Raw genomic sequence first — 72089 nt, 5'->3', positions numbered from 1 at the left:
TATTTAATAAAGCTTCAAGGTACTTTTCATTATTTTGCATAATTTTCCCCTTTCAATGCATCTTTTTTCTATTTGCTTATAGCCTACATAGAATAATTTTTGACATCCATACACTAGCTGGTGTTTTCGACGGAGTTTCCAATGATTAATTATCAGATACTTTTTAAAGATACAGTAAAACTCGAAAATGGGGAACACGAATATAGCGAAATTACGGCTAAAGCGAAGTGAGATCGATTTCCCCGGCAAATTCTCTATATATTCTATATAAAAATCTGCGTTTATAACGAGCACGGATATAGCAAATTTACGGATATAACGAAGTAAATTCATATTCCCCTTGAATTCGAAATTAACGTAAAAATCACATTTTATAACGACTTTTTTTTTCATTTTAAACTCGTGATTTTTAACTTGTGTATTTACTTCATTGTTGTGCAGCTTAAGGAGGTATTAAGATCACAATCAGGACTTCTCCTTATATATTTTTCTATGTGTGATTAAAACACAAAATCTAAGTCTTGAACATCTAATTGAAACAGTACCAGGTCAGATACATGTAAGTGGAGAGATCAGATGTTAGAAGAACAGAGTGAAGAGATACGAAAATGAGAACATGGAGAGTGAGATTCAGAAAAGAGACAACATTACAGAAGAAAATGGGTAGTGATTTAAACCTGGCCTGGGTTTCTCGAAATAAACTTGAGTCGAAACTTGGACTTAAGTCTGAGATTTTACTCAAATTTTGACAGCTCGAATAAAAGAACACTCTGACTCATGTGTGAGATTTTTCGTGAAATCCAAGCCTTCAGTCCCGGTCCCAGATTGTTTGTATTCGATACAAAACAATATAACATCATAATGTATGAGACTTATTCGATATACATGTATTCTGATAGTTGGTTGTTAATATTATTTTCTGCGAAAACTCTCAAACCGACAAATAAAATCAGTGCTAAAAGCCGGTCCCGGTTTCTACATTTTCCGACAATAACCGCTTTAATCTATCTTTTCATAAAAAGATAATGAAGTCCTGTTGAAGATTTATATTTCTAATTCATTGGCATTGTTTGTATTGTTGTTTTTATTCCAATTTTCCTACTTACGTCAAATTCGATCTCGCTATTTTCTCCCAAATGAACGCCGGCGTTACACTTTATGTAAATTTCACGTGTTTTATAAACCTATCATAAATTTCGAATTTCTTTAAAAACAACAAATATATGTAATAATGAAGGGAAAATACCAATGATATGTGAATCAATAATTATTTTCTTAGAAAAAATGTATTATATAACAAGCATTCTGAGAGTATTGCATGACATATACATAGTCCCCTACAGGTCGCAAAAATTATTGGACCGCAACATATTCGAAGTCATGTAGATTATGGTAAACCAAATATATATAAAAAAAAATCAATGAACATCAGGCTATAGAACTTTAAATACACCAATTTTCAACTCCTCGGGATTTTCACTTCATTACTTCATCAACATCATATACTTTAAAACAAAGGAAAAAATCAATTAATCACTAACATGGCAATGACAGTGCTTTATTCTCATAAACTGACATAATGAACAGTATAGAAATAAAATTACAAGTAATATAGTTAAGGTGGGTTAATCATCATGTGACTTATCAATATTAATGGTTAAAAGTGCAAAAGCTGTATTAATTCCCATTCAATATACTTAAATTTAATCAATAACCAAAGAAAATATGTATGTTGCCACATTTTTAAAGATGTCAAACATAAAAAAAAACAAAACAACGGAAGTATATGTTAACTCCAGAAAATCACACATTTTCGTTATACAGAATAAAATAAAATAGATAGAAACTCGTTGAAATGAAAAATCTTAAACGTCAACAGTTAAAAGAGAGTTAATTCATAAATACGTATAGATTAATCGTGGATATTAAGGAAATCATGTATAATAGACATACAGTAGAAGAAATACCAGCATAGGAGTTATTGCCCATGACAATTTTTTTTTTTTTAATTACAAAGAATTGATTATCTATGCAAAATACAAACTTTTTCAAAATGAATAGTGTACCAGTTTTTTTATTTTTATTTTATGCAGTGAATAAAATTCCTCTGAAAGATATATTTCTATCATGCGCAAAGTTAAATTTGATAGAGATTTTTGCAAAAACTTATGACATCACACGAGGATCGGTTAACCTTAAATACATGCATGCGTGAGAGAAATATTAAGTACAATATCCGACAATGAGCTCATCAGGAGAGTTACATGTAACTCTATAAATTTTCATGAAGAATCTTTAATTGATTTAAAATGTGAAAACCAATATTGGACGTAACCTTTACACCATTTTGACCGGTCAATTGTATTCCATTGGATGATACTGTCCATTGAAACATTCCCCACTTCCTTGGAAGCCATGTTCCTCTCATGGTTTTGTCAATGTCCGAAAATGTACACTTTATTTCGATTTCCATTCCTCTCCCATTTGTTACAATAAATATAACGTTCTCATCGGATATTAAGGATCCATTTGAGGAAATTAATTTTATGGATATTGGACATACTCTGTGTCTCATACAACGTCTTGGAAGAACAAAATGGCACCGAAAAATGTTTACATTTGACACAAGCACCTTAACTAGTGTACTTATATTCTCTTGAAAGTCAAACATTGTTGCAGATTTGACGCATCGAAAAGAAAGAGCAGTAGTGTGCGGGTCTACATGGTATGATCTTTTCCCGAGCTCATTAAGTCTTTGTAAGATCGACGTTGATATCAGGAGAAAAGCTGGTTTGTTATTATAATATAGTGATTGCTGGAAAAACTCAATCGCTTCGTTGCATGAATCTTTGTTGTGTTGTAAAGAATCTGCTTGATTTTGAAGTATTTTAACTTTCTGGAGGGATATAACATCTACCTCTCTTAACAGGTCCTTTTCTCTTCTGTCTATGATTTCTTTTGCATTTCTGAATGTTGTTTCCATAGATTTTTTTTCATGGCATGCATGCTCTCTAATAAGTTCCATCTCTTTTTGGACACACTGAATTACATTTTCTATCACCTTGACTTGAATTTCAATTTCAGAGTAGATAGCGTTTGCCCTCAGTCTTTCCTTGCAGTAAACCTCGCCTAGCAAAGATTGTTCATGTCCACGGTGATTGCGGAAGGCACATAATATGCAAACTGGCTTTCTGCAAGGTGAGGAACAATAAACTCTCAAAATTTCCTTTTCATGATCACGTTGAGTGCAGAATATATCCGATGAAAACTCTCCTGGGTCATTTACCAGGTTCTCAGCAGAGTTTCGGTGAATAGGAAATAATTCATGGTGTATAAGTTTCCGTATTTTTCTGTGGATCAAAACACATCCATTACAAATAATAACTTCACATTGTTTACATCGATGCGAAATGTCAGTGTTTTTATCGCACATTCCGCATATTTGTTTCTCTCTATTCCTATGAAAATCAACATATGCGTTGAGGTCCTTAAGATTAGGATCACTTAGAAGTTCGTTCAAGTCTCTTTCTTGAATATGATGTTTTTCATAACAAATGGGACAAATAATGTTTTTGTCGATTATCTTTTTCTCGAGACAAGGAACACACAAGCTATGTAAACAAGGAAGAAGGCGAGATAATCCAACAGACGCATTTAAATTGTCATTACACAGTCGGCATTTCAGATATGTATCTGCTAATCCTCTAATATCCTCTAGAGTTAGAGCTTCCTTTTCCATTCTAGAACATTCAAACGCATATTATACAATACTACTTCCGTTTTCATGCTGGCCCACTAACAAAACCGCTCAGTGCATTCCATGCAACTCCCGAAAGTATTGATTTCTACCCCTGCGCGCACGCCCCAAATGACGTATTTGTTTGCACACAATAACGACAACACAATATGCAATCAGCTGCTAGCTGACCGCCTGAGCTGGGTTGGAAATAGTTAATGAAATGTTTCTGTTGATTGATTGCTTTGGCGCTTTGGTAAATAAAAAAGATTAAATAAAACTTGTTTATTTTGGAGCTTTGTCAAATAGATATAAATGGGTATAGAATGATTTGTACAACTTCAGTCACAGTGCTGCTGAGCTGTACATTGCATTGCAAAGCTCTGCACTGGAATGCATTTCATGATTTCTGAAATGGAGGATGTTAAGATTTTACCTTTTAAATCTATAAATGAAAAGAAAGTTAAAGCAACAAGAAAACGGTCAGAGATTGACATAATATGTGGGGATTATTTTCCACCTGAAGGACACTGTGCCATTTTGATTTGTGAAGAGCAATTAGATGATGAGTTGATGAAGTCATATTTATATTTTTGGGGATCAAGGCATACAGAGGAGTCTACATGGTGTCTGGGATCAAGCCCATTTATTATTTCATATGTTATCTCTGAACATGATGTTGTTATTAGTGATATTAAAAGATGCGACACATTTGGTGCATCATTTCCATCATTGACCTCTTCGTCTGTAATTGTTGGATCCAATGATACAATACATGTATGGGGAGGAAAGGATACATCATCTATGAGAGTTTTGCATGACTTATATCTTCTCAAACGGAAAGGTGCAAAGTTTGAGGTTATCCTTGCACAAGACAATAAAGATGAGAGGAATGTACCTAAAATCAAACAAACTGGGGATGTTCCACTCGGCAGATTCGGGCATTTTCTTACAAAATTACATGATCAGTCAGCAATATTACATGGGGGAATTACACTGCCCTTTCGTGAAGCAGCAGTACTTGCATCCCCATTTCAACAAACATGTGATGATGGAAAATTCTATTTACTTGATTTAGACTCATTGAGCTGGTCCATAATTGATGTTCAAGATGTCCATAGCAGAGCATTTCTTACTGCTACATATGATCAAAAAATGAAATGTATATACATAATTGGAGGAGTGATATATCAGGAATGTACCCCAAGGTCACGCCTGCCAGTTCATGATGTACTGGTTTTGAGAATCCCTGATAAAAATAACCACTTTGGACAGGATCATATTTCAGTCACCACCCAATATTGAACATCTTGGGCTGTCATATCACAGTGCCTGTCTAGAAGATGGTAAAGTGATAATTGTTGGAGGTTTTACACAAATAGGACAGTTTCAAGCAGATGAAAAACCTGACCTTAATCCCTGTGTATTGCTTATGGATTTAAATTTCAAATCCATATTATCTGTTGATATTGGTTCTGACAACGTAACAGCTGGGAAGTCATTGCTTTGTTTATCAAGTGACTGTTTTCTCTCATGTGGTGGTATAATTAAAAGCTACTTTGTTTATACAACAAAGGCTATGAAACCTAGTCCTTGTGACCTTCAAACAAAATGTCTTATTGACAATTCACCAGAGATATCCCCAATTTCGTGGATCCAATGTGAGGGGACATGTACAAGGTGGCTCCACCAATTTTGCATTGGACTTTTGAACAAGGACTTACCAAAAGGAAAATACAATTGTCCAGACTGTAAAACTAGTAATGTCAGTAGAAAGAGGAAATCAAGGAAATAGATGCTAAACAGTTTAATATATATGTGTGCATATTATAGCAAACATGTTTTGCAGACATGTCATAATCATATATATTGCAGTAGATCATTTGTACAATTTCAATAAGATTTTTGTAAATGACATGACCTCATATTATGACCTTGTAAACATATTTTGCATTTTTTCTTTATACTGGTTTTGCTTGCAAGCCTCACCAGTTCTGGGTTGCTATAAAGCCAGTGACCCCAAAGCACATCTCGAAACCCCCCATAAGTATCCCCCTTTCTGGCCAAATTCTTCCTAAAATGCCTAAAGATTTTGTTTCCACCTTCATTACCCTCCCCACTCACCCCCCCCCAGTTCCAGCACCATTTTCATCTTCAATTAGTTCCTGAACATGCTCAATAACTTTGTGTATGCAATTAGGCCATTTAGCATAACTGAAATTTTCAAGAAGTGCATGTCCAAAGGAAACTGCAGTCTGTTTGTACATTTTTGTTTCTTCGGGATACTGAGTTTTGGGGTCACTGGTTCTATGCACCTTTCTCATGAATCGAAACTTTGAGAGCAGATCTGACAAATAATTTCTCCTGTCGCCATCATCAACCAAACACAAAATACTTTGCTTATTGTCGGGGTTAAATAGTGACCTCGAGTAATTACCTGGCATCATCAATTGTGGATTAATGCCGATTATTTTTTTCAGGCAATTATCAAATGTAACTTCAGCATTCTTAATGATTAACTGAATGTCCTCAGTAGCATCCCATGTATTAACATGTGCTATTTCTCTTATGATGAGTTTTTTTTTTTTGAAAAATGACCCACAATTAATGTCAGCATGGGTTGCATCTAAGCATTTCTGACTAGCATCAGTTTGGAGAAGAGGAACAGTTTTCACCCCTTTTGACAATTTGTCAAGTACAGATTTGGATAAATTATAGGGGTTTGCTTTGATATAATTAGCTATTTCTGTAGTATAAGCAACTGTCCTTGAAATACTAAATGAACCCAGCTGAGATTGAGCCGTCTCTCTAGTAGCATAGCACAAGGTACACAGATAGGATGAGCCACTTCCTGCCAATCCCCCATATGATCTGTCTAATTTTTCATCTATCATGGAATTTAAAAAAAATAAATTGTGCCTTCTCCAGCCATTTTGGTTTTGAACTCTTAAAATTTTGTTTTTCATGAAAAATCTTTCCTGTTCAATTATTTGAAGACACAATAGGCCGGAGGCTTTGCTATTTTCATCGCAAATTACCTCTAATACGGGCCTGTTAGTTCTCACTGAATTTGGCTTTTCTTCTAAAAAAATAAGTTCCACATGCTCTCCCAAAACTTCTTCAATTCTGAACACACAAAAAGAAAATCTAAAAGCTTTGTCAGGAAGGAACCTATCCCCCGTTTCCTTGTGCACTGCTACATCACCTAATCCATCAGCCCCATCCTTTATATATGTTTATTTAGGATAAGTGTGGGGTCAAGAGGATCAATACTTTTTGCCTCCAAACCTTTAATGATATCTGACTCTAACTCCTGCAGTGTTTTTGCAATAGCATCCGGGTAACTCCATCTGACCCCCTTAATATTGGGGGTTGGTATTTCGGGTACAGCTTTGTGAAAATCACATAAAATATCATATGGTTCAAAGGAAATATATCCACTCTGGGGCAATATTGAACTAGTAGGTTTGTCTGGGGTATGGTAAAAAGTATTGAAATACTCTTGACCCTCCAGCGAGTATCGAGCTGATGCTGGCATATACTGACATTCAATAGAATCCAATGTATGGGGAGACTGAAAAGGATTGAAATTGCTCTTTTGTTTCAAGAATTCATATTGAGAGCGATATTGGGTCTTGTTCTGTAAAGTATCTATTCTTAAAGCCAGACATTCATGTGCAGTAAGAGATATTGACCTTTCACTTCTCCACACAGAGTCAATGACCTTTGACCTTGGATCATTAATGTCAGATAAATGGTCAGATAGCATTTAAAAAAGAACATATCCAATATTTTCATATTTCTCCCTGCAGAATTCATGGACAGACTGTAATACTGGTTTTAACCTTTTCTGTCTCAAATATTTAGGTCTACAATCAAAAAGTGGAAGTTTTGCAAGACCTTCCCCTCTAGCTTCATTTGATTTTGGCTGCAAAACTTTCTTAGGGTATTTGCCAAATTTGCATTGAGGTTCATATTTCAGTATCTCATTCAAAGACAGTACTTCTCTGCATTCAGTGTAAACACATGACACATGGGAAGTTTCATACAAAAGAAGCAAATGACCACTCAATTTAGAGATGTCATCAATGTCTGTAACTGTCCAACACACAGGGCAAACACTAGCTATATGTAGCCAAGCAATAATACAAGGTTTACAGTAAATGTGATTACACGATGTGATAATGGGCTCAGGTGGCAGACATTTGCATATGCTACATTGCATTATTTCAGCTAAATTAAGTTCTGTAGCTCTGTCTAATGGTATGCTAGTTAACCCCTCGTCTGAAAATGAATAAAAAGTTTCACCAAAATCTAATACACGTGCAACATCAGAAACAGTGTGAAGTTTTCTTGGAATTTTAGCTGCTGGTTCCACTGTTTCACTGCTAGTGCCAGCTACACATTCAGCCATGCTGCTACTTGCAGTTCCCACGCCCTCAACACAGTCAATATCTGAAGCTGTATCAATATTAGACATATCGCAAACCCCGCCACTCTTTGTAGAGGATGCAGTACTTTTACGTAAATTGAACTCATGTTCCGATGCAGTATCGGTATCACTATCACAATCTGTTTTTTCAATTGAAAAATTAAAAGTAACAAGCGTTAATTGTTTGTATGGACGACCCTTTCCTCTACAACAAATGCTGCAAGTACCGGTATCATCTGTGTGTTGAACAAAGTCAAATGGCTTTGGAATTTTGCTGGAAAACTTCAGATGTTTTTGTTTTGAAGTTCTATATCTGATACAAAACATTTTGCATGTATTACACAGCCTGTTTGGATGAACAACCTTCAAATCATTTGAAATATCAATCCTGAAAGGTTCCAAGACTTCAACCTCGTATGGTTTCAACGGATATGATTTTTTATTACACTTTAATCCACAAACCCTGCAAATGTGCACCAAATTTACCAAATGTGCATCCTTATTTATTACAACTAGGCACAGGCTAAACAGAGAAATACACAATATTCACATTGCACAGTTCTGAACACAGCATGCAGCAATACGAGCGCGAGCTGAGTGATTTACAAATGGCTGACAAAATGTCCGACAAGACCTTGCTCAACCGCTTGGGTTAAGTAAACATGACCCTAAATTCTGAATAAAGACTCCCGACATATCCACAATGAAACGAAAGTAGAATATTCATTTTATTCATACCAAAATACCTCTTTCTTGTACATAAACCAGCTTTTTATTAATGAATTTTCAAAGTTAGTATGTCATTTGAAGTCCTAAACACACCACTACTTCAAAAACTAATATTTCGGCTTCTATTTACCGAATTTTCACCAATTCTTCTTCACGAACTAGCTACATGACAGGAAATTCAATTTCCAACCACTGCGCATCTTCACCAGGTATTTCCCTTTTCTATATTTAGATGAAAGCGAACAGATATAGCAATCCAATCATAATACGGGATTTAGTGAAATAGCGTTCCGTCTTTGGATTTTACGCAATATGTTTACCTCATTATGCAAGAGCAAAAGTTGCATAGGGTTTTGTCAGTGTGGCCTTTTTCTTTACCGAGAGTTACGTGCACTACAAAAACATAGAACACCCACGGATCACGGTAAAATATATACCAAACACGGATCATTCTTAACAGAAATACATTCTGTTCTGTGCTAAAGTCAACTGGATTTATTGACAAACGGAAGTATTTCCCCGTAATACATGTAGGCCTAGTTCTGTGACTAATGACTCTTCTGTTTTTACGGAAGTAACGAAATAACAAAAATCGCGGACAAATTACGTTTTCCCGTGAAACTTCCACGTTAAGGATAAAACTGAAAAGTTTCTACAGTACAAACATTCAATTGTTTATAACTTGATTTCATTAATGCTTAATCTACATTGAGAATAAAATCATAAATGACATTTTGTATATCTAAGAAAGAAATTTAATTTTCTTTAAATTGAAGATGGTATGAACTGCGACATATCACTGTGAAATAGAAGTTTTTTGAAGCGCGCTAGTTTTTCATGAAATATGAATGCAAGCTTGAAGTGTTACGATTCACAGCATTGGTGTCGGGGGTGGTTGTATTGTATTTAGTAGTCACGCCTATATGAGATCAGGCAACTTTGGCGCCAAAAGTTGAATTTCTTGGTAGAGAAGTTGTTAGTGTAAATATTTACACTGGGAGCACGTATATGATTAGTTTTTTCTGGTTCAACACATTTATTCAATTCTTTTAGTCAAGATTGTTACAAGTGTCCCTACATCCCAACCTGACCACCGGGTACGGGAACTCAATGCTATTTACACAAACACTCACTTTCACACTTATGAAAGACTTTCATACAAAAGATAGAAGTAAAGAGAAAGAAGATAGAGGGAAAAATGACTCTGGCTGCTGAATAAATACATAAAAATAAGGGGGGGGGGGGGAATTGCCAACACACACTGTAGGTTATGTTGTTTTGTTTACCCTATACACAATCTAAAAGTCTTAAAATTTTGGTAACAAAAGTAGAAATATATATTCATGCACAAATTATGCTGATGTACCATTTATGCCTATAATCTTCTTATACATACACAATGTGATATAAAATCATCCATTTAGTTTTTTAAACAATTTCTATTTTTCCTCAAATTGTTTTATGCAGTTCTTTCTCAGAGCTATGATAATGTGTCTTTCAATATGAAAGGTGAAGATAACGAACAGTGATCAATCTAATATGATATACATTTATCCAGATATTCTTGAATTTTACTAGAAGCAGTGGACTTTCTTTACATCGAGAAGAAGAATTATATGTAATGTTTGAAATGAAAATTTAATATATTAATCAATTCATTCTCTGAACAGCCAAGTAAAAATGCTTACTTATATGTGACAATATTAATGTGAAAGATTCGAAAAACCATGTATAATCCATACATAAAAAAATCTGCACTTTTTCACACTCACATAAAATATGCTCTAGTGTTTCTTTTTCTCTAACACAAAAATTAAACATGTCGTGATTGATTATTTTTTTTTTCAAAAAGGTATTTGTAGTCAATAGTCTTTGGTTTATTCTATATTGTAACTACTGTAATTGTCTATCATTTGTAAAGAACAAGGTACGGTTTTAGCCAAAATCTGCCCTGTCAAGGAAATTCACCAAAATACTAAATCTGGTATTTGAGAATGTGCCATTTATGAAAATGAGCATTGTTATTCTTTATCTACAATAGTAGCTGTAATATATTCAACGGAAAACTTTATATTAACCTGACGACGTCACCAAATTTGACGTTAATTTTGACGTAATATACGAGAGTTCTCCCCAAGTGATGTTTTGAGTAGGAAATAAAAACTGTATCACACATAGAACTATTAATTCTTAATAAATGAGAAATTATTGGTTTTTGTACTGATTTGAATGGGTATTAAATGGAAATTGAAACCACATCAGATATGCCGCACAGGGGCAAAAACTGCAGGTATTCGCGGAAAGCTTTTCTGGTGCAGAAATATAATGGTTTGAACACCAAATTAATTAAAGAAACAGTTATATGCTGGTAACAGTGATTTCTTATTTCTGTCTCCAACTTCTTTTATTGTGGCGAATTTTAAGATTTTTTTTTTATATTTGTTAGAGTCTCGCGTGCATTCGGAAAAAAATGATGACATCAAAGGCAGCTCAAATTCAAATCACTGAATTTTATGCGAAGTTTGGGTTATCACCAATGTAATTCTTCACGAATCGGAACACAATAGAATTCAACGGTATTTGTTTTTAATTGGCATACGCAATATTCCATATATGTATATTCTCAATATTATATGCGTGGTATTAAGTTGGAGCAAAATGTCATTTCATAGGTATACTCAGGAAAAAACGCAGTGTTTCTGAGAAACTAGAAACACAACTTCAAAGGGAAGATAATTATGAAACGGTTAGGGTTATCAGTGGTATGGCCATCGCTTCGTGACCGGGAGGTATAGTGTGTTTGAACCCCGCTCATGACATGCCACGTCGAACCTGAGACGTAGACATACATGTGCTCTTCGACAAACGCTCGACAAAAGTGAGAATCACGGGTCTTTCAGATAGGCACCTGATGCCACCTCGACTGTGTCCAGGGGTCCATGTTTGCCCTACTCTTTATTTTGTATTCTTTATAGAAATTACGCAAATTCGAATTCATCACTATTCGATATCTTCAGCTTTTCGTGACCTTAAAAAAGGAGGTCCTGTGTCACAACAGGTATTGGCACGTTAAAAAAAAATCAATGCTATAGCCTTAAATGCTAATCATAGGTTTTATATGTGGTACTTCACATACAGCTGATGATTTCTCAATTTGAGAGAAAAGTTCTCGAAAGGACGTAAAATAAATAAACAAACAAAACTCTCTCTCTTCTCTCTCTCTTCTCTCTCTCTCTCTCTCTCTCTCTCTCTCTCTCTCTCCACTATCACGCTTCTCCACAAAAAATCGTCAATGTGTTCGGTACTGTACAACTGAGCGATACAAAGCTGGTACACCCCAACACTTGGTTTGCGCAATTTAGTGTCATTGTATCCACTTTTGCTCAAAGAAACCCTCTTAAAAGTTGTTAAATACAAAAATCATTCGATAGTTTATACAAGAGAAATAAAACTTAAGACTTGCTAACCAACTCCTGCCCCATGATAAAAGAAAACCATTCAAATCTAAACTGCATTTTCTCATTATGCAAGTATATACATACATCGTATATTTATCTCGAATGGAGAAAAACAAAATTTTGACGGAATGCTCAATACTGCGAGTCTCAATATTATATTTATATATAGATCTATTCATATGTTGTGTATTCGCTTTGTGTAACCCCCCCCCCCCCCCTCCCCCGGACTGCATTTTAAATAGTAGTAGAGAAAGATAGATGAAATGTAATTGTAAGTGATACATTGGATACATGTAATCAACCCACTCCAATGATACCAAAATCCCTATTTTTGTGTTTGTCAATGTTTTCGAGAAGTCAACCCCCCCCCCTTTTAAAAAAAAACCAAAAAACGATCTATGCGCCTATAATCTATTTCAATCATTGTAAATTAAAATGCATATAGTAGGCCTAATACGATCCAAGTAACACATATGGAGCAAATTATCTTTCAGGCACCTCAATTTAAAAATAATTTTAATGAGTAACATATATTCCTTAGTAAAAAGTGCCTTGCAAGAAATGTATATTAATCCCTATCTTAGCTACACAAAATTTTTTTGTTTTGTATTGTGTTTTCAAAAATGAAAGTGAATTAGTGTTCCCCAAACAACGAAATAGTTTTGTAACCATTGCAGATATAGAAGAACACTGAAGACCCCCAGTGCCATATTGTGACACCGGTCATCCGGTGTTAAGGTCATCTCCAGTGCTCCCACTGGACCAGAATTCCCTTTCGCCACTTTTTCGGGGAGCGGCGCGGCACAAATAATCACATGCTTTACAATTATTTCCATCATATTATATATTATTTTATTTATTACACTTATTTTAGCATTTTGAATCAGTTACATTACTTAATCATATCCAGCTACCATACCTAAACACTTCTTTCTGAAATAATAAGAAGTTGATTTGTTTGATAAATTCTATTATGGAAATCAAAATTCAGATAATAAATCATAAAAATATAAACTTCATGATGCTACACCCCTCAGTGAAAACATTGTGTACATTGCCCGAAATGCAGATGTCACAAAACATCAAACCCAATTTAAAGTCGTATCTCAACCATTCCCTATTAAATTTCCGTTTTTGTATGGAAGATTTTGCAATTTGGACAGAATCAGATGTTTGAGCAGGTGGGGTTGACTGTAAAGCCAAACATAGCTATTTTTTAATTTTAGACTGACTAGGGTCAGAAGCTACAAGTTTAGTGTCAAAATAGAATGGGGTGCATAGTCTTAGGAGATTAGCATTTTTATACTGTTGCGCACCGAACTTCAAAGAAAATTATTTATTAAAATTGCTATGTCCATATCAATGGTGACCGACCACATAATTGTTCATGAAATATTCAAACTAAAATCAAACACATCAAAATCTTGTAATCAACGAGTTTGGCCGCAAAAACAAACAATTGATGTATTCATATATTCATTATACACAATAATAAGGCCAATTTAATTACCGGTCGGTTCTCTGGTTAAGAATTGACATTAATGTGGAGATGATAACACGATAATGAATAAGACTTTAAATGTTAAACAATTGACCACAGCAGGGTAAACAGCTGTCCGATGTACTTTATTACATAATCACCGACTTTTTTGCAGCCATAAATTACCTGAGGTTGTGACCAGCTCTGTGTGCACTGGAGCGACGCAAGATTTCCGGTCGCACGCGTTGACTGAATAAACAGATTTTGACTGCATAAACAAATAGGCGATAATGCGTCACTGACAAAGGATTTAAAATACAATTTATTGCAAAAAGGGATTTTCGCCACTTTCAATTTTTTTTCGCCATTTTTGAAAATAATTCGCCATTGGCGAAAATGGCGAAGCTCAGCTCGAGCACTGGTCATCTCCAAGGACCCGTGACATTCACACTTGATGCCGAGCATTTTGGCGATGAAACTGTCACTACCTGTTTTAACGACTTCGGTCTGTCGCGGCCGGGATTCGAACCCCCGGGCCTTCCGCTTGCGAGGCAAACGCTCTAACCGCTCGGCCACCGCGGTGGTGTAAATTTACAAATAGTGTGCTTAAAATTTTATATTTCTGAATAACCATCGTAAACTTTCTGACATAAATTGTTGTCTTTGAAAAATATAAAATGTTACACTCGCGCTAAATACGTCACTGATGTACGTACGTACCTAGGTGGATATTGTCGTCTGCTGTTACATGCCGTTTCCCATTTAATCAAATGAATGTGAATGGTAAAAAATAATGCTTGAATCTTCAAGGAATATATTATTTATTAAAAGAATTGTCCATCGTTATATAAACTATTTAAATGTAGTTTGCCTGGTATGTAACATGAATTCTCACGAATCGTCGGTTGGTGCTATTTATATACCGTTCTGTTTACACTATAGTCATAACAACAAAAATGGCATCCGGTCTGTAAGATAGGCTTAAATTTATCCGGATTTTTATTATTATTATGATGATTTTAATAAATGTCAATGTGTTTGAATAAATAACTATATGAGCATATATTATTTGAAAATATATTTACTACTCAAATGATTCTTGTTTCCTCTTCAACCGCCACGATCAACGCAAATTGCGTCACGATGGCGAATTTGTTAGCATCTTTCAACTGATATTTTAACCCCTCTTCCATCGTCGCCCGGGATGAAACTAAGAGGAATTGTAAGTTATTTAGTCAATTTTTAATCCATATAAAAATTATTCCGGGCGACGAGGGAAGAGGTGTTCAATTTCACAAGTTTATCAATACAAAAACCATGAAAACACCACAAATAGCCTGAAAGCCCTTACTTTATTTGATTATGTACTACGCATGCGCGTAGATGAGTTGATTTCCATATGCTTTTGAGAGTTACTATAAGTTACTCTTTTAGGAATTTGACAGGAAAATATCTGCAACGCAAAATAATTTTCCTCCATAAACGCCGGGCAGAATTTGGCTAAAACCGTACCTTGTCCTTTAAACACAGTCGAATTAATTTTTTCCATTCTTGGTCTGTAATTGAAATTTTTTCGTTTCATTTCTTTTGACCTGTTGGTGTTTCACCACTGTAATTCAAAATCTTGAATATTTTCTTATTTCCAGCATTAGCAAAGGCAAGTGGTAACATGTGTAATGACATAATAGGTTCATCTTCTTCGCCCAAATGATTAAGAGCAACATGTTTACAATGTTTCTTAACTGCTTGTAATACACTAAAAAAAATCTAAAAAGTTTGTATGCACACCACCATAAATATTTGTAAATTGATCATATGATAAAAATGTTCCATTCTCATTTATCAACGAGTTTACAAAAAAATGTCATTTTCGTACCATGATTAAAACAAACTTAAGTTTATTATCTACTTGTATATTGTCATTATATCATATTACACTTTTACATATTTCTTTAGTAGCATAGTTTTTGCAGCGTTTTTTCCAGGATTTAAGGACATACATCCAGAAATTATTGTTAAAGGTTTTAATGTTTTTCAATCCAAAGTTTGGTCCTAATTTAATTATTTTGTAGATATCTATGTTTGCTCCTAAAGTATTCTTCCACTTTGGTGCACTTGTAGTTTGTAAAAATTTTTAGACCCATGAAATCTTCATACTTGCATCGAAGTTTTCAATTTCTACACATAGTAAAAATAAATAAGGGGATATTGGGTCTCCTTGTCTACAACCTCAACCATTCAAAACCATCTTAATAAATTCCCACCTTGGTTCTCATGATATTTGTGTAAAATAGCTTTACCCATTTTTGTATGCCCTGTCCAAAATTAAAAAATCGTAGTACTCTAAATAAAGAATCCCAAGATACTGTGTTAAATGCTTTTTCAAAACTAATAAGCAAGATCATACCTGGAATATGTTTGGCTTGCGTATAATGCATAATATCATATGTAAAACTTATACGGTACCAATTTTGATGCACCAGATGGGCATTTCCACAAATAATGTCTCTTAAGTGATGCTCAAGCCGAAATTTTGGAAATTCGAAATAACAATAAACTTGTAAGAGCTAAAAGAAAAACCAGAGTGCCAAAAATTGGAGCCAACTTCGTCCAAGGATCAGAGCTATGCATGAGGGATATACATTTTGTAATCATTAATTTTGAAATTAATTTCTAAATTTTATCCCCGCAATTAAATATACGTCCGTATTTTCAAGCTAGTAACGAAGTACTTAGCTACAGGGCTGTAGAGACCCTCGGGGACTCACAGTCCACCAGCAGAGGCCTCGACCCAGGGGTCGTAATGTAAAACTTATACGGTACTAATTTGATGCATCAGATGCGCATTTCGACAAATAATGTCTCTTCAGTGATGCTGAAGCCGAAATTTTGGAAATTCAAAATAACGATAATCTTGTAAGAGCTTCCCATAAGAAATTTAAACACAAAATATAAAAGTTCTACCTTGAATAGTTCAGGAAATATCAAAATATCAAAAAGCTAGTAATAACATTGTCTTTGTTTGTAAGGCTCATTATTACAACTGTATTTAAAACGAACTTGGCATTAATTCCACTTTTGGTAATCATACTTATACTCCAATTGCCCTTTCAAAAGACGAAATTCTTCAAAACCATGCTTCAGTTTTAGACACATTCAATATTCCAGTCAATGGGTCGAATGAATATGAGTTAGCGTACCTATACTGGATTCCTAAACTACATAAAAACCCTTACAAACAAAGATACATTGCGGGATCCAGTAAGTGCTCTACCAAGCCCCTATTTTTACTCCTCACGAAAATGTTAACAGCTGTGAAGGAGAAACTTCAAACTTACTGTGCGACTACATATGCCAGAAGTGGTGTTAATCAAATGTAGATTCTAAAAAATTCTAAAGAACTTTTAGTAAACTTGAAATCACAGAATTTTTCCCAAATCAATAGCATTAAAACCTATGACTTTTCAACACAATACACGACCATTCCTCACGATAAATTAAAGACAAGACTTTTTGACATCATAGAACAACAAAAACGGAAAACGGAAATATTCATATCTAGTGATCAGTCATCCAAAAACTTACTTTGTTAAACACCACTCTGATTCCACGCACAAGTACTCTGAAGTTGAAATAAAAAATATGCTAGAGTTCCTCATTGACAATATCTTCGTGGTCTTTGGTGATCAGGTCTTCCAACAGTCTGTTGGAATTCCCATGGGCACGAATTGTGCTCCTTTGTTAGCTGACCTGTTTTTATATTCATATGAAGCAGAATTTATTCAAAAACTTCTACGTGAGAAGAAAAAATCTCTCGTTGTGACCTTCAATTCGACTTTTAGATATATCGATGACGTTTTGTCTATTAACAACGATAGCTGTCATTCATATGTCGATTTGATATATCCCTGTGAGCTCGAAATAAAGGACACCACAGAGTCGTCCACTTCTGCTTCATACTTAGATATTTTATTGAAAGTATACATTAACGGCAAACTGACAACTCAACTGTATGACAAACGGGATGATTTCAGCTTCTCCATCGTCAACTTCCCATATTTGTGTAGCAATATTCCATTATCACCTGCATATGGTGTTTATATATCTCAACTGATTCGATATGCAGGAGCTTGTTCTGGGTATAGTCAGTTTTTAAATCGAGGTAAGCTACTGACAAACAAGTTGATGGTACAGGGATTTCAACAGTCTCGATTGAAGTCAGCATTTCGCAAATTCTATGGTCGTTATAACAATCTAGTTCGTCAATACAACCTCGCATTGGGTCAAATGCTGTCTGACGTGTTTCATACCGATTGTTAAGCCGTTCTTGGCACACTGATTTGACTGCGGATAACTCCGTTTACCTGATCAGGATATGGGGCTCACGGCGGGTGTGACCGGTCAACAGGGGATGCTTACTCCTCCTAGGCACCTGATCTCACCTCTGGTGTGTCCAGGGGTCCGTGTTTGCCCAACTATCTATTTTGTATTGCTTGTAGGAGTTATGAGATTGATCACTGTTCGTTATCTTCACCTTGCATGAAGTAGGTGACATTTTATTTAAAAAGTAGGTCATACTTTAAGGTCAATATCACACCATAAAGAATCTCTATACAAATTATGAAAGCTCTTCCTTCAATAGATCGGATATATTAGATAAATTACGTTTTCTTAAAAGGTCAAACTTCAAGGTCCCAACATCAAAGATCATGGTATAAAATGAAAGGACATGCAAAGAGAAATTTATGCATAGAATTTGAAAATTCTACTTTAAATATAAAATAGGTCATGTATCACATGAAAGACCATGTCATAAAGAATATATTTACCTCACAATATGACAGCCCTACCGTAAATAGTTCAGGGAATATTCAATATATTACATTTTCTTAAAAGTGGGTCAAATTCCAAGGTCAATGCCACAAGGTTGGAAACTTTAACGCGATAAAGTTTTGTCACAAGGAATGTATATACATGTACACTGTACATGATTGATTGAACATTGTTTAATGTCCCACACGAGAATATTTCACTCATATGGAGACGTCACCACTGCCGATGAAGGGCTGCAAATTTTAAGCCTATGCTCGGCGCTTACGGCCTTTGAGCAGGGAGGGATCTTTGTCGTGCCACACCTGCTGTGCACGGGACCTCGGATTTTTGCATTCTCATCCGAAGGATCTCCGCGTTTAGTCGCCTCTTACGACAAGCAAGGGGTACTGAGGACCTATTCTAAATCGGATCCCCACGGGGTTACACTGTATATATGAAAGCCCTATTTTGCACTATTTAAATGTTAAGAGTAAGGTTTAAGTTTTGTAAATTGGGTCAAACTCCAAGATCAAAATCACAATGCCAAAGGTTGAGTAAGAAGTGTACATTGTAAGGCCCAACCACAAGGAACGCTTATTCAAATTATGAAAACATTATCTTCAATAGTTCAGGAGATATTGAATAGTTTAGATTTTCTTTAAAGTAGGCCAAACTCCAAGCTCATAAAGTTAACAAATGGCCCATGGGCCACATCGCTCCCCTGAGTCACCTTGGTCCATATTTAAAGATTTTCCCTATATATTTGCATGTAAAACTTTGATCCCTATTGTGGCCCAAACGTACTGTCGGGGCCCAATGGTTTTAAGAAACTTGAATCTACACTATGTCATGAACCTTTCATGTAAATTTGTACTTTTCTGATCCAGTGGTTCTTGAGAAGAAGATTTTTAAAGATTTTCCTTATATATTTGTATGTAGAACTTTGATCCCCTATTGTGGTCCCATCCTACCCCCGGGGGGACATGCCTTTGACAAACCCGAATCTGCACTATGTCATGCAGCTTTCATGTAAATTTGTATTTTCTGGCCCAATGATTCTTGAGAAGATTTTTAAATGACCCAACCCTATTTTTGCGAATATATCCCCTTTGAACGGGGCATGGCCCTTCATGTGAACAAACTTGAAAGCCCTTTTTGTTTTTGCCAAGTTTGGTTGAAATTTGCCAAGTGATTCTGGAGAAGAAATCGAAAATGTAAAAAAAATGTTTAGAGATGGACAGACAGACGACAGGAGATCAGAAAAGCTCACTTGAGCTTTCAGCTCAGATGAGCTAAAACTTTGGTCACAAAGAAAAGATGATGTCACAAGACATGCACATATGAGATATGAAAGTCCTATCACTTACCATTTAAAAATTATAGTCAAGATTAAATTTTCGGACAGGGACAAAGGAGGACAAAATATGCTCTCGACTATAGTGGCAGGGGTATAAAAATCCACAACTTGGGGAATATTTGCATTATATTTAAGAAATAAGGTATCATTTCAAAATATTTATCGGGATATAAATACGGGTTTGTCATGTAATGATAATCCATAAAGCCAGAAGGGCTTTATGGAAAATTTGATCACATCCCATCCCGAGTGTGAATGGCAGCTTTACATTCTTTGTCTCTTACGACATCGATGGACCTACCCAAATCCTGCAGGTGCCTGCTTACTGCAGACCTTAGAGTTTTCAGGGAATTTTGTGATAAGTCTCTGCTTGAACTTCAGTTAATTCTAAAGACCGTTTTTATTCTTTAGGCTTTGCCTTGCAATAAAATTTTCTCAATTGCTTTGCAAGGAATTCTACACAGACAGTCAAGATGTTCACCAAACTCTACCAAGTGTCAATCTAAAATTTAATCGGAAATTTTTCCGGTAGTGCTAGAAAGATATTTTTCATACCTGTATTTGATTATGTGCTTACTTCTTTTATTCTTGTTTAATTATTTATTTTGGTAACTATTTTCCTCCAGTTTTTGCATGTTAGGGCCTATTTGATTTCTAATACTTTTTTGAATTACTGTTATGTTTCATACGTTTTACTCATAAATTTGTGGATCAAATAAACAGGAAAACAGCTAAAATATTGTTAATAATAGTACTTGATTTTCATGAAATGTGCATTTCAACTGCACAATGTGTACCTTGAAATAACTTCATCCCCCATTTTGTACTTCTCTTTGTTGATGCAGATTGCCTTGTATCCTGAAATTCTCGCATGTCATTTTCAGAGACCGTTTTGAATCTTTTAGGTGGTGAGGGTGTTGGAACAGGCATAACTGGACAGGGCAGGCTCTCCATATCTGATATTTTCAGATCTTGCTCCATTTTACTAGATTCCTCAACACTCTGAGGTGCCATAAAGGAAAGATTGATGCAGATAAGGCATCGTCTTGCAGAAAGTACAATTCCACATCACCCATATCGACGTTGCCAGAGTTGACCATTGTTTACATTAGAGTGAGCAGGAATCAGTGTAGCAGACGTAATTGTATACACACATAAGTAAGACAGTGTTTTACAGAAATGTTTTTATTATTGATGAAAGTCCACTGCCTGGAATAAAAATAAAATCATGAATACATCTTGCGAAGTTGATTTCATCTATTGATAGACTTCTGTAATAAGCGGAAGCGATGGCTTGATGATGTGTATTGCCTTAGTAAAAGTAGTACCGGTAACCTACTTTTTAACAAATATTCATACGCACAGCCATGATATCTGCTGAGCCCATCTAGGTACATGTATCTATGCAATTATATATGTAGATGCATATTGCTCGTAAAAGTGTCATGTAGGAGAAAACAGTTGCAAATGTTAGTATCCCCATATAAAACTTACATATATTCGGTTGAGCATCACTGAAGAGACATTATTTGTCGAAATGCGCATCTGGTACATCAAAATTTGTACCGTATAAGTTTTACATTATGACCCCTGGGTCGAGGCCTCTGCTGGTGGACTGTTAGTCCCCGAGGGTCTCTACAGCCCAGTAGCTAAGTACTTCGTTACTAGCTTGAAAATACGGATGTATATTTAATTGCTGTTTTAAAATTTAGAAATTCATTTCAAAATTAAGGATTATCTCCTCATGCATAGCTCTTATCCTTGGACGAATTTGGCTCCACTTTTTTGGCACGCTGTTTTTGGCTATATTTAGCTCCAAAACTTCATAGTTATTTCGGATTTCAAACATTTCTTTAGGTTGAGCATCACTGAAGAGACATTATTTGTCGAAATGCGCATCTGGTTCATCAAAATTGGCACCGTATAAGTTTTACATTATGACCCCTGGGTCGAGGTCTCTGCTGGTGGACTGTTAGTCCCCGAGGGTCTCTACAGCCCAGTAGCTAAGTACTTCGTTACTAGCTTGAAAATACGGATGTATATTTAATTGCTGTTATAAAATTTAGAAATTCATTTCAAAATTAAGGATTATCTCCTCATGCATAGCTCTTATCCTTGGACGAATTTGGTTCCACTTTTTTGGCACGCTGTTTTTGGCTATATTTAGCTCCAAAACTTCATAGTTATTTCGGATTTCAAACATTTCTTTAGGTTGAGCATCACTGAAGAGACATTATTTGTCGAAATGCGCATCTGGTGCATCAAAATTTGTACCGTATAAGTTTTACCTTTCATGTTGTGACGGAATAGAGAGCTACAGATCCATCCCTTATGAAAACCTTCGATTTACGGCGCACAAAAAACTTCACACGGTTGAGGCCTGGTATCGTTGTATTCTTGTGTTGCTGTCTCATAAATTCAATGTAAAAAATTCATAACATATTTTCCTACTATACTTGTGTGCAGCGGCTTTTTGTGTGCCGTAAATTGAAGGTTTTTATAAGGGGTGGATCTGTAGCTCTCTGTTCTGTCCCAATATTTTCTAAGAGAGCTACAGTTCTGCAGCTAGTACCTGGATTGCGCAGGTTTTTCTAAATGTCATGAAACGCTTTTCGCAATCTGGAACTCAGTAAAATTTGAAGGGATTGAGAACCCTGTTAACGGCAAACGAACAAATCGATTTGATGACAACTAGAATTATTTCAGGTTCTCCATCGTCGACTCCGAATATCTATGCAGCAATATTTCATTATCACCTTCATATGATGTTTACATCTCTCAACCGAGTCGATACGAAATAGCATAATATGTGTGTGATTAGTTTTTAAATCGATGCAAGCTATTGACACCTTCCATTTTGTTAATAATAATTCTTTGTTATTAGCCATTTTCATCTCACTTAGCAGGGGCAATACATGTGAATTTGGGATTTTCATACGGATGATTTTATTCATTTTTCGATTTTGACAGACTGTAGCAAATGACAAGATTTCTCCTCATTGGATATCTTGCATGCAATAAATCACCCGAAAAGGGTACCCTAAGGCATTTATTCCAAGAACGTTAGGCTCTGATGCACCAGCTGAGTGGTATACTGTGATAACGAGCAGATAACTCTCTACAAAAATAATGAATTTCATGGCCCTTGGCTTAGGGTTTCTATAGTGCTGGGGTGGAGCTCTATGCCTAATATATTTCTTTCTTTTCCAATCTTCTTCACGACTCCTGGAAATCTAACAATCAAACTGGGTACTAAATAATATCAATAAGAAAAAGCACCTTATATCATAAAAGTCTGAAATGAAAGGCTCCTATGTTAGAGGTAGTTCTGCTTTAAGGTGGAGCTGTGGTCTGTGTAGTGAAAATGCATTATCCATCCCCCACCCACCTTATTTTTCAGATGTTGGATAGACTTTTTTCTACTTACGAAAATATGCATTAAAGATCATCCAAACTGTTGTTTCTCGTCTCTGTCACGTATTAGTGAAAGTCACGTTATAAGTTATTACAATCACTGATAACGTGATTTGTACTACTAGTAATTCGTTAGCCCTAAATACGGAGTTATCCGTAGTCATAATCTGTGTGCCAAGAACGGTCTAACAACTGGTAAGAAACATGTCAGCATTTGACCCATTGATAGATTGTATTGACAAACTAGATCGTTATAACGACCATAGAATGTACGAACTTGTTTGTCATTAGCTTGCTTCGATTTAAAAACTTATCATATGAAAACATATGTGAAAGACTGCGGTGTCTTTTATTTCGAGTTCACTGGAATATATCAAATGAACATATGAATAAAAATGATTGTTGATATATAAAATGTTGTCAATATATCTAAATGTTGAGTTCAAAGCCACAGCCAGAGATTTTTTTCTGATGAGAAACTTTTGAATAAATTTTAACTCAAAAGAATATAAAAACAGATCAGAAGCACAATTCAAGACTATGGGGATTCCAATAGACTGTTGGAAGATCTGATTACCAAAAACTACGAAGATATATGTATTGTGAATGAGAAACCCCATTTTGATTATTTCAACTTCCTTCAGAGTACTTGTGCTTGTAATCAGAGTGGTGTTTAATAAAGTAATTTTTTGAATGACTGATCACTAGATGTGCATATTTCCCTTTTCCATTTTTTGTTGAAGAAGCAACTGTATATGATGTCAAAAAGTTTAGTCTTTAACTAACTGTTAAGAACTTCAGAATTGAAAGACTAGTAACATAAACACCTAAATCTAAAGTCTATATCATAAAAAGTTCTCATACCACCTAAATTTCCGGCTATATAACATAACTTGAGATGAAAACAAATGTTTCCCCAGATCCCCAAATTGGAAGTGCTCCAAATGAAACCTCCTCCCCTTAATGTCCTGCATGGTATGCATGAGAAAGCATGAACATAACATAAACATTATGAATGATAAGCTACATAGGAGAAGTGTACAGGCTGTCATATAAATACCTGTTTAGATTACCTGAGTTTACAGTCAAGAATCTGCTTGATTTTGAAGTATTTTAACGGTTTTAAAACAAGAAAACATCTACCTCTCTTGACAGGTCTTTTTCTCTTCTGTCTATTTCTTCTGCATTACACAAAGTTGTTTCCATAGAATTTTTGTCATGCAACGAATGCTCTCTGATAAGTTGCATCTCCTTTTGGACACACTGAATGGCATTTTCTATCGCTTTGACATCATTTTCAGTTTTAGAGTAGATAGTGGTTGCCTGCAGTCTTTCCTTGCAGTAAACATCGTGTAGCAAGGATTGTTCATGCACACGGTGATTATCGAAAGCAAAATGATATGCAAGGCGAAGAACAATAAATTATCAAAATTTCCTTTTCATGATCACGTTGAGCACAAAATACATCCGACAAAAACTCTCCTTGGTCATTTACTAGGTTCTCAGCAGAGTTTCGGTGAAGAGGAAATAATTTGTGATGTATTAGATTTCGTATTTTTCTATGGATCAAAACACATCCATTACAAATAACGACTTCACAATATTTACATTGATGCGAAAGGTCATTGGTTTTTTCTGACATTCCGCATATCTGGTTTTCTCCAGCTCTATGAAAATGTCGATGTGCATTAAGATCCTTAAGTTTAGGATCACTTGAAAGTTCGTCCAAGCCTCTTTCTTGAATGAGACGCTTTTCTAAACAAAAAGGACAAGCGATTTCTCTGTCAATTATCTTTTTCGAATACAAGGAACACACAAGCTATGTAAACAAGAAAGAAGGCGAGATAATCAAACAGACGTATGTAAATTATCATTCTACAGTCGGCATCTCAGATATGTCTCTGCTAATCCTTTAATATCCTCTAGAGTTAGAGCTTCTTTTCCCATTCTAGAACATTGCAACGAATATTATACAATACTACTTTCGTATTTTAACAACTTTTGTTTTCGTGCTGGGCGGTTTTTTTTTCTACCAAGAGTTAGGTGCACTACACAAACACAGAACATCCACGGATCACGGTAAGCTATATACAATACACGGATCAATTTTACCGGAAATTAATTTTTTCATGAATTATTCACGTGCTGAGGATAATGTTCTGTGGTAAAGTCAAATGGATTTATTGACAAACAAAAGGCATTTTTCCGTAATAGGCCTACATCGGTAACTATTGACTCTTTCGTTTCTACGGAAGTAACGAAATAACAAAAATGATGTACAAATGACGTTTTCCCGTGAAACTTCCACATTGAATATTTCTACCGTACAAAAATTCAATTGTTTAGAACTTGATTTGATTAAGAAATGAAACTTATAATTCTTTTTTTTTGATGCATGTATCAAACGAAACATTGGACGGAAAACTTCATCAATGTGCGTCGTGCATTGATGAAAAAGTTTCCCGTCCAATGTTTTGTTTGATACATGCATCAAACAAAGAATTATAAGTTTTATTTTTTATCATTTAATTATGTTTTTAAGATAGAAAAACAAATAGTTTCTTCCATCAAAAAGCTTGAATTAACGTTTTTGAAATGGCGCGTAGAAATACATATATATAAGAATGAAAACAACAACAAAACTCAAGGCTGTGCGTTTAGGTCAGGAACCGTTACTGTGCAGATTTAAATGGATTATATACGCCAAATTAAAGGTGCAATGGTTAAAAGCTGAATTAGATATTAAGGAAGATAACAAGTGGTGACTGGATGTATGCTGCATTGTGTTGGAGGAGACGTTGAACACTGGTTGTGTCGTTGGAACGGTGGAATGCAACTCGGCTCCATTTCAATATCAAGGAAAAAGTTCAACACCTCTTCATCTAAAACGCACTCGTTGACTGAGCCCCATATAACGCAGTTCAATTTCATTAATATTTACCAGATCAGAAGTTGTCACTTGCTCTGTCATGATATCGATCTCGTAAAGCAGACGATTCATACCGGGAATTCGTGTAATCTGTCTACTTCTACCAGTAAGTGGTCTACGTCATCAAGTAACTATTCTGTCACGTCATCGCTAATGTATGTTCTTTCTTTAAATTAATTCGTATTTTATTCATATCTTTAGTTGTGCTTATTTTTGATAGCAATGAAAAACAAAAATCAAACGAATGCATGTCGTTATATAAATGCGTGTGTGGAAAATCCCGTTCTATAAATAGCGCTAAAATTAGAACGGGGAAGACGCATTCCAGAGAAAAGTAGTCCCTCGTGATTAGTGCAGATGAACTCCGAACGAAATTTTGACAGAGAAATCAAACCAGAATGAAATCATAAATGAGATTTTGTATATTTTAGAGATAAATTTCCTTTTGTTTTTTGTTTTTTTTATAAAATTCAAGATGGTATTAACTGCGACGCTTCACGGGGAAATACAAGTTTTTTGAAGCGTGCTAGTTTTTTTTTTATGAAATATGTATACCGGCTTGAAGTTTTACGATTCACAACATTGGTGTCGGGGATGGTTGTATTGTTTTTAGCAGTCACGCCATCATGAGATCAGGCAAATCTGGCGTCAAAGTTGAATTTCTTTGTAGAGAAGTTGTTAGTGTAAATAGTTATACTGTTGGCACGTATATCATTAGTTATTCGATAAAGCTTCGTGCTATTTATTATGATTTTATGCATCCTTTTTTCCCTTTCAATGTATATTTTTTTTTCATTTTGCGTATAATATAGCCTACATGCAAGGTGAAGATAACAAACATTGATCAATCTCATAACTCCTATAAGTAATACAAAATAGATAGCTGGGCAAACACGGACCCCTGGACACGCCAGAGGTGGGATCAGGTGTCTAAGAGGAGTAAGCATCCCCTGTTGACCGGTCACACCCGCCGTGAGCCCAATATCCTGATCAGGTGAACGGAGTTATCCGCAGTCAAAATCAATGTGCCAAGAACGGCTTAACAATCGGTATGAAACACGTCAGACAGCATTTGACCCAATGAGAGGTTGTATTGACGAACTAGATCGTTATAACGATCATAGAATTTGCGAAATGCAGACTTCGATCGAGACTGTTCAAACCCCTGTACCATCAACTTGTTTGTCAGTAGCTTATCTCGATTTAAAAACTGACTATACGCAGAACAAGCTCTTGCATATCGAATCAGTTGAGATATATATACACCATATGCAGGTGATAATGGAATATTGCTACATATATATGGGAAGTTGACGATGGAGAAGCTGAAATCATCCCGTTTGTTATACAGTTGAGTTGTCAGTTTGCCGTTAATGTCTACTTTAAATGAAATATCTAAGTATGAAGCAGAAGTAGACGACTCTGTGGTGTCCTTTATTTCGAGCTCACAGGGATATATCAAATCGACATATGAATGAAAGTCATTATTGGTAATAGACAAAACGTCATCAAAAATAATTTTTGAAATCCATTGACTGGTTTTGCCGTCAGAGTTTCTAATGACTAATTACTACATATTTTTGCTAAAATATTTTTCTTCATTTTATTTCAGCTTAAGGGGGTATTAAGATCACAATCAGGATTTCTCCTTATATATATATATATTTCGTGTGATTAAAACACAGGATCTAGTCTTGAAGATCAATTGAAATACTACAAGGTCAAATAAGTGAGAAGATAAGATGTTAGAAGAGCAGAGTGAAGAGATAAGAAAATGAGTAGATGGAGAGTGAGATTCAGAAAAGGGGTAATGATTAAAACTTGCCTGGAGTTTATAAAACTTTTTCGTAGTCATAATCAAACTCGGGCATTTTTGTTTGGAGTATAATTCTTAGCTAGCTTCGAAACATACTCGAAAACTCTTGAACATGTACTCCATTTGAGAGTGAGAATGAATGTATTAAGTTTTATAACCTTCACTTTTAAGTATGAGTACGGGTTAGACAACATAGTTTGAGTTTGGGAATTAAAACGTGCTCAAAAAGTTTTATAACCTCCAGGCCTTTTCTTCAGTCCCGGTTCCAGATTATTTTTATTCGATACAAAAGAATATAACATCATACTGCATGAGACTCATTTCATATACATGTATTTTGATAGTAGGTTGTATCATTTTCTGCGAAAATTTCCGGAACCGACAAATAAAAACAGTGCTAAAAACCGGTCCCGGTTTCTGCATTTTCCTACAATAGCCGCTTTTATCTAGCTTTTTATAAGTAGATAATGAAATCCTGCTTGATATTGATATTTCTAATTTATTGTCTTTATTTGTATCGTTGTTTTTATTTTAATTGTCCTACTTAGGTCAAAATCGATCTCGACATTTTCTCCCAAATGAACGCCGATGTGACACTGTATGTAATACACCTCATTCGGAATTTTACGACTTTTATAAGCTTATCATAAATTTCGAAATTCGTTAATAACAGTAAATATATGTAATTACTACTTAATTTAACAGGGGATGCTTACTCCTCCTAGGCACCTGATCCCACCTCTGGTGTGTCCAGGGGTCCGTGTTTGCCCAACTATATAATTTATATTGCTTGTAGGAGTTATGAGATTGATCACTGTTCGTTATCTTCACCTTGCATATGTAATAATGAAGGAAAAACACCATTGATATTTGATTCAATAATTATATTCTTTGAAAAAATATATTCTTATAGTTCTAGAAAATTCTGAGAGTATTGGATAACATATGCATAGTTCCCTTCTGGTCACAATTTTTTGGACCGCAACATATTCGAAGTCATTATGTAGTTTATGGTAAAGTAATTATATACAAAAATAATAAATGAACATCGACCTGTACAACTTTAAAGACACTAATTTTCAACTCCTGAGGATTATCACTTAATTACTTCATAAACATTATATAATTTAAAACAAAGGTAAAAAATAAAATAATCACTAACATGGCAATGAGAGTGCTTTAATCTCATAAACTGACATAATGTACAGTATAGAAATAAATTACAAGTAATATTGCTAAACACATGCATTCGGGAGGGAAAAAAATAAGTATAATATTCGACAATGAGCTCACCAGGAGAGTTACATGTAAATCTTTATAAATTTTTCTCAAGTATCTTGAATTTTTTGAAAAATATTACAAATCAAAAATGGACCTAACGTGTACACTATTGTTGGTGGTCAATTGTATTCCATTGGATAATACTGTCCATTGAAACATTCCCGTCTTCCTTGGACACCATTTCCCTCTCATGGCTTTGTCAATGTCCGAAAATGTACACTTTATTTCGATTTTCATTTCTCTATCATTTTTTACAATAAATATAACGTCCTCATCAGATATTACGGATCCATTTGAGGAAATCAATTTTATGGATATTGGACATACTTTGCGTACCAGGCAACGTCTTGGAATAACAAATCCACACCGAAAAACATTTGCATTTGACACAAGCACCTTAACTAGTGTACTTATATTATCTTGAAAGTCAAACATTGTTGCAGATTTGACGCATCGAAAAGACAGAGCAGTAGTGTGCGGGACTATATTGTATGATCTTTTTCCAAGCTCATTAAGTCTTTGTAAAATCGACTTTGATATCAGGAGAAAAGCTGGTTTGTTATTATAATATAGTGATTGCTGGAAAAACATAATCGCTTCGCTGCGTGAATCTTTGTTGTGTTGTAAAGAATCTGCTTGATTTTGAAGTATTTTAACTTTTTGGAGAGAGAGAACATCTACGTCTCTTAAGAGGTCCCTTTCTCTTCTGTCTATGACTTCTTTTGCATTTTTGAATGTTGCTTCCATCGATTTTTTGTCATGCAACGCATGCTCTCTGATAAGTTGCATCTCCTTTTGGACACACTGTATGACATTTTCTATAGCCTTCACTTCACTTTCAGTTTTACAGTAGATAGTGTTTACCCTCAGTCTTTCCTCGCAGTAAACATCGCGTAGCAAGAATTGTTCATGCCCACGGTGATTACCGAAGGCACATAATATGCAAACTGGCTTTCTGCAAGGTGAGGAACAATAAATTCTCAAAATTTCCTTTTCATGATCACGTTGAGTGCAAAACACATCTGACGAAAACTTTCTTGGGTCATTTACCAGGTTCTCAGCAGAGTTTCGGTGAATAGGAAATAATTCGTGGTGTATTAGTTTTCGTATTTTTCTGTGGATCAAAACACATCCATTACAAATAACGACTTCACATTGTTTACATCGATGCGAAAGTTCAGTGTTTTTATCGCACATTCCGCATATTTGTATCTCTATACAACTATGAAAATCAACATATGCATTCAGGTGCTTAAGATTAGGATCACTTGGAAGTTCGTCCAAGCCTCTTTCTTGAATGCGATGTTTTTCATAACAAATGGGACAAGCAATTTCCTTGTGGATTATCCTTTTCTCGAGACAAGGAATACACAAGCTATGTAAACAAGGAAGAAGGCGAGATAATCCAACAGAGGTATCTAAATTGTCATTGCACAACCGACATCTCAGATATGTCTCTGCTAATCCTTTTATCTCCTCTAGAGTTAGAACTTCCTTTTCCATTCTGAAACATTCAAACGCATAATATACAATACTACTTTCGTTTTCGTGCATGCCTTTTTTTTTTTTTACCGAGAGTTACGTGCACTACACAAACATAGAACACCCACGGATCACGGTAAAATATATACCAAACACGGATCATTCTTAACGGAAATACATTTTCCCGTGAATTATTCACGTACAGAACATAATGTTCTGTGCTAAAGTCAACTGAATTTATTGACAAACAGATGGTATTTTTTCTGTAATTGGCCTAGTTCTGTACATGTAACTAATGACTCTTTCGTTTCTATGGAAGTAACGAAATAACAAAAATGACGGACAAATTACGTTTTCCCGTGAAACTTCCACGTTGAATATTTCTACCGTACAAAAATTCAATTGTTTAGAAGTTGATTTGATTAATACTTAATTTACATCGAGAATGAAATCATAAATGACATTTTATACGTTTAAGAAATAAATTAAATTTTTATTAAAAATTCAAGATGGTATGAACTGCGACGCTTCACCTTGACATAGAAGTTTTTTAAAGCGCTTTAGTTTTTCATGAAATATGTTTGACGGCTTGAAGTGTTACGATTCACACAATGGTGTCAGGGGTGATTGTATTGTATTTAGCAGTCACGTCTATATGAGATCAGACAACTTTGGCACCAATATTTGAATTTATTGGTAGTGAAGTTGTTAGAGTAAATAGTTATACTGGGAGCACGTATATCATTAGTTATTCAACAAAGCTTCGTTGTATTTATCTTAATACAATAATAATGATACCATATTTATATAGCACCCTTTTCATACACTATGTACCCTCAAAGATGCTTTACAATGCATATATACATGTACCTTACAACAGAATGCTATACACATAATACATAGAAAATAGATAAAACATTAAAAAGCAATGATATAAAAGGCGTTATCACACGTAAACAGTCCGTAGCTGTACCTATCCTGATTGTACATATAAAACATGAAAACAAGATACCATAAATATGCTAGATAAGATTAAACACCAGTTTCAGGGCGTATTAAAATAATAATAATAATGAAATACACACATGCACACACAGAATATAATGTCTCAGGTATAATACATTAAAATAAAACATCACAAAATGGTACTCGAAGACCAAGACACACAGTCAAAACAGATAATGCGATGAAACAGCAAACACGAATGACTGAAATTATAGAAACTAGTCCTAAAAAACTTGATGGAAAAAATGTGTTTTTAGTGACTTCATGAACGCACACAGTGTTTTACAGTCCCTTACATGTTCTGGAAGGGCATTCCACAGTTTTTGGAACTATTGTTCAGAAACACCGATCCCCGTACGTTACAGTTCGACTTTTTGGAACAACTAGAGTGACTGATTGTTTTATAGACCTAAGATTTCGAGTAAGTAAGTATCTTATATTGTGTACTATACTGTACAGGTAACCAGTGTAGTTCTCTTAGTATTGGAGTGATATGGTTGTAACGACATCCATACAGTAGCTGGTTTTGTAGAGGGAGTTTCCAATGATTAATTATCAGATACTTTTTAAAGATATTTTCTCCATTTTTGTGCAGTTTAAGGAGTTATTAAGATCACAATCAGGACTTCTCCTTATATATTTCTCTATGTGTGATTAAAACCCAAAATCTAAGTCGTGAACATCAAATTGAAACAGCAACAGGTCAGATAGATATAAGTGGGAAGATAAGATGTTAGAAGAATATAGTGAAGAGATAAGAAAATGAGAAGATGGAGACTGAGATTCAGAAAAGAGAAAACATTACAGAAGAAAATGGGTAGTGATTAAAACATGGCCTGGATTTCTCGAAATAAACGTCAGTCGAAACTTGGACTTAAGTCTGAGATTTTACTCAAATTGTGACTCCTGGAATAAAAGAAAACTCAGACTCAAGTTTGAGATTTTTTAGAGAAATCCAAGCTTTCAGTCCCGGTCCCAGATTGTTTGAATTCGATACAAATTAATTTAACATCATAATGTATGAGACCCATTTCATATATATATATATATATATATATATATATATATATATTCTGATAGTTGGTTGTTAATATTATTTTCTGCGAAAACTCCCGAACCGACAAATAAAAACTGTGCTAAAAGCCGGTTGCGGTTTCTACATTTTCCTACAATAACCGGTTTAATCTACCTTTTCATAAAAAGATAATGAAATCCTGGTGAATACATATATTTCTAATTCATTGTCTGTATCGTTGTTTCTATTCTAATTTTCCTATTTTGGTCAAAATCGATCGTGACATTTTCTCTCAAATGAACACCTGCCTTACACTTTATGTAATACACCTCACTCGGAATTTCACGTGTTTTATAAGCCTATCCTAAATTTTGAATTTAAAAAACACCAATGGTGTGTGAATAAATAATTGTATTCTTTGAAAAAATGTATCATATAACAAGTATTCTGAGAGTATTGCATGGTATATACACAGTCCCCCACTTGTCGCAAAAATCACTGCACCGCAACATATTCCAAGTCATTATGTAGGTTATGGTAAAGTAATTATATACAAAAACTAATACATGACCATCGGCCTGTACAATTTTAAAGACACTAATTTTCAACTCCTGAGGATTATCACTTCATTAGTTTATAAACATATACTTTAAAACAAAGAAACAAATCAAATAATCACTCACATGGCAATGACAGTGCTTTATTCTCGTAAACTGACATAATGTACAGTGTAAAGATAAATTACAAGTAATATAGTTAAATACATGCATTCGTTAGATAAATATTAAGTACAATATCCGACAATGAGCTCACCAGGAGAGTCACATGTAACTCTATAAATTTTTATCAAGTTTCTTTTTTTAACAAAGTCGTTCAAACGTATATGAATTTAAAACAAAATAGTGGTTAACTTTTACAAGGTTTTTACCGATCAAATCTATTCCATTGGATAATACTGTCCATTGAAACATTCCACTCGCATTTGGACACCATATTCCTCTCATGGCTTTATCAATGTCCCAAAATTTACACTGTATTTCGATTTTATTTTCTCTATCATTGGTTACAATAAATATAACGTCTTCATCATAAATACGGATGTATATTTAATCGCTGTTATAAAATTTAGAAATTTATTTCAAAATTAAGGATTATCTCCCTCATGCATAGCTCTTATCCTTGGACGAATTTGGCTCCACTTGTTTGTCACGCTGTTTTTGGCTATATTTAGATCTAAAACTTCATAGTTATTTCGGATTTCAAACATTTCGGTTGAGCATCACTGAAGAGACATTATTTGTCGAAATGAGCATCTGGTGCATCAAAATTGGTACCGTATAAGTTTTACATATTACGGATCCATTTGAGAAAATCAATTTTATGGATATTTTTTCGTCGGCAGAAAATGACTACGGCATGCTCATCGTCAGCTTGCTGGCATTACATACCGGTATGTTAAATAAATCATTGAAGAAAAAAATAAAAACTAAAATCAGGGACCTATATTGGTCCCTACTAAAACAAGATATACTTGGTATTTTGCATGTTTAATACACCTCCAATTTTGTTATTCTAAAAAAAAAACCTCCAAAAAATCCGCATCTAATTTTGATTTTAGTATTTTTATGCTACATATAATGATAATGTATCTTGGGTATGAAATTGTGTCCTAATATTTTTACAGTGAAAAAATAATACAAATTGTCAAATAGATTTACAAATGACCGTATACGAGTGCAATATTGATATGTTCCCTCTATTTTGATGATATTTGCTAGACCTCGAGAATTGATTCCAAAAATTTATTAAGAACAAAATATTATTTTGTTTTTTCTAGGAATAAAAAAATGTAAATTTTATATTATGAAAAAAGAAAGATTTTGTTTTCCCATTTCAATCGAACTTCATTTACAGTGAAACTTCTCTAAGCCCAGCCGGTCTAGAGGGGTGGCCGATTTACCGAGAATTTAGCATGTAGAGACATTTTATCTCAATTTTTACAAAATAGGTACTGTTCACTTTGATCTGGTGATCTATGATCAATTATCGGTGGAGATCAAAATAGTCCGCTTGTACCTACAGGCAATTATTACAAGAAATATTCTCACTGAAATCATCTAATTTTAAACTGAAAATCTATAACAGGATACAAAAAAAACCCAAACAAACAAAAAAACAAAAACAAAAAACACATAGGCCTATTATTGAAATTCCTCTTACCTATAAAAACTCTGTTTACATCCATCGCTTCTGTCATTAACAAATTTGCTTTGACGTTTTTGAAAAGTACAGTAGTAAATATTAAATTGTAATTTGGATATTTCTTAGAAATTTTAAGTCTATGGAATCCAGGAAAATTGATTTTTCGTTTAACAATTATCATTAGCATTCATGTGTTTATTATTTATCAACTACCGCTTATATCCATACAATAGTATGGTGCAACAATATGGCGTTCGATACTGTATTCATTCAATGTATTTATTTATCTGTTTATCATATTTTGTACAGAATTTGGAAGGCTCATTTGGATTAGATAAGTCTCAATCAACACTCTTGTCAGAACAGGTAAACCATAGAAATTACAGATGTTACTTGTATTTTTGTATTATTGTCTCGTCTTCTAAAAATGGACGGTATTATAAGGGTAAATTACACATGTTTGTTAACAAATGTTCTTCAAAAAGTGGTTGGTGTCCGGTTTTCAGGGATGGCCGGTTTTGTAAAAATTTCTTTGTAAGGAAATGTTTTAAGATTTCTTCTGGGACTTTGAAAATCGGCTGATAATCAGGAAGAACCAGTTTCTGGGGGGTTGGGGGGTTGGAGGGTATATGGAAAAAAAGTCACAAAATCATTAGGGCAAAAGTCACAAAAATGACTTAGCAAATGAGACCTCGTATATATACTTTTAAGCTAACTATAACTGGTGGTACCTACCCAAATGCTCACTAAAGTTATTGTTAAGACACCAGACATTTCTTACAGTGAATTGGAGGTACAAGAGAATGTATGTCATCATTCTTATTGTTATTTGTTTTGCCATATTTAGCACTTTCAGTTCATTATTAAATAATAAGAAACAAAAAATCATTAACTTGTTTAAATAGCAATTATTATATGACAGTTCACTTCTTGTTTTGACCATAATCAGGAGTGAAAGGAAGCCAACCTTAAATCTGCCATCATATTTTGTTTTGACAATCATTTAGTAAGTAATAGTAAACCCAAAGCTTATTTTTTATATCAATAAAACATCTCTCTTTTTAAAAATCTAATTGATATTTTACAATTAGTGTGAAAAAAGGAATAACAATTTTCTAATAATTATTATCAAAATCTAAAGTTTGAAATTAATATGCATGTGGATTCTCATTGAAAATTTCGAATTTTGCACACACACACACACACACACACACACACACACACACACACACACACACACACACACACACACACACACATATATATATATATATGCAAGGTGAAGATAACGAACAGTGATCAATCTCATAACTCCTATAAGCAATACAAAATAGGTAGTTGGGCAAACACCGACCCCTGGACACACCAGAGGTGGGATCAGGTGCCTAAGAGGAGTAAGCATCCCCTGTTGACCGGTCACACCCGCCGTATGCCCGATATATATATAAACCATAGGATTTGCAAAATACAGACTTTAAACGAGACTGTTGAAACATCTATACCATCAACTTATCGATATTTAGATATATCGATGTTTTATCTATTAACTTCATACTTTGATATTTTATTGAAAGTAACCATTAACGGCAAACTGACAATTTAACTGTATGACAAACGAGATGGTTTCAGCTTCTCCATCGTCAACTTCCCATATTTATTTAGCAATATTCCATTATCACCTGCAAATGGTGTTTAGATATCTCAACTGATTCCATATGCGAGAGCTTGTTCTGCGTATAGTCAGTTTTTAAATCGAGACAAACAAGTTGATGATACAGGGGTTTCAACAGTCTCGATTGAAGTCAGCAATTTGCAAATTCTATGGTCGTTATAACGATCTATTTCGTCAATACAACTTATTATTGGGTCAAATGCTGTCTGACGTGTTTCATACAAACCCAAATCGAGTCCGCGATCAGGAAACGAAAATGGGGATGAATCGGCCACACACTCTGCAAACCCACTTCTAACGTTACCAGAGAGAAGCAGAAGTATAGAAACAGACAGATGCAAATGCAGTCGGCATGGCATGGGTTGTGTTGAAGAGGATATAAAAAACCAGCATCCGTTCACTGCATGAACACTATGGTTTCCATGCTACGGAAACTGTGTGTAAACTATGCGGTTTAAGAAAACAAATGGTTGATGCAAGGTTTCAGTTTGAAAACTTCAAGTTTAGAAGGGATTATGCAGTACTTAAACCTAGGCCGCCACCGATTTCAGACGGTCTACGCAGCTGAAATTTGCTGAAAGCTTAGATCTCTGTACCGTTTTCGCACTATAGAAACTAGCCGTCACCCTAGGTTTCCGCAGATTACGCAAGACTGAAACTACTTTCCAACCTAGGTTTACACAGTGCGAAGACTTGCAGAGGGGCATTGTTGCGGTCTTTTGTTCCCAAGGGAATTAAGAGACATAAGTGAAGTAAGTCACCTGCATATGGTGTTTTATATCTCTCAACTGACTTGATAAGCTAGGACATTTTCTGCGAATGAAAAATTATTATTTAATTGAGGCAGGCTACTGACAATTAAAATGATGTTATGGGCTTTGAACAGTGTAGATTAAATTCAGCATTTCGCAAATTATATGGTTGTTGATATATAATTTGCAAATGCAACCTGTCATTAGGTCTAATGCTTTCTGGCGTGTTTTATGTCAATTTTGTAGCCGTTCTTTACGTACTGATTTTCACTATGAATTACCCCCATTAACCCGATCAAGATATAGGGCTCATGGCGGGTGTATCTTGTCATCAGGGGACGCTTACTTGTAGGCACCTGATACCACCTCTGGAGTGTACAGGTTTTTGTTTTTGCCCTACTAATATTGTATTGGTTATAGGATTTATGAGATTCGTCACATGTTCGTTATGTTGACTTTTTCATTCTTATGTAAGCCTTGCTCCCTCTTTCTCGGTTTTCGACAGATAGCAATCAATTTATTTAATATATGTATTGTTTTATATATGGTTTCAATATCCAATATTGTCAGTTGACAAATATCGATGTCCATATTTTAATCATTTCTTATTTGTTTCGTCTTCCACTTCGATGCTATTGTTTGGGAATTCCATTTTCATACCATTACTGGTTATGTACCACATGTATTCACCTGCATTCTCCGTTCTCCATTTACCAGAATATATATACATCAGCAACGACACATTCCACTCTAGTCTGTTCTACTGCGTCTTTCAAAATAACTACTTGGACATTTTTACCTTTTACCAAATTTTCGTCGACAGTTTTGATTTCCACTAGAAAGCATATCTCTTCTCCTTTCGTGCAACTTGAAAATACATCGAGTTTACAGTTAGGTAGGTAGGCCTCACTATTAAGAATTGCTCCTAATTTGTTCGTTATGTTTTGAAATTCTAGAAGGTTTTGTGTGTTTGATACTCTGAAAGGTTTAGCTTGGGTACGTGGTTTCGTTTCAAATGTTCTCGATTTTAGGTCTTTCATTCGAGTTTCAATAGTGGGCCGTACCTCTAAAAATGCTGCCTCGTTATTAAACCTGAGAAAATGTTTCAGAAAATTACAAGCCTGGACACAAGAATCCTTTAATTTTGTTAATTCCGAACATTTTGTCACCAGTATGTTTAATTTTTCCGACTCCGTCACATCGATTTCGCGACAAAAATCTTGCTTTTTACGCTGTATTATTTCTCTCACATTAGAAACTATTGCACGAATGGTTTCCTTTTGTTCTTCTGCCATTACTGGAAGATCATCCGATTCTTCTTGGACAAGTTTCATTACATGGTCTATTTCTGACACTTTATCTTTTACTTTTGAAGATGCTTCGGACAGTTTGGTACACTCGGCCTCGAAAATCTCGGGTATCGTGGATATCTTATGACCAGAATGAGATGTAAACGCGCAGAGTGAGAACACCGGTTTCTCGCAAGAAGAAGAGGAGCAGTACATTTCCAGGCCTGGGGGCCACCAACATATAAAAATCTCAAACTTAAACTCAGACTCAAATTCAAGTTTTTCATCTCAGCAGAGATTTTGCTAAAATGCCGTGCCACCAAACTTTCTCAGATTCACCTCACGTGAGTTGAGATTTGACAAATTAACTTACTTTTCAATGATCCACTTTCACTTTGTTGTTTACATTAACTACAATGCTTTAGCATGTACTTTACAGGTAATTTTCTTACGATGTAATGACGTCACCTTTAGAAGTTGTCTGCAATTACATGTACATTATATACAGTACAGTATAATCCAATATGTCGTCAGGCTACGAAGTAGCGCTGCAAATCGCAAACGATAAATGCATTTCCAAATCCGCACCCGTCCCTCTACTGAGAAAAAGGCCGAATTGGACTGACATAGAAAAGAAAATCCTTGTTCAGGAGGTGCAGAATAGAGAAGACATTCTATTTGGCGGTTTTGGTGGGAAAACGGCGAAAGAAAATGCCTGTGCCGAGGTGGCCGCAGCCGTGAATGGGTAAGTTGTGTTTATAAAATACCGTTTACTCGTGTCACATGATTTTTAGATTAAAAATAGCACAACAACAAAAATGGCGACTGGATACGATAGCATGGGGATCTTAAAAACGGATAATTTGATTTATATATTGATAATCAAATTATCTTTGTTTACAAACGATCCAATGGTCGCCTCATTACTCAGAGGCTCTTCGCGTACAATTTCAGGGTCAATACACGTGTACAAATTGTTATGTAGATTGTAAAGAGCCCCAAGTGCCGCTCTACTGAGCAGACTTAGTAATATTTTTACATTCTATGAATAATGACTATCATACGTATTATCGTCTCTTTGCACAACAACGTTTATTAAAACGTTGTAAAAACATTGTGAAAATGTTATGAAAACATTTTCTAAAACGTTATTATAACGTGATTTGCGTGGTTTTTTTAAACGTTAGAGTCTAACATAACATTTTTTGAAAACATTGTACTGCATTTCTAAGAAAATTTTGAGAACATTTAGAAGAAACGTTTTGAAAACATTTATACATATAGAAACATTTTGAGAGCATTTAACATCCAATTTTACAAGATTATACACGACATTCTTCAAATAATTCTGATAAATGTTTTCAAACTTTTTCATCACTGTTTCATATAAACTATGAATATGTTTAAAAAACTGAACCGTAATAAAATAAATTAACCACACTCTTCTTTACAAATAAAAGTTGAAATTTTGAAAAATCAGTCCATATTATTACGAATCTGATGGAAATTGTAAATTAAGATATCAACCACATTATTTATTGATCACAAAACACCTTGTCATACAATCATGTTACACATTGTCAATATGAGATGTATACCGGTAATGATGATATAAGTGATTTTTCAAAAGGGTCCTGTGGCTTTCAAACTGGGAAAACTTGTCAACATTTTGATCAAAGTGGGAAAACCTTGTCATTATTGTAAATATGCTAAATATATCATATCAAACAAGAAATCAAACACAAATTGATGTCATTCTTCTTTAAAAATTGTTTTACATACCGGGGAAAGGGCCGATATTCTGAATTAAAATGAGGCTTAAAAAGTCACTGAATAATAAACTAAATACTGTAGAGTTAATATACATACTATATATATATATATATATATATATATATATATATATATATATGTATATATAAAAGCACAAAAACCCAGTACAATAGTGTATCACTCTTGTCACCAATGTAGTTTATCGATACTTGTCGTTTTTGCGTGTTATTTGTTTATGTAATATATGTCTCTTGATAAAGACGCGGGTTGCGTCGAAAATTTGAGTTTTAAATAACCAACAGTGTCGTGGCCTTTTTCAGTGCTTTTATATATATATATATATATATATATATATATATATATATATATATATATTAATATAAATTTTACATGTGACATTATAAATATACCTAAAGGAGGTTCAGGGGTTGCAGTGCCTGGATATTTTTTAATTCTGAAGGCCTTGCTTGGCAATAATTCATATTACATAATTGCCATGTATTTCTAAAGATAAGATTGAAAATTACCTTTTTAAAGACTAAATGATGATTTATATTTAATAATTTGAAAATTCTAGAGGGATTGAACTACACTTTAAAATCTCACACTGTTTTTAGTTCGTCTTAGATGGAAGTTCAAGTGAGCTTTTCTAATCAAAATTTGTATGTTGTCTGTTGGCATCTGTGTCGTCAGCATAAACTTTTAACATTTACATTTTCATCTCCGGAACCACCAGGCCAATTGCAACCAAACTTGGCACAAATCATCCTTGGGTAAAGGGAATTCAGGTTTGTTGAAATGAAGGACCATGCCCCTTTTAAAGAGGAGATAATCATAAAAATACAAAAAATAGGATGGGGTCATCTAAAAGTCTTCTTCTCAAGAACCACTGAGCCAGAAAAGCTGAATTTAACATAAAAGCTTCCTGACATTGTGGAGGTTCAAGTTTTTTAAAAGCCTGACCCCTGTGTTTAGGATGGGGCCACAATAGGGGGATCAAGGTAAATTATAAACACCCAGTGTGAGTAAAATGTTAAGAAATAACACTCTTTTATACTTCATTTAATTTTTGAAAAAAAAAAAATTCCTGTTATGAATATCTAAGCTAAATTCTAATACTCAGGAACAGTATCAATGCCCTAAACAGTGCATATACTGTTGAAAGGCTAAATTACATAATATAATTTGTGTATCAACATTAAATGATACGACTAATTTAGACCTATCCTAGATTCATAACCTTGGGGTTGCAAAATTCACCATTTCAGCTCACCTGAGCTGAAAGCTCAAGTGAGCTTTTCTGATCGCCTGTGCCATCATCTGTCTGTCCATCTGTAAACTTTTCCCATTTTTGACTTCTCCTCAAGAACCACTGGTCAAATTCCAACAAAACTTGGCCAAAACCATCTTTGGGTGAAGGGCTTTCAAGTTTGATCAAATGAAGGGCCATGCTCCCTTCAAAGGGGAGATAATCACAAAAATGCAAAAATAGGTTGGGGTCATTTAAAAATCTTCTTGAACCATTGAGCCAGAGGGGCTGAAAATTACATGAAATCTTCCTGACATATAGTGCAGATTCAAGTTTGTAAAAAGTCAAGCCCCTGGCGGTAGGTTGGGGCCACAATAGGCATCAAAGTTGTATATGCTAATATATAGGGAACATCTTTAAATATGGGCCAAAGTGACTCAGGTGAGCGATGTGGCCCTTGAATCTCTTGTTTTAATACATCCTTTTCTGCTATTCCTAAATATGCATTTAGATTTTATAAAGCATCAGGAAATTAAAGAAGTCCTTCAAATAATTCTAATACCAGCTTACCTTAAAACCAAGCCCTTAACACCCCCCCCCCCCCCCCTGAGGATCATGAATTTTACAATTTTATGTTTTTATGATATATTTTTGAAATGTGTATTCTATCAATATTTATGTAGATACATTTGTAAAAAGATCAATATAATTTATTTCATTTGATTTCTAGCAAAAGGAAAGTTGTCAGATATGAAAAGACCAAAAACAGGTGGTGGTCCCAAGCCTTCGAGTCCATCTCCTGCTGAAAAGGCTATTTTGGACAACTTGGGGGGGGGGGGTCGCCCTTCACTGGAGGGAATATGTGGAGGAATTGATACAGCTAGTAATTATTCACACAACATACATTTCCATGTATATCTGTCATTTGAAAAAAATTGGGAATGTGTGTCTGTCCATCCATCCGTCTATGCAAGCTATTATCTCTTAAATACCTTTCATCAGAAATTGATATAATTTATCATAAATATTCCTTGGTTAGATGTAGTTCTGGGAGCATCCATCAGTTTTACTAATATTAGCAATAATATAGTAATTATAATTCATTTGGCAACTAGACAGCTGAAAATACATTATCCCAATTCACATCTAAAATTCCATAGATCAATAATTCATGAAATAATTAACAAATTACAAAACACAAGCATAAGAACACTTTTATTCTAAGATTATTGAAGTCTGTGCTTTGGCACCAAGGAAATGAACATGACTTTTTAATTACTAAAATTTATTGTCTGACAATTTTCACAGATCTGTCGGAGAGCCAGCCTTCCATCTCCTCAGACCTGCCTTCCACCTCCTCAGACCTGCCTTCCACCTCCTCAGACCTGCCTTCCATCTCCTCAAACCTGCCTTCTACCTCCTCCAACCTGTCAGAAAAGAGGAAGGCAACAGGTAATATAAATGAGAACTGGAAAACTGACAGTCAGAGAGGGCCCTACTGAGGACTTTTATCATTAATGTAATCCAGATTAAAATGCAGAAATTATGATCTAGATTTGTCTGAATTCTTTGTATCATATCTTCTTATGTGTACAGACAAAAAAGGGGAAATACATACAATTTACGTTATTGTACTTCCGTTACCGGTAATCGAGATAGTATTGCATATTTACAGGCAAATAGTAGAAAAAGAAGCAATAATATTTAAACTGATGTGATAAGGTTTCAATTGAGACGTCAGCCCAGTGTACACTCACACTATCATTAAAGTTTTGTGTGTATGTGTGTGTGACAAAGAGAAATCCATCACTGTCAATTCTTTACTTGTTTTAATAGATTCTGGTAAGTTGAAGAGGAAAATGACCATCCTGGAGTTAGAAGAAAGGAACCTCTCCTTTGAAAATGAAAAAAGTCAGGAAGAGATCAAGAAGATAAAAGATGAGAGGGACCTTATTAGAATACAGAAATCTTTCTATGAGTTTAAAATTCAAATTTTGGTTAATTGGCACCCAGAGGTTGCAGTGCAGATGTTACATAGTAATAAAATGTAAGAGTTTGTCCATTTAAAATCAGGCAGATGCTGGTATATTAACGTTCATTTTTGGTACTGTACGATGTAATTACAATCAATTAGGTTTTTAATCACTTAAAGTATTTCCACCCTCCTGTGATATCATACGATTTTGATTTGATAAGATTTATGCATGACAGGAACTTAAATTTTGTTGGACTCTTTTTCAATAGTTGTTGTAAAAAATCTTGTTAAGCCTTAAAATATTTCAAAAGTTGTATTTGAATAATCAATTATATGTTTCAAAATATTGAATCCAAGGGCAATAACTCTGTTCCCATTGAATTATTTGTCAAGTCCATTTTGCGATAGATTTCCTTTATTTTTCACCAACATTTTGTACCTTTTTGTTTTTACACTTGAAATTCTGTACAATACTTCATTACTATTTGTAGATGTGCATATTTCGATAACGGGGGCCCAATTGTTATCCTTAAAATTATAGTTGATCGAAGAGGGGTGGAGGGTGTAAAATACAGTGTCACACTTATCCGATATGGATTAATTTGAAATAGGTTTATGTAGGATAATATTTAACAATATTTTCCTTACAGTAAGTGATCAATATTTTAGCTGCAGTGATAACTATAATGGTCCAGAGTTCAACTGATGCGGGATGTGGCCCATGGGCCTCTTGTCATATTCTTCTCATGTACAACATTGTAATTTATTTCCCCAGCCTGTATAGAGCAAAGAATGTTACAATTTTTTCCTAGCGATATCATTTAGGTCTTAAAATTTATGGTCCTTATGACATGTAGGTGAGTTGGGCATCAATATTTTTGACAATGCTTTCGTTTTAATTGCATTTCCTTTCTAAAATTCATAACCAAAATTTTGGATGGTCATTTTTTCTGAAGTGTACACACTGTTCATGTTTACTGTTTGTATTGCATTCCTAAGTGTGCATTAGCATTTGTGATGGATGGATGAAGGATATACATGCATTATGTTGAATATGATAAAGATTGTTAGTTTGTAAACCATAAACTCAATTACATATTATCATCAAAGTTAAAGCTCGGTTGCTGTTGTTTATTTTTAAACTGCAATAGACAAAACTCATAAATATCATAATGTAATAACATGTGTGAGCACATAAAGCCTTATATTAAAAAACAAGAGTTTGTATGGCCATCTTTTTGTCCTTAATTCTTGTATTACATGTCAAGGTGTGTTATATGTAATTGTTTTGAACATAATTTATGAATATTACTTTACAACAATCGTAATGCATTTAATTTTTTCGCTTGTGTTTGTATTAAGTGAGGGTCATAATCATATGATTTGTTATTTGTGTTGTACAGAATTGAAGTACCACAAGATTTAAACATGAAAGTAGGTATCCCGCACAGTTCTACCAATTGCATCATCAGGGATAACAACATCATGTATTCTGCTGGAGTCAGTAGTAATCGGGGGCACCTCTGTCAAAATGTCCCCCTTCATTAGACCAATGTTATGCAGGATGACACATGCTATGACCACCCTGCATGCTCGCTCAGGATTTGTTCTTAATCCGCAGTGAAGAGCATTGAATCTTTTTTTTTTTTAAATTCCATACGTTTGCTCTATGGTTACTCTGAGATTAAAAGAAAAATATGTATTACCATAAGCAAACCATATTCTTTTGAAGAATTTTGACTTTCATAAAATGATTATAGAACAGATAATTGCCTAGTTCTGCAATGAACTGCATTGAACTTCTGTGTGGCCTCTGCCTCTGCTGATAAGTATGGGGTCATCAGATAAGGTTTTAGGCCATACCCTGAATCGCCAAGTAATATCCCCTGAATCTGACCTGTAGATAATAATTCACCTCACCACAGTTGTTATTACAAGTAGTTTGCTCAAGTGAGCTTTTTCTTTATCACCAGTTGTTTGTTTGTCTGTCAGCAAACTTCACATTTTTATCGCCATAGTTCAGTTCTGTCTTAATATTCTAACTGGAAAGACAACTATATTCTTAATTTCTATTTTACAATATATGTTTATTTACCCCCCCCCCCCCAACAATCATTCTCCATGTTATTCATATTGATGTTGATTCGGAGTCATCTCTGTGTTATGTGAATTAATTTTCAGTTATCATTTGGGGCTAGGTTTGGGTAAAAAATATTCGTGAGCATAAAGTTTAATAGAATCTTTTTTAAACAATTTTACATTTGAGCAGTGACAGGTCAAGGTGACTCAGGTGAACGATGTGGCCCATGGGCCTCGTTATCATTATATTTACATATAAAATAAAAACTTATTATTCTGTGTGCATATGAGTTTATCACGTACCTTCCTCCAAATATGTGCATAAGGCTGATTCACGGAATATTCTTGAATCATGCACACTGCCTGGCCACTTTGCCACCAAGTCAATTATTTGATACCGTGGGTCGCATGTCATCTGTAATTTTATCATAAGAAGTATGTGATACTTGTAACTTCATACTATAATGGTTACATTGCCTCCATAAGCGCAAGTAAATTTTCTTAAGTCATATATGTATATTATAATAATTCGTTGTCTTCACCTTGCATTATAATAATTATATGATTCATCATTACTTGTATGTTGAGGGCATAATATCCTTTCCGACATATATAATCAGCTTCATTTTCTTTGGGAGCCTGAATCTTAATAATAGTCCCATCAGTACAAACCACAACACCTGGAAATCCTAAGACGAAAAAAAAAATGAATAAAGAAAATGTGAACTCGCTGTGATGAATATGCGATTTTTTTAACTTTTAAAACAATATTGTCTTATGTTGATATGCCTATAAAAGGCCACATGTACCATGACAGATTGAGGTTGAATTTTTTTATTTTATCCTTGGGGATTTGTGTTTCACAGAATGACAATTAATTAAATGGTATTTAAGTTCAACCCCAGAATTTCCCCATTAATCATGACAACACAACTATCATTTATCGTGTGCAGTTGTTCTTGACATATAATGTATTTTAGTAATTCTTTTTAAAAATATTTTTATGATATATAATTTTATAGAGAAGTTAAATGTAAAGTAACTGTCATTGACACAATATTTGAATATACACATGTATACATGCTACTGAACTCGGGCTCGAAGATACGCTTTAATGTAAGGGTCACGGACACTAGGTACAAGTAGCCTGTAGCAGACAACATGGATTTCCCTTACCGGCTATCTTGTGAAATGCTGTCTTGATGTGTATAAGTTCCTCACGGCTTCGAAATTTAATAAAAGTTTTCGCCAACTGGCACAGCAAGTCCGTGACCACTCTTATAGCTCTGCCTGCTGCGCTTTTAGAAACATTGAGAGTGTCACCCACCGTAATATGAAATGATCCCGTGGCAAAAAATCGCAGCGCAACCAAGACTTGATGGAGGGGGTTTAAATTATTATTCTTAATCGGATTGTTGTGCAACAAATTTTCTTTAACTAAATCTACGATGAAGAAAATGGTGACGGAAAAAAACCGATATCTGTCAAAAATATCACCATCGCTCAACCCCTCTAGCGCATTGGACCTGTCAAGGATTCTCCTTGTCCTCACAATCATTGCATTTCTACGACGTCTGCGTTGACGAAGTCGTCTGGCAGCCATTTTGTTGTGAGTAAATACACTTGAGATTTTATTTGAGGATGCTATTTACCAATCTCGGGATTTTCTGAGAAATCTCAAATATTTTTCTCAGCTGAGTTCAAAATTAGTTTGGTGGCACGCGCATTTGAAAAAATTCTCAAATGTGAGAAAAAACTCAAGAACATGTCTGAGTTTGAGAAAATATTTATTTGGTGGCACAGTTGGGTAAGAAAAAAGATTTGAGAAAATCTCAGCGTTGGTGGCCCCGAAGCCAGAACTTTATTTTCATGGCTCTTCTCCTTACAATAACTCTGGTGAGAAAAGTTATCTAACTGTTCTAATGAAATGTCCGAGAGATCTTGCAAAGCAATCAATTCGTGGGACTTCATTCCAACAACTTTTCTGTGGATTTGCACACATTCATGCAAATGAAACATTTACACTGTTTGCAGCGATGGGTTCTTGTTGAATATCAACACACATACTACATACCAAAGCTTTCTGATCTGACGAAGCTTTGACAGAGTCCAAGAGGTCTCTTCGAGTGTTTTCTTTGGGAAAAGTGTCTAGTCCCATTTCTTCAAGCACATGTTTTGATTTACACTATGGGCACGTGACCTCTTTACTGGACTTTTGCAGGCATTTGTAACATTAGGTATGTAAACACGGAAGTAGTCAAGAATGATGATCGTCTTCGTTGAATATCTCAAAACAAACACTCCACTCGAGCTCTAAACACTTATTTTGGATTTCTTCTAGATTGATTAGAATACTGGTCTCAATTTCTTAAATTATACGTTTTCTCATATATTAAAGGTGAAGATATGTGGTTCAACAGTCCGTCAGATACCTCCTCGAATACCTAATCAGTACACTCTATCTTTTGGGTCATTATTTAGGACTTTGTGCTCGAAAAATACCTTTACATTCTACTTTCGTTTTTTTAAAATATTAATTGTTGAATTTTAGGTGTACTAGTTCACCTACAGTAACATCGATCAGACTTGAAAGACAAATGACATTCCACAATTAACATTGCACGGCTGTTGTAAACCTGGGATTGACACTACATCGCTTACCTAGTTGCCTGCGTGTCTTTGTGACGTGACTGACAACGCCCAAAGATGTTCCGATTGCATAGTTCATCGTAACATCTTGGTCATTTCCGCAACAACAGTTCAATTTAGTTACCTCTGTAAAATCAAGTATGTGAAAGATAATTAAGTAAATATCTTATCAAATGAATGTTATCTAAATCGCATTGTAATTACATGTATCTTACCATTAAAACATGCTTGAACATGTACAATAGCAATATCAATTTGATCGCACCATCTGCTTCATACATGTACCTTGGTAGCGCAGTATTTTCTAAATGTCACGAAACGCTTCTCTCAATATGCAACTCAGTAAAATTTGAAAGGATTGAGCACCCTGTTAACTAGCTGCAATAATGTAGCCCTATCCGATTGTTTTATTCTGACATTTTCGGGATAGGGCTACAATTCCATAGGATCTCTGTAATGGTGCAAAATAATTTTATGAATAACCGATAATAAGCTCCGTGTATTACTCTCAAATGTTGTTTACACCAAAAGGAATACCAACTTTGTGATCAGGTATGACTGATAAAGGTATTTTTCATTAAACATCATGTACAGCATGCAAAGGTCTTCGTCTGCTCCGCCATGCTTGTTATCGCGAAATGTCGTAGTGGATTTCCTGAAAAACCTAAACATTGACAATCCGCTCGAAAATGTAGTTACTCGAGCTATTCTGACAAAGAAAGGGAAATCATATGGTTGCAGAAAGAATTTACACTCTGTTGTTCGTTTCTTTAACTTGATATTAAATCTTAAATCTAAATCTTTTCAATACCTACTAAATATCTTTCTCCTCCGTACTTGTCCATTGATGTAAATACTACCTTATATGCCATATGCAAATAACTTGACAAGCGGAAGTGAAACTTCAGTCATCAACATGGGGTATAAATAAGAATCGAGAAATTGGAAAATATCGAAATTGTTGAAAACGGTAGAATAGAGCTTCACAAATCGTAAGTTGCAGGTTGAAAATTTATATATTGACTAAGAAATATAGAATATCATTTTATTTACGTAAAGAAAGTCAGCAAATGTTTAGAATGATAAAAAATGTTGCGGGAGTGACTCACTCCCGCATTTGCACCATTACAGATTAAGGAGTTGCAGCCCCCCCCCCCCAAAAAAAAACAAGAAGAAAAAATCGAGAGAGGGTTACATTATTACAGCTAACGGCAAACGAACAAATGAACTTTATGACAACCGGGATGATTTCAGCTTCTCCATCGTCAACTTCCAGTATCTATGCAGCAATACTTCATTATCACCTGCATATGGTGTTTATATCTCTCATTTGAGTCGATACACAATAGCATGTTCTGTTTATGATCAGGTTTTAAATCGATGCAAGCTACTGACAAATAAGTTGATGATTGATATGGCACTGGTCCCACCTCTGGTGTGTCCAGGGGTCCGTGTTTACCCAACTATCTATTTTGTATTGCTTATAGGAGTTATGAGATTGATCACTGTTCGTTATCTTCACCTTGCATGATTACACCATATGATATATATATATATATATATATATATATATATATATATATATATATATATATATATATATACATGTATACGGCTAATCATAAAACTTTTTTTCAAACTGTCAAATGGTTTTACAATTCTCTGTCTCATGGAACTGTATATGTACTGCACTAGGGGTGTCTAAAAAAAAGAGCTGCATTGCATGTTCTCTCCCTTTTTACTTAAACGAAAGGAGTTACAACCCTATACCATTTCCTAGTTTGGTTACAGTAGTACCGGGTATATAAAAATCAAAGTTTACTTGATTTACAATAACTGTTTTCAATCAATATTCTTCGGTTGTTGTTAATTGCTACGGATTTTAGTAATTTTTCCGTGTCATTTTAATGAATGGTCGAAAGAATTTAAAATTCAAATCTACTTTTTTTCCCCGGTTGGTTGTAAACAAATATTATTGTCAGTTTTGAGTAATACGCTTCTGGTACATGTCGTAAATCGTTAATTATTTATAGAGTACTGATAAAGCAATCCATATTAATAAGAATATTCATGATATAAACTATAAGCAAGAGCTTGTTCTGGGTATAGTCAGTTTTTAAATCGAGGTAAGCTACTGACAAACAAGTTGATGGTACAGGGATTTCAACAGTCTCGATTGAAGTCAGCATTTCGCAAATTATATGGTCGTTATAACGATCTAGTTCGTTAATACAACCTCGCATTGGATCAAATGCTGTCTGACGTGTTTCATACCGATTGTTAAGCCGTTCTTGGCATACTGATATGACTGCGGATAACTCCGTTTACCTGATCAGGATATGGGGCTCACGGCGGGTGTGACCGGTCAACAGGGGATGTTTACTCCTCCTAGGCTCCTGATCCCATCTCTGGTGGTGTCCAGGGGTCCGTGTTTGCCCAACTATCTATTTTGTATTGCTTGTGGGAGTTATGAGATTGATCACTGTTCGTTATCTTCACTTTGCATTGAGAAGTAAATTTTAATAGCAAAAGAGTCTAGATTTTTTTTTTTACTTCTTTGTACATACCTATGACAGTTTGATTCATGACATATGTGCGGGAGGTTGTCAAAACACGGACAATCACGGAATCAGAGAAGATACACACAAAACACAGAAGAATCACGGACAGATTTTTTGAAGACACGGATACCGAAGTTTCGGAAATCCTATAAATTGATTTTATTGGAAAATTTATATGAAATATGAATTAAAATACGATGCGTTACTTGCAATTGCATTCTGAAAGAAATACAATCTCAAGTTCAGTCCGTAGATTGCGCATGTTCATAATGTGATGCAACAATTACAGTGACGTCACAATGCACGGACAATGTAAATGGCGGTGTGCACGGCTATATGCAGTAAAAAAAATTAGAATTATTATGATGGATTATTTTTATTCGATGATCCCTTTAAAATGATACCTTGATTGCAGAAATCACACCATCCAATTACTAGATATGAAATATGGTCGTCATGCATTGAATACTTTAAGATCATTTACATTACCTAAAAAGAGAATTGAAGTTTCCAAATTGCTAAATGAAGATTAAAGAAACAATAAATCTGTTTTATAATGAAAAAAAAAACAACAACCCAATAACGTAAAATTTTAAACGTAAATCACAAACAACGTTAAATTATTCTTTAAAGATAAGAGCTATGCATCTGAAGGTGAAGTATCTTTGTGGTCGATGTTACACAAGAATAAACAATGTAGTTCATATTTACTTGTACATTTGAAGCTATTGTGCTACTGTATAATACTAGTTTAAATCGACGCTTCAAATCCTTCTATACAGACATAATCATCGGAATTTTGAAGCGCGAGCGTCTCCTTTATTTTTTATAATGTACATGTATATTATAATTTGCAAAATGCTCTGTTATTTATAGCATGATGTTTTTACATAATGTACAATGTTGATCTCATAAGATACATTTAAAAATTTGGGTGACATTATTTGTATGTTGAAAAAAAGTCACAAAATGAAATTGAAGGCGTAAATATCAATAATTTTTAGAAATATATTTAAGTATCATGTGGGAAAAAAATGTTTGTTTTGGCAAATCAAGGTTTAAGAATTAAATGACATTTATTGAATAATACCCCTCATTAAAGTGGCATGAGAAATTAATTGATGTGAGCTTTCTTCACCTAACACAGGGAATCTATTCTTTTTTCTTTCATTCATTATGGATGGATATCGATAGAAAGACATTTCATCTAATGTTAGAAATAATTTACTTGATCTAAAATACATTTTCCTAAGACAATATATACGATAGACGACACCAAAATACACATTATGCTTGTGGGGTGATGAAGAAGGGGGATATATTTTAGGCGTATTGTACCAGATTTTTAATGGTCATTTGTTCTCCATTGGATAATACTGTCCATTCAAATATTCCATTTTCATTTGGACACCATTTTCCTTTCAGGGCTTTGTCAGTGTTCGAAAATGTACACTTTATTTCGATTTTTTCTCTATCAGTTTTTACAATAGATAAAACGTCATCATCGCATAATACGGATCCACTGAAATCGCATATTACGGATCCACTCGAGAAAATCAATTTCATGGATATTGGAGATAGTTAATCTACTAGACAACGGGTTGGAAACAGAAGTTTGGCACAGAAAATCGTTTGCATTTCACACAAGCAAATTAACTAGTGTTTTTATATTTTCTTCAAAGTTAAACTTGCAGATGTGACACATCGAAAAGACAGAGCAGTAGTGTGCGGGTCTATATTGTATGATCTTTTCCCGAGCTCATTAAGTCTTTGTAAGATCGAATTTGATATCAAGAGAAATGCTGGCTTGTTATTATAATATAGAGACTGCTGGAAAAGCAAAATCGCTTCGTTACGTGAATTTTTGTTGTGTTGTAAAAAAAAAACTGCTTGATTTTGAAGTATTTTCACTTTCTGAAGAGAGAGAACATCTACTTCTCTTACGAGGTCCTTTTATTTTCTGTCTATAATTTTTTTTAGTATTTCCGAATGTTGCTTCCATAAAATGTTTTTCATGCAAGGCATGCTCTCTAATAAACTGCATTTTCTTTTGGACACACTGAATGACATTTTCTATCGCCTTGACTTGACTTTCAATTTTAAAGTAGATAGTTGATTGGACAAGTTCGCTCAGAGTGTACTATGAGCGTCCATTCAAATTGCCTAATCAATTATTCATGAGAACGAACGAGTAGGAATGAATGGACACACGGGTGATGGAGAGAGGAACGAAGCGTAATCAACCGTGGTTTCCGACGATGATAAGGTATTTCAAAAAAGATGTAATCAAATAAGATATGAAATGTGGAAACTTTAAAATCATTACCGATGACTGTCGTATTTAAACTATAAATCAAAACTGGGTATGGAGGGACGCTACTGCAAAATCAAAGTTGTGTAGTCCGAATTTCGACCACCTTGTAAAAACCAGAATTTTTGGTTTTAAATCGGTGTTTACATTCAACTGTCACTAGGCCATTTCCCATAATACAAATCAAGTGACAGCCACGTGCCAAATTCAGACTTCCTTAGGTTAGATCAGATCATCGGGGTCGTATCTGTGTAAAACCGCGTATTTGTTCCTAACAGTATCGTGCCATCAGTTTAAAGTGTTCCGGAAGTCATGGGTGCAAAAATGGTAAATTGGTTCAGAAATACATTTGAAAATATAAGAATGAAAAATTATGATCGTGCGTGCATTCAATACCGAGATATTCCCCTCAAAGTTAGCTATTTTTGCACCTGCCCGAAACCAATCAGCTGAACTTCCAGTTTTACTATATTTAGCCATAATGACGTGTGAAGTCACAACCCATCAGTCTGAAACAGGCCAGTATGGCAAATGCGAGCGATACCTCCGTTTCTGTGGACGAAATCGACCTCCACATATCATTTGCAGCGTCTTCCTTTTAAGATTATCGTAACGAGGACGTACAGGACATCGTCCGTTAGCAATAAGAGTCAGCTGCAATGGATTCCGATTATTTCGACGAGTTAAATGGGAATAATGCTGAACGTGACCAACTTGAACTTTGCCTCGGAAGCACGGAATGGTAAGGTGCCGTTAGACTGTTTGTTTATAAAATAAATTTTGGGAAATACGAAATTGATCAATAATTTTTAACTGTACATCATTCTTAATTACATTAATGATAAAATTACAGATGTCTAATCACCATATTACGCCTGTCCGCGCCGTATTCACAGGAATCTGTCATTTTGTCTGTAATAACAATGTTAGTGGTCGCACTGGTGTGTACCATACCACCCCTTAGTAATTAGGGAGTGGTATGGTATATACCCTCAATTATCAATAGGCCTACTATTATTACAGACAAAATTATTTGTTCCAGTGATGTATTTTCGCTCATTACTTCATTGGGAAAGAGCTGAAAAATAACTTTGATTTTTCTATCCTCTCATGTGACACCCCCTTTATACTGTTATATTTGTACTTAAATTTTTCTAAGAATTTTTAAAAATTATCATCTAGAGGAGAATTGTCTTATATTTTCCCCATTATTGAGTTCTCTATTCTTTCACAAATTCACATGGTTTACAAATCATTTTAGGTGTCAATGTGGATTCTATTCCCATATGTCAGCTGCCAAGGAAAGTGTATGCTGCACCGAATTGCCAAGGGTCTATGAGAAGAGGGGAGTCATTCAACAAGGAACTGGCCTGCTTTACTGAACACCCTGGGTTTTCATCAGTGTGTTTAGATGTGCATGAGCTCGAAACGGCATAATACCAATACCCAGTATGGAGAAATGAGGGCAACAATCGAAGAGCAAGTCAATCTTTTTTATTGATTTAATCAATACAAAATTCACATGACCATTGGGTCCGATTGCTAGTTTATCATTAGTGAATAATTCCAAACATTTCCCGGAATTACAGGCGTAACAGATGCATAACACAGGCAATTTGTTTGATGGTGCTAAGGATACCTAGGGCACAGGGTGCGAGTCCCTCTACCCTCATGTGCTGTGACGGAATTCCTCTGAGGAGTATTAAGGATTCAATGCACCTGATTGATGGTACGATTTAGTTGAAGCAACTTAAAAAAACAAAAACAAATGTACGATTCATACATGATGCATACAAAAAAATTCAAGCACAACATTCTAACAGAAATGGCCCAGAAATAATACATCAATTTTCTAGAAAGCATCAGCTACACAAACAATATTTCAAATAAAATGTGTCTGCACCCAGGAACGGGACGAGGACCCTGCTTTCATTTCCCATTTTTTAACTCTTACAACTATTATGTATACTAAGCTAATACTACATATACTATGCTAATATTTCATTCTATAAATTATTTGCAAAAATACACTGTTGCATGCAAGACCAAACAGAGTGTTACCCAACAGTCAGACCCTATATCATGGTTGTTCCCAGTCTTTTTTTTTAATTTGTAAAAAATAACAAAATTTGTTTTCACAACCTACTACTCCAAATGACTTTGGTTCAAATTTAAACAAAACCAAAGATAAAAGTGTTTCACAATGATTTAACATTTTTAAACAAGATTAAAATAGAGCACATCTGTATGACCAACATATTTTTTTATCTGCTTTGCTAGAATGTCCAAATAGCAAGTATTATGTTTTGTTCACATTCACACACCTCGATGTAAAATGTAGCACTGCCTCTTCTTTATCAGGATGGAAAAATTCGCTGCACAGTGGAGGTGGTTGAGCTGGCAATAAGCATGGTAATGGTTCTGATGACCCTTGAAAAACCAAATAAGTCTTCTTCATCAGGACTGATGGGCTGGAATAAATGGACACTATTTAAAATTTTATGTATGCTTTATATCCTTATAAATAAATTGCTCTTTACTATATGTATTTTATTTTGATAAATAATAAAAATTCTCATTAACTTTGTTATTGCTGTTTTAAACTTGATTGAAAGAAAAGTGAAAAATGCAAAAATAGTAAAAATGCCATGCCAATTAATTTTGATATGAATTATGATAGTGGATTATCTTTAGAAGTACATTCTTACTATTGTTGGATCAACAGGCTTCCTACGAACACTGCATTTCCCACGCTTGAACTTCGGGAAGCTGATTTTAAATTGTTGGTCCCCCTCCTTCGCTATGGCACGCAGCCTTGAGGAATTCTCATTAAAATGTAGAGCAGCAATCATCAACCTTTCCCAATAAAAAAGGATAAAATAATTGTTACGATAGTGCTATATAATGTATTTACTGTAATTCTTTTATTATTTTGAAATAAAATGTCCCCATGTAAATATTGAAATAATTTGCAGTGGGGGATCCTTATCATCCAGAGGGGGGGGGGGTATCCCAAAAGGTCTGAACCCTCCCCTTTCATAAGAAAATTTTGCTAAAAAACACCCACACATATAGATGGTGGAACCCCCCTTTAACAACTAAAATTTAATAATGGTATAACCCCCCTCTCTTTCCAAAATTCCTGGATCTGCCCATGATTTGTGTAAATTAAATTAGTGAAAAGGGGTTTCCATCACATGTCATTTTTAGAAATAATTTAATTTAGTTTTCATTAACGTATAAATCCAAAGGATGTACATGTAGGAGTTATAACAGGGGTTACAGGCCACCCACTCTACACCCCTCAGCCTTCACTTGATTGATCAGAATTGGTATCTTTGCAATGTTAACATTTAATCGTGTTGGAAAAATAATATTGCCCACTAAAAGAGTAATAGAAGTCTACGTATATTTAAATTATGCAAAGTTCTTGATAACATTACTAAGATAGGTCAGTGGATCTATATTACAGAATAATTTAAACGGCAATCTAATCCAGGGTCCTGATCAGATGGGGACATGTAAGAAACTCGTCATATGGTACGTGTATTGTAACTTATGAAGTGTAAAAGCTAATAAACGTCACATCCTACATAAAAAATCATCAACTTTCTTACCGATGGAATCTTCATAATAAAATTACAAACGACCTACCCTATTTTTCTCCAGCTTGACGACAGCCTGGCGCTTGGATTTAGGCTCGGGCGAAGAGAAGAGGGCAAGGTTGAGGTCGTCCACTTTCCTCTTAGGATAAAGCGATAGAATCGCACCAGGGCAGAGGCGTTTTTTTTTCCGCAGGAATTACAAATTCTCTCATCAGTGAAAACTGAGCCTCGAAACATCCGTCCGTGAAATGCGCACTACAAACAACAGTATACTGGGACGATCCTGTCCAGTCTGCACGGGTCAGTCTCACAAATCGAGTATATGCTGCTCTCTGTCGCTCGTCCTTCGGGAAAACATGGACGGAAACGGTGTTCGGGGGCCTGTTGTTGCTTCCTACAAGGTGAAGATAACGAACAGTGATCAATCTCATAACTCCTACAAGCAATACAAAATAGATAGTTGGGCAAACACGGACCCCTGGACACACCAGAGGTGGGATCAGGTGCCTAGGAGGAGTAAGCATCCCCTGTTGACCGGTCACACCCGCCGTAAGCCCCATATCCTGATCAGGTAAACGGAGTTATCCGCAGTCAAATCAGTGTACCAAGAACGGCTTAACAATCGGTATGAAACACGTCAGACAGCATTTGACCCAATGCGAGGTTGTATTAACGAACTAGATCGTTATAACGACCATACAATTTGCGAAATGCTGACTTCAATCGAGACTGTTGAAATCCCTGTACCATCAACTTGTTTGTCAGTAGCTTACCTCGATTTAAAAACTGACTATACCCAGAACAAGCTATTGCATATCGAATCAGTTGAGATATATAAACACCATATGCAGGTGATAATGGAATATTGCTACATAAATGTGGGAAGTTGACGATGGAGAAGCTGAAATCATCCCGTTTGTCATACAGTTGAGTTGTCAGTTTGCCGTTAATGTCTACTTTCAATAAAATATCTAAGTATGAAGTAGAAGTGGAGGACTCTGTGGTGTCCTTTATTTCGAGCTCACAAGGATTTATCAAATCGACATATGAATGAAAGCTATCATTGTTAATAGACAAAACGTCATCAATATATCTAAAAGTCGAATTGAAGGTCACAGCGAGAGATTTTTTCTTCTCACGTAGAAGTTTTTGAATAAATTCTGCTTCATATGAATATAAAAACAGGTGAGCTAACAAAGTAGCACAATTCGTGCCCATGAGAATTCCAACAGACTGTTGGAAGACCTGATCACCAAAGGCCACGAAGATATTGTCAATGAGGAACTTTAGCATATTTTTTATTTTAACTTCAGAGTACTTGTGCGTGGAATCAGAGTGGTGTTTAACAAAGTAAGTTTTTGAATGACTAATCACTAGATATGAATATTTCCGTTTTCCGTTTGTTGTTGAAGAAGCAACTGCCTATGATGTCAAAAAGTCTAGTCTTTAATTTATCGTGAGGAATGGTCGTGTATAGTGTTGAAAAGTCATAGGTTTTAATGTTATTGATTTGGGAAAAATTCTGTGATTTCAAGTTTACTAAAAGTTCTTTAGAATTTTTTAGAATCCACATTTGATTGACACCACTTCTGGCATATGTAGTCGCACAGTAAGTTTGAAGTTTCTCCTTCACAGCTGTTAACATTTTCGTGAGGAGCAAAGATAGGGGCTTGGTAGAGCACTTACTGGATCGAGCAATGTATATTTGTTTGTAAGGGATTTTATGTAGTTTAGGAATCCAGTATAGGTACGGTAACTCATATTCATTCGACCCATTGACTGGAATATTAAATGTGTCTAAAACTGAAGCATGGTTTTGAAGAATTTCGTCATTTGAAAGGGCAGTTGGAGTATAAGTATGATTACCAAAAGTGGAATTAATGCCAAGTTCGTTTAAAATACAGTTGTAATAATGAGCCTTACAAACAAAGACAATGTTGTTACTAGCTTTGTCAGCTGGAACAACTACACCCATGCGTCCCTTACTCTTACTTGCCATTTCTCTTCGAATACTTTCTTCTTTTATACTCTTGTCTTGTTGTGAAGAAACCGCCAATGATGGGTTGTGACGTCAGATCCGGTATTACATTTTCAGTCTCGTTTTCGATATCGTAAAGGTGTGAATTTACGAAGAAGGGTTTTTTTGCCCATTATATCGTTTATTGATTTAAAAATAACTGAAATAATTTTACTATCGCTATTTATTTTTAAAAATACATTAGATAAACCAAAATGTATATTTGACTTCCGGGACACTTTAAGAGAATTTAAAATATAAAATACATTTTAGAAATTAGTTGTTTTACGCTCTTTTAAACCTGAATTTAGACAGTTGCGCAATTGCGTGAGAGAAATATTAAGAACAAAATCCTCAAATTGGTCAGGTCAGTTACTGTTAAATACTAATCCACCGGCTTTAAAGTAACTATATACAAAAATGATAAATGACCATCGGCCTGTACATCTTTAAAGAAACTAATTTTCAACTCCTGAGGATTATCACTTCATTACCTCATCAACATTTACTTTAAAACAAAGAAACAAAATCAAATAATCACTAACATGGCAATGACAGTGCTTTATTCTTAAAAACTGACATAATGTACAGTATAGAGATAAATTACAAGTAATATAGTTAAATACATGCATGAATGAGAGAAAAATTAAGTACAATATCCGACAATGAGCTCACCAGGAGTTACATGTAACTCTTTATCAAATGTTATAGTTTCTTTAATTCTTTAAAAGGGGCCTCCCTGGCGTAGTATTTTCAAGATCAAATATTGACTTAACATTTACAACATTTTTACCGGTCAAGTCTATGCCATTGGATAATACTGTCCATTGAAACATTCCAATCTCCAACGGAATCCATGACACTCTCATGGTTTTGGCAATGTACGAAAATGTACACTTAATTTTGATTTTCATTTCTCTATCATTTGAAACAAAAAATATAACGTTCTCATCAGATATTACAGATCCACTTGAGGAAATCAATTTCATGGATATTGGGCATATTCTGTTTACCAGACAACGTTCAGGAACAGAAATGTTGCACTGAAAAACGTTTACATTGGACACATGCACCTTAACTAGTTTACTCGTATTCTCTTGAAAGTCAAACATTGCTGCAGATTTGACGCATCGAAAAGACAGAGCAGTAGTGTGTGGGACTATATGGTATGATTTTTTTCCGAGCTCATTAAGTCTTTGTAAAATCGAATTTGATATCAGGAGAAAAGATGGCTTGTTTTGATATAAAAGTGATTGCTGGAAAAACACAATCGCTTCGTTGCGTGAATCTTTGTTGTGTCGTAATGAATCTGTTTGATTTTGAAGTATATTAACTTTCTGAAGAGAGATAACATCTACCTCACTTAACAGGTCTAATTCTCGTCTGTCTATGATTTCATTTGTATTACCCAATGTTGTTTCCATCAATTTTTTTTCATGCAAGGCATGCTCTCTAATAAGTTGCATCTCTTTTTGGACACACTGAATGACATTTTCTATCGCCTTGACTTGACTTTCAATTTCAGAGTAGATAGTGTTTGCCTTCAGTCTTTCCTTGCAGTAAACATCGCCTAGCAAGGATTGTTCATGTCCATGGTGATTACCGAAGGCACATAATATGCAAACTGGCTTTCTGCAAGGTGAGGAACAATAAACTCTCAAAATTTCCTTTTCATGATCACGTTGAGTGCAACACACATCGGATGAAAACTCTCCTGGGTCATTTATTAGGTTCTCAGCAGGAATTTGGTGAATAGGATATAATTCATGGTGTATTAGTATTCGTATTTTTCTGTGGATTAATACACATCCATCACAAATAACAACTTCACATTGTTTACATCGATGCGACAGGTGAGTGTTTTTATCGCACATTCCGCATATTTGTTTCTCTCTATTTCTATGAAAACCAACATATGCGTTGAGGTCCTTAAGATTAGGATCACTTGGAAGTTCGTTCAAGCCTCTGTTTTGAATGCGATGTTTTTCAGAACAAATGGGACAAATAATTTTTTTGTCGATTATCTTTTTCTCGAGACAAGGAATACACAAGCTATGTAAACAAGGAAGAAGGCAAGATAATCCAACAGACGCATTTAAATTGTCATTACAAAGTCGACATTTCAGATATGTATCTGCTAATCCTCTAATATTCTCTAGAGTTAGAGTTTCCTTTTCCATTCTAGAACAGAAATACACAATATTCACATTGCACAATTCTGAACACAGCATGCAGCAATACGAGCGCGAGCTGAGTGATTTACAAATGGCTGACAAAATGTCCGACAAGACCTTGCTCAACCGCTTGGGTTAAGTAAACATGACCCTAAATTCTGAATAAAGACTCCCGACATGTCAACAATGAAACGAAAGTAGAATATTTATTTTATTCATACCAAAATACCTCTTTCTTGTACATAAATCAGCTTTTTATTAATGAATTTTCAAAGTTAGCATGCCATTTTAAGTCCTAAAACACCACTACTACAAAAACTAACATTTCGGCTTCTATTTACCGAATTTTCACCATTTCTTCTTCACGAACTAGCTACATGACAGGAAATTCAATTTCCAACCACTGCGCATTTTCACCAGGTATTTCCCTTTTCTATATTTAGTTGAAAGCGAACAGATATAGCAATCCAATCATAATACGGGATTTAGTGAAATCGCGTCCCGGCTTTGGATTTTACGCAATATGTTTACCTCATTATGCAAGAGCAAAAGTTGCATAGGATTTTGTTAGTGTGGCCTTTTTCTTTACCGAGAGTTACGTGCACTACAGAAACATAGAACACCCACGGATCACGGTAAAATATATAACAAACACGGATCATTCTTCACGGAAATACATTCTGTTCTGTGCTAAAGTCAACTGGATTTATTGACAAACAGAAGTATTTCCCCGTAATACATGTAGGCCTAGTTCCGTAACTAATGACTCTTTTGTTTTTACGGAAGTAACGAAATAACAAAAATCACGGACAAATTACGTTTTCCCATGAAACCTCCACGTTAAAGATAAAACTGAAAAGTTTCTACAGTACAAACATTCAATTGTTTATAACTTGATTTCATTAATGCTTAATCTACATCGAGAATAAAATCATAAATGACATTTTGTATATCTAAGAAAGAAATTTAATTTTCTTTAAATTGAAGATGGTATGAACTGCGACATATCACTGTGAAATAGAAGTTTTTTGAAGCCCGCTAGTTTTTCATGAAATATGAATGCCGGCTTGAAGTGTTACGATTCACAGCATTGGTGTCGTGGTGGTTGTATTGTATTTAGCAGTCACGCCTATATGAGATCAGGCAACTTTAGCGCCAAAAGTTGAATTTCTTGGTAGAGAAGTTGTTAGTGTAAATATTTACACTGGGAGCACGTATATGATTAGTTTTTTCTGGTTCAACACATTTATTCAATTCTTTTAGTCAAGATTGTTACAAGTGCCCCTACATCCCAACCTGACCACCGGGTATGGGGACTCATTGCTATTTACACAAACACTCAATTTCACACTTATAAAAGACTTTCATACAAAAGATAGAAGTAAAGAGAAAGAAGATAAAGGGAAAAATGACTCTGGCTGCTGAATAAATACATAAAAATAAGGGGGAAATTGCCAACACACATTGTAGGCTATGTTGTTTTGTTTACCCTATACACAATCTAAAAGTCTTAAAATTTTGGTAACAAAAGTAGAAATATATATTCATGCACAAATTATGCTGATGTACCATTTATGCCTATAATCTTCTTTTACATGCACAATGTGATATAAAATCATTCATTCAGTTTTTTAAATAATTTCCATTTTTCCTCAAATTGTTTTATGCAGTTCTTTCTCAGAGCTATGATTATGTGTCTTTCAATATGAAAGGTGAAGATAACGAACAGTGATCAATCTAATATGATATACATTTATCCAGATATTCTTGAATTTTACTAGAAGCAGTGGACTTTCTTTACATCGAGAAGAATAATTACGTATAATGTTTCAAATGAAAATTTATTATATTAATCAATTCATTCTCTGAACAGCCAAGTAAAATGCTTTCTTATCTGTGACAATATTAAATATAAAAGATTCGAAAAACCATGTATAAACCATGCATAAAAACTTCTGCACTTTTTCACACTCACATAAAATATGCTCTAGAGTTTCTTTTTCTCTAACACAAAAATTAAACATGTCATGATTGATTTTTTTTTTCAAAAAGGTATTTGTAGACAATAGTCTTAGGTTTATTCTATATTGTAACTACTGTAATTGACTATCATTTGTAAATTTAAACACATTCGAATTAATTTTTTTCCATTCTTGGTCTGTAATTGAAATGTTTTCGTTCCATTTCTTTCGAGCTGTTGGTGTTTCACCACTGTAATTCAAAATCTTGTATATTTTCTTATTTCCAGCATTGGCAAAGGCAAGTGGTAACATATGTAATGGCATAATAGGTTCATCTTCTTCGCTCAAATGATTAAGAGCAACATGTTTATAATGTTTCTTAACTAAATACACTAAAAAAATCTAAAAAGTTTGTATGCACACCACAATAAATATTTGTAAATTGATCATATGATCATATGATAAAAATGTTCCATTCTCATTTATCAACGAGTTTACAAAAAAATGTCATTTTCGTACCATGATTAAAACAAACTTAAGTTTATTATCTACTTGTATATTGTCATTATATCATATTACACTTTTACATATTTCTTTAGTAGCATAGTTTTTGCAGTGTTTTTTTTTCAGGATTTAAGGACATACATCCAGAAATGATTGTTAAAGGTTTTAATGTTTTTCAATCCAAAGTGTGGTCCTAATTTAATTATTTTGTAGATATCTATGTTTGCTCCTAAAATATTCTGCCACTTTGGTGCACTTGTAGTTTGTAACAATTTTTAGACCCATGAAATATTCATACTTGCATCGAAGTTTTCAATATCTACCATTTTAAACCCCCATCTATGTATTCTTGTATTCATATTGTCATCTACAAATTCTGTTATAAGAAACATTTCATTATTAATGTGTATACCCTGAATTTGTTTGTTACTGCGTATTTTGATCACTAGAATTTCTACACATAGTAAAAATAAATAAGAGGATGTTGGGTCTTCTTGTCTACAACCTCACCCATTCAAAACCATCTTGATAAATTCCCACCTTGGTTTATTGTTTTCATGATATTTGTGCAAAATAACTTTACCCATTTTTGTATCCCCTGTCCAATATTAAAAAGGCGTAGTACTCTAAATAAATAATCCCAAGATACTGTGTCAAATGCTTTTTCAAAACTAATAAGCAGGATCATACCTGGAATATGTTTGGCTTGAGTATAATGCATAATATCATATGTAAAACTTATACGGTACCAATTTTGATGCACCAGATGGGCATTTCCACAAATAATGTCTCTTAAGTGATGCTCAAGCCGAAAGTTTGGAAATTCGAAATAACAATAAACTTGTAAGCGCTAAAAGAAAAACCAGAGTGCCAAAAATTGGAGCCAACTTCGTCCAAGGATCAGAGCTATGCATGAGGGATATACATTTTGTAATAATTAATTTTCAAATTAATTTCTAAATTTTATAACAGCAATTAAATATACGTCCGTATTTTCAAGCTAGTAACGAAGTACTTAGCTACAGGGCTGTAGAGACCCTCGGGGACTCACAGTCCACCAGCAGAGGCCTCGACCCAGGGGTCTTAATGTAAAACTTATACGGTACAAATGCGCATTTCGACAAATAATGTCTCTTAATGTCTCTTAAGTGATGCTCAAGCTGAAATTTTGGAAATTCACAATAACGATAAACTTGTAAGAGCTAGTAGGAAAATCATATATCATCCTGGTATCTTCCTGATATGAAAGCAGTTTGATCCCCATTTATCAACTTGGGTAAAACTGTTTTTATTCTATTGGCTATACATCCGGGACAAAGTTTATAGACTGTATTTAATAATGAAATTGGCCTACAGTTCTGCAAATATTGTTTAAGCGTTTTTGACTTTGAAAGGTAGACGATAACACCCTGTCTCTGACAAATGGATAGTTCACCATTTACAAATGCATAATTCAAAGATCCTAAGACAAATTGCCTTAAATCTTTCAAAATAAAAACTTGAGAAATTCAGTTGTAAAACCATCGCTACCAGGGCTAGTGTCTTTATTCATTCTTTTCAAAGTATCAGTGGCTTCGCTATATATGATTTCCCCCGTTATTATTTGGCTTTCTTCAAAAGACAGCTTTCGGACTTCCTTAAACATGTTATCATTATTACAGTATATGATTATTTATTCAATAAAGCTTCATTGTATTTTTCATGTTTTTCTGCGTCAGTTTTCCCTTTCAATGCATATTTTTTTCATTTTGCTTATAGCCTAAATGGAATACTTTTTGACATCCATACATTAGCCATTTTTGGCGACGGAGTTTCCAATGATTAATTATCAGATACTTTTTAAAGATATTTTCTCCATTTTTGTGCAGCTTAAGGAGGTATTAACACCACGACCAGGACTTCTTATATATTTCTGTATGTGTGATTAAAACACAAAATCTAGGTCTTGAACATCAAATTGAAACACTACCAGGTCAGATACATCTAAGTGGGAAGATCAGATGTTAGAAGAACAGAGTGAAGAGATACGAAAATGAGAAGATGGAGATTGAGATTCAGAAAAGAGACAACATTATAGAAGAAAAGGCGTAGTGATTAAAACCTCGTCTGGACTTCTCGAAATAAACTTAAGTGGAAACTTGGACTTAAGTCTGAGATTTTACTCAAATTTTGACTGCACGAATAAAAGAAAACTCTGACTCAAGTTTGATATTTTTTCGAGAAATCCAAGCCTTTAGTCCCAGTTCCAAATGTTTGTATTCGATGCAAAAGAATATAACATCATGATGTATGAGACCCATTCCATACACATGTATTCTGATAGTTGGTTGTTAATATTATTTTCTGCGAAAACTCCCCGAACCGACAAATAAAAACAGCGCTAAAAGCCGGTCCCTGTTTCTACATTTTCCGACAAAAACCGCTTTAATCTACCTTTTCATAAAAAGATAATGAAGTCCTGTTGAATATTTATATTTTTAATTCATTGTCATTGTTTGGATCGTTGTTTTTAGCACACCATTGGCACCGAATTGTTTTTGCATTTGACACAAGCACCTTAACTAGTATACTTATATTCTCTTGAAAGTCAAACATTGTTGCAGATTTGATGCATCGAAAAGAAAGAACAGTAGTGTGCGGATCTACATGGTATGATCTTTTCACGAGCTCATTAAGTCTTTGTAAAATCGAATTTGATATCATGAGAAAAGCTGGCTTGTTATTATAACATAGTGATTGCTGGAAAAACACAATAGCTTCGTTGCGTGAATCTTTGTTGTGTTGTAAAGAATCTGCTTGATTTTGAAGTATTTTCACTTTCTGGAGAGATAGAACATCTACCTCTCTTAGAAGGTTCTTTTTTCGTCTGTCTAGGATTATTTTTTTGCATTTCTGAATGTTACTTCCATAGAGTTTTGTTCATGGAATGCATGCTCTCGAATAAGTTGCATCTCGTTTTGGACACACTGAATTACATTTTCTATTGTCTTGATTTGAATTTCAATTTCAGAGAATATAGTATGTGCCTTCAGTCTTTCCTTGCAGTAAATATCGCTTAGGAAGGGTTGTTCATGCCAACAGTGATTATCGAAGGTACATAATATGCAAACTGGCTTTCTACAAGGTGAGGAACAATAAATTCTCAAAATTTCCTTTTTATGATCACGTTGAGTGCAAAATACATCCGACGAAAACTCTCCTGGGTCATTTACCAGGTTCTCAGCAGAGTTTCGGTGAATAGGAAATAAGATCCATTCCTGTTCAAAGGTAGTAAGCGCAGAACATAGACCTACAATGTCAATTTTACAGCCCTTTACCGGTAATAGTGACATCTCTATATGAGTGAAAAATTCTCGAGAGGGACATTAAACAATATACAATCAATCAATCGTTTAAAATCAATAATTTGAAAAATTTTATGGTCGTTATAATGATTTAATTGGCAAATACAACCTGTTATGAGGTTGAATGCTGTTTGACGTGTTTCATACTGATTGTAAACCGTTCTCTACATACTGATTTTGACAACAGATTACTCCATCTACCTAACAATTGGTATGAACACGTCAGACAGCATTCGACCTAATGATAAGTTGCATTTGTGAATTAGATTGTTATAACGACTATAAGGTTTGCGAAATGCTGACTTAAAACGAGACTGTTGAAACACTTTTAACACCAATTTATTTAATTGTCAGTAACCTATCTCGATTTAAAAGAGTTGTTAGTTTGTCATTATACATCAATCTTCAATAACATATCCAGGTATGAAGCAAATGTGAAGGACTTTGTGGTGTATTTTATTTCGAGTTCACTACGATATATCAAATCGGCATATAAGTGAAAATGAGCATTATTACTGAATGAAACTCGTAATATCAAGTTTTATCAAAACGCATACGGAAAAATACTTAACAATATTTCTCTGTTTTCTGAATTGTACCAAACTCCTTTGTATGCTACATTTCGGGAAACGTCCCGAAATCTTTAAGATGGTAAAATATCAATGATTTTATTCAAATACTGTAATTACCATTTATCAAACTGGGTTCATTTATTCCTATTCGCTCTTTCTTATGAATACATATTTGAAAATATCGTTCAATCAAAGTAATCGTTATAGAAACCAAACTGTTCTGTTTTTAAAGGTAGCATTAACTTAAATTTGCTATCACAACAATTGTATACCGAAATAGGGTTGAAATCGTCTTCTTGATTGGACAATCTGATTAAAACCAGTGTAGCGATCTAAGTGAGAGGATCTCAGGGTCTGCTTTTAATCAGATTGCTTGATCGGACAAATTCACTCAGGGTGTACTATGAGCACCCAATCAAATCGCCTAATTAATTATTCATGAGAACGAACGAGTAGGAATGGATGAACCCACGGGTGATGGAGAGAGGAACGAAGCGTAATCTACCGTGGGTTTCCGACGATGATAAGGTATTTCAGAAAATATCAATCATAACTGAGTATGGATTGACACAACTGCAAAGTGAAAGCTGTGTAGTCGGAATTTCGACAAATTTTGTCCTCCTTGTAAAAAATCAACCTCACCGTATTGATGAGGCTGTACGACATATCATACATTATTTCATCTGTTTTAACCAAATGTTTTGGTTTTAAATCGGTGTTTACAATCAACTGTCACTCGGCCATTTCCCAGACGACAAATCAAGAGACAGTCAAGTGGCGAGGTTAGATCATCAGGGGTCGTATCTCTGTACTTTATTCTTACAGTATCGTGCCAAAGGTTTGAGAGAAATAAAAATATAGAATATCACTTAGTAAATTCGTTGTGTTACGCTCTTTTAAACTTAAATTTAGACAGTTATATAGGTTGCTCAATTGCGTGAGAGAAAAATTAAGTACAATATCCTCAAATTGGTCAGATCAGTTGATGTTAAAACATAATTCATCTGCTTTAAAGTAATTGTATGCAAAAGAATAAAGACAACAACAACAACAACAACAACAAAACAACGACTGATAAATGAACATCGGCCTGTACAGCTTTAAGGTGGGTCGATCCTCATGTGAATTATCAATATTAATGGTTAAAAATGGAAACACTATTAATTTCCACTCAATATAGTTTAATCTAATCAATAAACAAAGAAAATGTGTATGTTGCCACCCTTTTAAAGATGTCAGACATACAAAAACAGAAGTATATATCAACATAAAAAAAATCGCACATTTTCGTTGAACAGAATGATGAAAATTAATAAAAACTTGTTGAAATGACAAATTTTAAATGTCAACAATTTAAGAAATCTGATAATTCATAGATATATAAAAATTAATTGTTGATATTAGGGAAATCATTGTGTCATAGAGATGCAGTAGAGGAAATTCCAGCATAGGAGTTATTGCCCTTGAAAACATTTTTAAAATTATAGATAATTGATTATCTATGGAAAATAAAAACTTTTTCAGTATCAAAAGTTTACCAATTTTTTTTATTTTATTCAGTGAATAAAGTTCCTCTGAAAGATATATTTCAATCATGTGCAAAATTTAAATAAATAAAGATTTTGCAAAAACCTATGACATCTCAAGAGGATCGATCAACCTTAAGGACATTAATCTTCAGCAATCACTAACATGACAATGACAATTCTTTATTCTCATAAACTGACATAGAAGATAGATAAATTACAAGTAATATAGTTAAATACATGCATGCGTGAGAGAAACATTAAGTACAATATCCGACAATGAGCTCACCAGGAGAGTTAAATGTAACTCTTTATCAATTTTTATCAAGTATCTTGGATTCTAAAAACAAATGTTCAAGACCAACAAAATATTTACATGATTTTTATCCGTCAATTGTATTCCATTGGATAATACTGTCCATTGAAATATTCCTCTCTCATTTGAAGACCATTTTCCTCTCATGGCTTTGTCAATGTCCGAAAATGTACACTTTATTTCGATTTTCATTCCTCTACCATTTTTCACAATAAATAAAACTTCCTCATCGCATATTACAGATCCACTTGAGGAAATCAAATTCATGGATATTGGACATATTTCGAGTACCCGACAATGTGTAGGAACAAAAAATTGGCACCGGAAAACGTTTGCATTTGACACAAACACCTTAACTAGTTTACTCGTATTCTCTTGAAAGTCAAACATTGTTGCAGATTTGACGCATCGAAAAGAAAGAGCAGTAGTGTGCGGGTCTACATGGTATGATCTTTCCCCGAGCTCATTAAGTCTTTGTAAAATCGACTTTGATATCAGGAGAAAAGCTGGTTTGTTATTATAACATAGAGACTGCTGGAAAAACACAATCGCTTCGTTGCGTGAATCTTTGTTGTGTTGTAAAGAATCTGCTTGATTTTGAAGTATTTTAACTTTTTGGAGAGAGAGAACATCTACCTCTCTTAGGAGATCCTTTTCGCATTTGTCTATGACTTTTTCTGCATTTCTGAATGTTGCTTCCATCGAATTTTGTTCATGCAAGGCATGCTCTCTAATAAGTTGCATCTCTTTTTGGACACACTGAATTACATTTTCTATCGCCTTGACTTGACTTTCAATTTCAGAGTAGATAGTGTTAGCCTTCAGTCTTTCCTTGCAGTAAACATCGCGTAGCAAGGATTGTACATGCCCAAGGTGATTACCGAAGGCACACAATATGCAAACTGGCTTTCTGCAAGGTGAAGAACAATAAATTCTCAAAATTTCCTTTTCATGATCACGTTGAGTGCAAAACACATCCGACGAAAACTCTCCTGGGTCATTTACCAGGTTCTCAGCAGAGTTTCGGTGAATAGGAAATAATTCATGGTGTATAAGTTTCCGTATTTTTCTGTGGATCAAAACACATCCATTACAAATAACGACTTCACATTGTTTACATCGATGCGACAGGTCAGTGTTTTTGTCACACATCCCACATATATGTTTCTCTCCACAACTATGAAAATCAACATATGCATTGAGGTCCTTAAGATTAGGATCACTTGAAAGTTTGTCCAAGCCTCTGTTTTGAATGCGATGTTTTTCATAACAAATGGGACAAATAATTTCTTTGTCGATCATCTTTTTCTCGAGACAAGGAAAACACAAGCTATGTAAACATGGAAGAAGGCGAGATAATCCAACAGACGTATTTAAATTGTCATTGCACAGCCGGCATTTCAGATATGTCTCTGCTAATCCTTTAATATCCTCTAGAGTTAGAACTTCCTTTTCCATTCTGGAACATTCAAACGCATATTATACAATACTACTTTCGTTTTCGTGCTGACCCTTTTCTTTACGGAGAGTCACGTGTACTACACAAACACAGAACACTCACGGATCAGGGTAAAATATATACCAAACACGGATCATTCTTAACGAAAATACATTTTCCCATGAATTATTCACGTACAGAACATAATGTTCTGTGCTAAAGTCAACTGGATTTATTGCCAAACAGAGAAGTATTTTCCCGTAATGCATGTAGGTATGTGCCCTAACTAATGGCTCTTTCGTTTCTACGGAAGTAACGAAATAACAAAAATCACGGACAAATTACGTTTTCCCGTGAAACTTCCACGATAAATATAAAATTGAAAAGTTTCTATAGTACAAAAATTCAATTGTTTATAACTTGATTTGCTTAATGTAAAACTTATACGGTACCAATAATCTTCATCAAGAATTAAAACATATATGACATTTTCTATATTTAAGAAAGATATTTCATTTTTTTTTTAAATTCAAGATGGTATGAACTGCTACGCTTCACGGTGAAATACAAGGTTTTTTTTAAGCGCGCTAGTTCTTTATGAAATATGTATGCCGGCTTGAAGTGTAACCATTAACATCATTGCTGTCGGGGGTGGTTGTATTGTATTTAGCAGTCACGCCTATATGAGATCAGGTAACTTTGGCACCAAAAGTTGAATTTCTTGGTAGAGAAGTTGTTAGTGTAAATAGTTACACTGGGAGCACGTATATGATTAGGGTTTTTTCTGGTTCAATACATTTATTCAGTTCTTTTAGTCAGGATTTTTACAAGTGCCCCTACATCCCAACCTGACCAGTGGGTATGGTGACACAATGCTATTTACACAAATACTCATTTTCACACTTTTGAAAGACTTTCATACAAAAAGATAGAAGTAAAGAGGAAGAAGACAGAGGGAAAATTACTCTGACTGTTAAATAAATACACAAAAATAAGGGAGAAATGTCAACATAGGCTGTGTTCGTTTGTTTACTCTATGAACAATCTAAAAGTCTTAAAATTTTGGTAACAAATTAAAAGTAGAAATATATATATCCATGCACAAATTATGCTGATGTACCATTTATGTCTATAATCTTCTTATGCATGCACAATGTGATATAAAATCATTCAT

At 34.6% G+C, this 72089-nt stretch overlaps 3 protein-coding genes across 3 annotated transcripts; 1 reads left to right on the top strand and 2 right to left on the bottom strand.

The window, feature by feature from the left end:
• Positions 1–42621: 42621 nt before the first annotated feature.
• LOC130046448 (centrosomal protein of 290 kDa-like) lies at positions 42622–43934 on the top strand. The gene is made up of 3 exons (XM_056152459.1): positions 42622–42766; positions 43192–43273; positions 43718–43934. The coding sequence occupies exons 1-3, from the start codon at positions 42634–42636 to the stop codon at positions 43932–43934; spliced, it is 432 nt and encodes a 143-aa protein (XP_056008434.1). The 5' UTR covers positions 42622–42633.
• LOC125664816 (putative nuclease HARBI1) lies at positions 43081–49738 on the bottom strand. The gene is made up of 6 exons (XM_056151903.1): positions 49402–49738; positions 49128–49241; positions 48599–48712; positions 46514–46626; positions 46241–46352; positions 43081–45755 (listed from the first exon to the last, which is right to left on the bottom strand). The coding sequence occupies exons 3-6, from the start codon at positions 48663–48665 to the stop codon at positions 45613–45615; spliced, it is 435 nt and encodes a 144-aa protein (XP_056007878.1). The 5' UTR covers positions 48666–48712; positions 49128–49241; positions 49402–49738; the 3' UTR covers positions 43081–45612.
• Positions 49739–69328: 19590 nt separating this feature from the next.
• On the bottom strand, positions 69329–71069 carry LOC130050929 (E3 ubiquitin-protein ligase TRIM71-like). The gene has a single exon (XM_056151902.1). It carries the CDS (start codon positions 70933–70935, stop codon positions 69502–69504), a length of 1434 nt encoding a protein of 477 aa, XP_056007877.1. The 5' UTR covers positions 70936–71069; the 3' UTR covers positions 69329–69501.
• Positions 71070–72089: the final 1020 nt, after the last annotated feature.

This window comes from Ostrea edulis, chromosome 10 (assembly GCF_947568905.1).
Source record: "Ostrea edulis chromosome 10, xbOstEdul1.1, whole genome shotgun sequence".
NCBI classification, from domain to species: domain Eukaryota; kingdom Metazoa; phylum Mollusca; class Bivalvia; order Ostreida; family Ostreidae; genus Ostrea; species Ostrea edulis.
This window is presented reverse-complemented; position numbering and strand designations above follow the sequence as displayed.

Bases quoted from the DNA above. Each gene is read 5' to 3' on its own strand.
- LOC125664816 (XM_056151903.1), bottom strand. From the start codon at position 48,665: ATGAACTATGCAATCGGAACATCTTTGGGCGTTGTCAGTCACGTCACA. The intron at 46,627-48,598 runs GTAAGCGATGTA...TTTTCGTCTTAG, and splicing joins AAAGACACGCAGGCAACTAG to GATTTCCAGGTGTTGTGGTT. The intron at 45,756-46,240 runs GTACGTGATAAA...TATTATCTACAG, and splicing joins ATGCACATATTTGGAGGAAG to GTCAGATTCAGGGGATATTA.
- LOC130050929 (XM_056151902.1), bottom strand. From the start codon at position 70,935: ATGGAAAAGGAAGTTCTAACTCTAGAGGATATTAAAGGATTAGCAGAG.
- LOC130046448 (XM_056152459.1), top strand. From the start codon at position 42,634: ATGAAAAGACCAAAAACAGGTGGTGGTCCCAAGCCTTCGAGTCCATCT. The intron at 42,767-43,191 runs GTAATTATTCAC...CAATTTTCACAG, and splicing joins TGGAGGAATTGATACAGCTA to ATCTGTCGGAGAGCCAGCCT. The intron at 43,274-43,717 runs TTCCATCTCCTC...ACTTGTTTTAAT, and splicing joins TCCACCTCCTCAGACCTGCC to AGATTCTGGTAAGTTGAAGA.